This window comes from Humulus lupulus, chromosome 8 (genome assembly GCF_963169125.1).
Source record: "Humulus lupulus chromosome 8, drHumLupu1.1, whole genome shotgun sequence".
Taxonomy (NCBI): Eukaryota; Viridiplantae; Streptophyta; class Magnoliopsida; order Rosales; family Cannabaceae; genus Humulus; species Humulus lupulus.
In genome coordinates, this window is record NC_084800.1 from 14602452 (window position 1) to 14674540 (window position 72089).

General features: G+C 34.5%; 1 protein-coding gene and 1 long non-coding RNA gene across 3 annotated transcripts; one reads left to right on the forward strand and one right to left on the reverse strand.

The window, feature by feature from the left end:
- Window positions 1-17942: 17942 nt before the first annotated feature.
- On the forward strand, window positions 17943-27954 carry LOC133794711 (cellulose synthase-like protein E6). 2 transcript variants are annotated; one of them, XM_062232083.1, is made up of 9 exons: window positions 17943-18361; window positions 19198-19519; window positions 19791-19898; window positions 25422-25565; window positions 25734-25865; window positions 25968-26180; window positions 26272-26499; window positions 26727-27074; window positions 27229-27954. In XM_062232083.1, exons 1-9 carry the CDS (start codon window positions 18048-18050, stop codon window positions 27775-27777), a joined length of 2358 nt encoding a protein of 785 aa, XP_062088067.1. In that variant the 5' UTR covers window positions 17943-18047; the 3' UTR covers window positions 27778-27954. The 2 variants fall into 2 exon arrangements, with proteins under 2 accessions (XP_062088067.1, XP_062088068.1); XM_062232084.1 differs by lacking the exon at window positions 19791-19898 and having other exon boundaries at window positions 17944-18361.
- A 113-nt stretch (window positions 27955-28067) lies between these two features.
- Window positions 28068-28471, reverse strand: LOC133794713 (uncharacterized). Its single transcript, XR_009875301.1, has 2 exons — window positions 28434-28471; window positions 28068-28285 (listed from the first exon to the last, which is right to left on the reverse strand). It is a non-coding gene; the product is annotated as an uncharacterized LOC133794713 (long non-coding RNA).
- Between the last annotated feature and the right edge of the window lie 43618 nt (window positions 28472-72089).

Genomic DNA, 72089 nt, shown 5'->3' on the forward strand with positions numbered 1-72089 from the left:
CAATCTTTACATAAAAATAGGATCAAATATCTTTAGAAATATCTGATATGTTACGACCAACCAGGTCGCATATGAACCACGTCTTCTGTCGTACGATTAAGCATCTTCTTGATCTATCGAGCAACTTCACCTCTGATCGATGGTCGACCTGAACGTAACCACTTAAATAGTCACGTGAAACATGCGTGCGTACTAATTTTGCCACGTTAGCAAATAAGTCTTTTTTGGGTAAACAAAGACCAAGAATTTCCGTTACCTACACACTTTTTGTATATAAGAGATATACTTACTAAGAAATATACTATATATAGGCTTTGGTTTGATGACCTGGATTTTCAATGATTATTGACAGTTTGATTAAATTTTTAACTATTGAATTATGCTGTTTATTTTTTGCCCGGCCAAAATTTAGGTAAGGATATAATAAAACCAGTGTATTATGAATTATATATTTAAATATATAATAAGGAACAAAATTTTTTTGCTAATGACTAAGTGCCTGTTTGTCATTGTTTTCTATTTTTTGTTTTCAAAATTGTGTTTTCAGAAATGAGAACAGAAAAACAGTTTTTGTAGTTTTTAAAAAATAGTTGTTTGGTTAATGTTTTCTAAAAATATTTTTTTAGTTTTATTTAAAAAAAAAATCTTAAATAAAAAATGAATAAATATATTTACAAAGAGAAAAATCTTTTAAAAATTTGTAATAAATAATGAGATAAAGTAATGTGAAAGAAAAAGTGATAAAAAATAAGGGGAGAAATTTTAAGGAAGAAAAATTTAGCAGAGAGAAATTAACGCAAGAAAAAAAATGAGAGAGAAAGTGATATAAGAGAAAATGGCGAGATAAAAAAAAATGAGGAGAGAGAAAATGAGACTATAGGAAGTGATGAGAGATAATAAGTAATGAGATAGAAAATAAGGAGATCAAAAGTGATGAGAGAGAAAATGATGTTAGAGAAAGTGAGGATAGATAAATTAATGAAAGAGAAAGTGATGATAATGTGATAAAAATTTGACAAAAAAAAATTTGAGGACAACTAAAAACAATTTTTTGTTGTTCTTAAAATTTTCTGTATTTTGTAATTTTGTTTTTAAAAATGTCAAACATCCCTACTTGTTTTCAAAAAACAAATTTTAAGTTTTAAAAACAAAAAACAGTTTTTTAGTTAAGGAGTCAAACACTCTCTAATTGTTTGGAGAACTACTAAAAATATTGAGTGTTGTTGCCCAACACCACACGAGGTGACAACTCATAATTGGTTAGCGATAACCCATAATAATTATTTAAATTTAAATATGTGGTAGCTGATATTGAATTGCACCAGTAGCGATACACCAAACCATTTATCAGCTCCGCCAGTTCGGCCGAGCAATTCTAAAAAACATTAAGGGGCTGATTGGTATCCAATTTGGACTCAATTTTATGTTTTTAAATACTTAAAATTAGTGAGACCCATTATAATTAGTGATTGGTAAGTTGTTTTTTAAAATCAATTTCAAGTGAGTATCCCAAATTTATAAAGGAAAAGAGAAAACGATAAAATTACGTTTTTTGACTTTTGAAAAATTCTTTTCTTGAAACCCTAAAATCAAATTTTCTTCTTCTCATTCTCCCTGTGCCTCTTCTCTTGTCAAACCAGAGGTCTTCTCCTTCTCTCAACAATACCATAGACCTTCTCTTTCTCAGGCCTACTTGTCCTCTCCCATTAACCAAATGTCTTCTCCTTCTCTAAACCACAGGCGTACGTGTGCTCTAGTTCTACTTCCTCTCCCATTAACACAATGTATCACTAAAATCTTCTCATAATATATATGTAAAATCTAGTATGGTTTGTGTAAAATCTAGTATAGTTTATGTGTTAGATTTGTGTTAAATCTGGTATAACTTATACTTGTGCATCTTATACTACTGTATTTTCCAACTTTTATGTTTAGTTTGCATAAAATGACTTCTTAGAAAGATTGTGGCTTTGATTTTTCCAACTTTTATGTTTAGTTTGCATAAAATGACTTCTTAGAAAGATTGTGGCTTTGATTCCTACACTTGCAATCTCAGACATGTCAAACTAAAAATGCAGATTGTAATACATTTAAATATATATATATATATATATGCAATCTCACGCATATGTCTCATAAACTACTGAAAATGCAGATTGCAATACATTTATATATATATATATATATAATCTCACGCATATGTCTCATAAGCAGTCGTAATATTCATTCTTGGACTTGACAGCATGGGTGGATATATTTCACTCTGATCATGCATTTAAAAGAATTAACAACTAGCTTATTGCAAAATTGAACTTAATTATTATTTTGAATTTTAAGCTATGTAAATATATATATATATATATATTGAAATTGGTGAGTATGTTTGTTGATGATTCTATTGGTCTTCTATCAACATGGCAGCATTGTAGGTTTTATTGTATTAAAACATATGAAAGTGAAGTCTAGTAATTTTTATCATTTCCTTGAGACAATGAGAATCTTTACATATTGATTTAGTAATTTAATACAACTTTAGTCGAAATATATATATATATATATATATATATATATATATATCAAAAGGAGTGAGACATATTTAGTGGGAGAAAAAGTTTATTTTATGTGAGAAATATACAAAACATTTTGGACAGTTCCTTTTTGTATTACTCAAACAAAAGCACCAACAATCTTTTTCTTTTAACAATAAAGGGAGTCACTAATGTTAAAGTTCATAAGGATGATGAAGATATATAATTAAACTTTTTTTGTGTCTCTGAAAATGTGTAAACTCTTTACTGAAATCAAATTTATGTGTCTCTATTTGCTAGTAAATATCACATCACACTACTACAAAAAAGACTTTTCTCTGCGGTTTTTTTACTCAATACACTGCGGTTTTCGAGAGTATTGAAAAGTGCAGTGTATTCGACCGCAAAGAAAAGTGTTACGCAAACCGCGGAGAAAAGCTACACTTTTCTCTGCGGTTGTAGTAAGCCAACCGCAGAGAAAAGAGACTTTTGTCTGCGGTTGTAATAAGCAAACCGCGGAGAAAAGAGACCTTTCTCCGCGGTTGGCTTACTACAACCGCAGAGAAAGTGCTTCTCATTAAAAAAAAAAATTAATTTCAAATTATAACCTAGCATTTTTAATAAAAAAAATTAATTTTCAATTTTAATTATACATAATTATTTTCAATAGTATAACGTAATTTGTTAAATTGTTATATATACATTTCATATCTAATACAAAATAATTGGCTAGTAATGAATCAAAGACTTTAATCATTCTAACCAATATAAGTTAGCATTTTAATCTTATATACATACAAAAATTTAGATTTCATAAACAAATGACATTAATCTAGCTAACCAATCACTTTGTAGTGGTAGTAGATCCTCTTTGACATTGAATTGCTTTTTGTCAAACCATTGCAAAATTGAAAAGTTAATATAGATTAGATAATTAAATACTATATCTAGTTTTTCTAAAGCAAAAAAGAGTTTAAAATATAACATACTTTTTTCTTGATAACTTCTGCCGGATTCGGTGCATTTACAAGATCATAAATGTATCTTAGTACATAATAACCACATTCATGACTTTCAGGTTGTTTTAGACAAGAACCTCTCAGCAATTTTGTATATGTGCCGATGTACATTCATTTTCCAAACATTGTGCGTATGCTCTACAAAAATTAAAATTAATTAAATACATATTATGCTCTCAACTTTTAAAAATTAATAATGCATACATTACAATTGAATAACTTACTTTCCCATAACCTCCGTAATTATTGGTGGAGATTTATGATTTTTTAATGGGTCCAAAATTATGGTCATCCCCCGCATCATCACGAGCACCAACATCCAATGTCGACTAAAATAATAATAAATTATGATTATTATAAAATTAAAATTCAACCATAGTAGTGATAATGTTTAAGTATGTTGGAATAACTTATACATGATCTTTATTTATTTTCATGTATATCTAATATTAAACAAATTAATACAAGATAGCCTAAAACATGTTTCTAAAATTGAATTCAAAGAACGCAGCGGAATTAAGAGTCCTTCCTTCAGTTTCTCTAACTCTTGTATCCTTTCTGTCGCAGAGTATTATCAAGAAACTGAACCGATCTTCTATTTTCTTCACGATCTTCCAATGTATCCTTAGAACCACCTAGACTAGTGTGGGCAATTCTCAACACATGAGATAGATATCAAGAGAAGAAGAGAAAATAACAAAGTGGCTTAGAAAAGGACTTGTGTTTAGAGAGAATATAAAACTATCAGAAAATCTGACTTGTGACTTATCTGTCGTCTCTGAAATCTTCTCTCTAAGCACTCCTTTTATAGACTCAATTAGGCCATTTAATTTAATTAAAAAATCAATAAAATAACAGCCATTTTGAAGCCCTAGGTCGAAATTATCATGGGCTATAGGCCCGTGAAATTTCCCATTTGATTATAAGCCCATTGGACTTAAAATCAAGGCCTGTATTATTTTCTATTGATTTAATTAATTAAATAATTATTTAAATCCTTTATCAAATTAATTATTTATAATTTGAACCTTGATTTAAATTTATTTATTAATTTAGATACCAATTTATCTTAATTAATAAATCTGCCATAATTTCTCTTTTCTTCTCAAAATTACACAACTCTGTGAAACTATCCAAAATTGACCTGGTCAACTTTGATAATTCTAATTGATAATTAAATCAATTAATTGAGACTATCTAGATGATTTTATCCAAGGTACAATGGACCATGGGCCTATGAAATCAAGCTCCAATAAGTTATCATAAATCTAACAAATAAATTTACTTACTTGGTAATTCCTCGTGACTCCACTATAGACTTGGAATTGCACTCTTGAATTCATAGAACGCTCTATAACAAATATAGATACGCTATTAATTATCCATTGTTACAACCATAATTGTCACTCAATCCTCTATAGACGGTCTACAATGAGATAAGACTAAAATACCGTTTTACCCCTCATTGTATTTTATCCTTAAAACACTTAGTTCCTTGTAAATGATATTTCAGTAAACTAATTTAATTACTGAAATGAGATCTCTATCATTTAACACCTTGAACCAAACTAAAAGGAAACCATCGTTTCACTTCTTCATCAGAAGCTATAGATGTTCATATCTATGATTAACACTCCTACTCAATTATACTACCGACTTCCCAAGATGTAAGTATGGGCTAGTCCGTAGGGTAAGCTGGTAACGAACAAGTCAAAGAACTCAAATAATACAATCAGTTAGAATACTAACCACTCAGAATTAAGATTGAATTGACCTATGGTCAACTATATGATATGACTAGAATAGATAACAACGACATGTTTACTTATCTTATCAACTGTCAATATCGGTCTTGTCCGATGTAACATATACATCCGATCTTATCTACTTTGCTAATGTTCTGGAAAGAACATAACACTGTAATGTGTAAGTAGATCATATCGTAGATTGGCAAGTCAGTGTAAATCCGGTGCACTGAATAATCTTAGGACTTACTTATTTTTGAACATATAATCATATTTATATTCCACTGTGATTACGTCACTATAAATAAGATTAGCTATATGCTCGGGATTTAATAGAAGTTTATATTAAACAAATAATCATGAAAATAAAACATGTGAGCAAAGTGATTGAGCAAGTAAAAAAAATTGATTTCTATTCTTTTATTGATAATAAAATGAGATTACAAAGAATTTGAGTTTTAATTAGGGCATAAAACCCCAACAAACTCCCACTTGCACTAATTGAAACTAATGCCTTAATTCTACTAATCTCATCTCCTTGATATGCTTATCAAATGTAGCTTCTGGTAGTGTCTTTGTAAACAGATTCGCAAGATTGTCTTCAGTTGCAATCTTCATAACCTTCACATCTCCCCTGGCCACATATTCTCGAATAATGTGATACTTCCTTTCTATATGCTTACTCCTCTTGTGACTTCGAGGTTCTTTCGAGTTGGCTATCGCTCATGTTGTAACACCCTCACTTATTTTAGTTAAAACCATATTTGAGGTGTTACGTTTTAAAACTATATCATAATTTATTACTACAAAAGTCTGGACATTTTTTTTTTTAAACTTGAAAACTTATTTCACATTATTTACATTAAACATAAAGTGTGTCTCAAACATATTATACATAAGTATTAAATAACCCAATTTGTTAACTTCACACTTTATTACAAACATCTCACTGATAACTGAAATAACCCACAAAAAGGTCGATATGTTCATATGTACAAATCAAGGTCAGGACCATGCTTCAGTTCTCCTCATGTCATTCACACATTTCTTTCTCTACCTGCAACACAAGACAACTGTAAGTCTAAAGCTCAGTAAGCAAAGTAATGCATGCAATGCTAATGATTACCCAATATCAATGGACATATACAACTTCTTTTTAAATTTTGGGCCCCTTAATATTGTGCACACTGTTTGAATTGGTCAATGCCTGCAGGGCTTGTTACACATATAATACAAAATCCCATGGGTTCTCCTCCGGCTAGCCATCACCACAGTAGGGCACATTAAAAACCTTAGTCCATCGTTGCCCCGTCGAGCTCAAGAGTTAAGGCGGCCACACACTATGGTGTCAATACATATAACAATAACTCATATGGAGGAGAAATAAAACGGAAACATGGCAAACAATATTATTGGTTCACTAAAACCTAGCCCAAATTATTGGGCAGCCACTATAAGCCTACTATAGGCCTCCGTTTACACTTATTAACACTTTCATTTGCCTTTTCAAAACAGTGGCACTGAACTTAAACTTCTTATTACAACTTTCTTTTATGTTGCACAAAACTTGCAAAGGCATCATATAATTAATCATCATAATATCATACATGGTCTTATATCATATAATAATTTACCATATCACTATTATGCCATGCATACAAATTTATGATGAAGTGTCAATGTATGTTAATACCACTTACTCACAAAATATTCATATAATGCATACTTTCACATAACACATAATTCTTGTGTTGCAGTTGAGTACTTTACTTACCTTTTTGTCCAAAATATAGTTCACCGTGTAACAAGTGGTGTCTTAGGTATTGATGTGCTTATCTTGACAATGGCATGGATTTCTCATCATAATGATGGCAGTAATACATTGAACTCTCATTTAAAAATACCCATAAAACATCATATCAAATTTCATACCCAAAACATGCCTAAAATGCCTTAAACCACCTAGATCGAGCATTAGATTTATCTTAGACATTTGGAGAAATTTTGACAGAGTTTCCCCTTAATTTTAGCTATCCTCAAATATCAAAATCAACCAATAATCAACATCAAATAACCTGCCATAACCATATATCCCAAATACCAACATGATTCATCATAAAGTTATCATATACCGATTTTGATAAAATTCTTATCTCCTAGATCATCATCCAAATTAAATGAGTCTTCACATATATTCAAACATTTATAAACATATATACTCTCTTATAAACTCAATCAAATAACCAAAAATCATCTTGTACTCCAAGAACCCCAAAAACCTCATAAAACACAAAATTTCACTTACCGAGCAACTTTTCGGCGAAAACAATCTCTTCAAGCTTTTCTAAACCTCAAACCACTTGGAAACCCCAAGAAATATCTTAAAAAGGATAAAACACCATATATAAGCTCTCAGAAAAATTCAAAAACATAGTTTAACTTCCAAGTACAAGAACTTACCATAAAAAGGTTAGAACAAAGCGTAATCTACTTCTTTGGCTTTGCTTTCACTTGGATCTCCTTAGAATTTCTTCAAACCAGCAAAGAAATGGTTTTTGGTTTTCTTTTCTCTCTGTTTTTCAGAATAATGGTCGTGCAAAGTGATAAGGTTGATGAAAATTCCTTATTTTCAATGATTTAGCCTTATTGTATCAAAATTTGACACCTTTCATCTCATCATTTCACCTTTTGACTTATGAAAACCTTATCACTTCAATAATTTCGACTTAATCATATGCTAGGCCTATTATCCTTATGTGTAAAACACTCACACCAAACCTTAGGTCCATATGACTTCATACCCAATAGTTATGCTTACCCGATCGAGCGTAGCGCACTTATGCTAAGCTCGTTTTGACTTTGCATCAATACCACTGATTATGTATACCTCCCATCAAGAATTGATCTAATGGTTCTAAAACCATTTTTACATCATCAATGAGACCTTAATCATACCTCGATTACATTTGGTAAATCCATAAATACTCAATTTTATACCGAAATACTAGTAATCGACATTGTACTATTTTTCACTACTTAACCTATTTTGCCTTCTATATCTCACTTTCATCACTTAATTCCATGCCTTGTCCATATTTTTCATACTTTCTTATATCTTGAGCACATCAAACACCCATAAAAGACAACTTAAATGCCACAAGGTTAATAATATTGAGCATACATATAGACATCACATACACAACTTTTATACTTATACATGAAAACACTTATAAGAATATGCATATGCTCAAATTATACATATTGTATGATATGTAATGCAATGCAATCATGTGATTATTGGCTATATTATATCAAAATAATGTGGGTGCTACACATGTTTTGTCACAAAACAACACAAGCGGTTTATCCATTTCTGGAATAACACCAAGATCTGAATAGAACTTCTTTAGCCAGACTATTTCCTTAGCTGCTTCAGACGCGGCTATGTACTCAGCCTCCATGGTGGAATCTGAGATTGCAGACTGTTTTACGCTTCTCCAAATCACAGCTCCACCCCTAAGAGTAAACACCATTCCAGAAGTAGACTTCCTGTCATCGACATCAGTCTGAAAATCTGAATCGGTGTAGCCTACAGGGTTTAGAACACCACCCTTGTAGACTAACATATAATCCCTAGTCCGTCTCAAATACTTCAGGATATGCTTAACTGCTATCCAATGTTCCGGTCCTGGGTTTGACTGATACCTGCTCACTACTCCCACTGCATAGTAGATATCTGGTCTAGTACACAACATGGCATACATCAGACTTCCAACTGCAGATGCGTAAGGAACTTTTCTCATTGCTTCTTCCTCTTCAGGAGTCTGGGGAGACTGCTTCTTTGAAAGATGAATTCCATGGCGGGACGGTAGACGCCCTTTCTTGGGATTTGTCATTGAGAAACGTTCAAGCACTTTATCAATGTAAGCTGCTTGAGATAGAGCTAAAAGTTTGTTCTTTCTATCCCTGATGATCTGGATACCTAGAACATAACTTGCTTCACCCAAATCCTTCATCTGGAATTGAGTGCTCAGCCAATTCTTCACATCTGATAATTTCTTAACATTGTTTCCAATGAGTAAGATATCATCTACATAAAGAACCAGGAATACCACTATTTGATTTGCCTTCAGTTGGTAAACACAGGGCTCATCAATATTTTGTTCAAAGCCATAGGTTTTGATTATTTCATCAAACCTAAGATTCCATGAACGAAAGGCTTGCTTAAGTCCATAGATGGACCTATTTAACTTACAAACTTTTCCTTCTTGTCCAGATACTTTAAATCCTTCTGGCTGATCCATATAAATGACCTCGTCAAGCTTTCCATTAAGAAAAGATGTCTTGACGTCCATTTGCCAAATCTCATAGTTGAGAGCGGCTGCTATGGATAGGAGGATGCGAATGGATTTGAGCATGGCTACCGGACTAAAAGTTTCCTCATAGTCCACGCCTTCTCTTTGGGTATAACCCTTTGCCACTAATCGAGCTTTATAAGTCTCGATATTTCCATCAACACCTCGTTTCTTCTTGTAGATCCACTTGCACCCAATGGCCCTAAAGTCACTAGGTGCTTCCACAAGATCCCAGACGGAATTTGAGTACATAGACTCCATTTCCTGTTTCATGGCTTCGAGCCATAGTTCCTTTTCAGGGCTAGCCATTGCCTATTTGAAAGAAAACGGATCATCATCACTAGTGTCACCAACAACCATATTGGTTTCACCATCCAAACCATAGCGAACTGGGTTCCTAGAAACCCTCCCACTTCGACGAGGCTCCATGACTGTTTGCTCAGGAACAGTGGTACTTTCTTCATTTAAATTGACTTGCGTTGATGACGATGGAACATTGGTTGGAGTCAATTCTTTAACCATCTCCTCTAAAACTACTTTGCTGTGAGGTTTAAAGTTCTGGACATAGTCATTTTCCAGAAAAGTAGCATTTGTAGAAGTAAACACTTTCTTTTCTGAATGACTATAGAAAATTCCACCCTGAGTACCTTTAGGATAGCCAACAAACATGCAAACTTCAGTTCGTGGTTCTAGCTTTTCCTCCTTTTTCCTCAGGACGTGAGCGGGACACCTACAGATTCTATAATGGCGTAAACTAGGTTCACGACCATTCCAGCGTTCTAAAGATGTTTTGGGGATTGATTTTGACGGCACGACATTGAGAATGTCATTTGCGGTTTCAATTGCATGTCCCCAGAACGAAGTTGGTAGAGTTGAGTAACTAAGCATGCATCTAACCATTTCCAATAAAGTTCTGTTTCGGCGTTCCGCTACACCATTTTGTTGCGGAGTACCTGGGGCAGTAAGTTGTGATAAAATCCCAAGTTCAGTTAAATGATCTTGGAACTGCATATCCAAATATTCTCCACCCCTATCAGATCGCAAGATCTTTAACCTTTTACCTAATTGGTTCTGAGCCATTGCTAGGAATTTCTGAAACTTTGAAAATGTTTCTAATTTCCTATGCATTAGGTAAAGATATGAGTATCTAGAGTAATCGTCAATGAAAGTGACGAAATACTCAAAACCACCCCTGGCTTGTACATTCAAAGGTCCACAAACATCTGAATGCACAAGACCAAGTGGCTCTTGGCCCTATCACCCTTTGCAGAGAATGGACGCTTGGTCAGTTTGCCTCCTAGACAAGATTCACAGACAGGTAATTCACCTAAGGCGAGTTCCCTCAAAGGTCCGTCCTTTGTAAGTCTTTGAATCCTATCATAGCCAATGTGACCTAGTCTCAAGTGCCATAAATACGTCATATTATTGTTATCGATCTTTTGACGTTTATTGGTCCTAGGTTTAGCTACTTTGAATAAATCATTGTTAAGAGCGAGGGGTTCGTTAGGTCGCAGAATATAAAGCCCGTTTTCCAAACATGCAATACACAATTGTGATCCATTGAAAGAAATAGATATATTAAAACTTGATAAGTCATAACAAATTGTTCTAATTGCAACATGGAAACTGAAATTAAATTTCTACTAAAATCCGGAATAAAAAATACAACTTTTAAAATTAAGTATTTATTTCCGAACTTCAGACGAGCTATTCCTCTAGCTTGGACCTTAACGAACACTCCGTTCCCAACTCTAAGCTTTAAGCCGCCTTCGTTCACTTCCTCCCACTATTCAAGAAGCTGTAAAGAGATACAAACATGGTTAGTAGTTCCAGAATCATTAATCCAAACAGATTTATCATTCTCTAAAACACATGTTTCCAAGATAAATGAACTATAATCATTACCTTTGTTTTTCGCTGCTAGAAACTTAGGGCAATCTTGTTTCCAATGCCCCTTCTCTTTGCAGTGAAAGCATTTATCTTTACCTTTCTTGTTTTTCATGTTCTTCCCCTTAGGCATCTGTGCACGTGGTTGTGCACTCGTCTTTGCAGGCTTGGGGTTGTTTATTTGTCCACCTTTCCTCTTTTTTTCAGCTTTTGAAGACGAAGCTTGGTTAGCTTCAGCCTTAGCTAGATGAGCAGCAACATCAGTAGTCTTATTTTCACCTCCTTTACTAGGTCCACCCATGACAGGCTCAATAATCTGAAGCTCATTCATGAGCTGCGTCAGACCATAGTTGAGTTGAGCACGAACGTGCAGACACGGTGCCATCCGAGAATTCACGGTTCCATCACGTACGTGTGGAGACGGTGTTATCCAATCATTTACAGTACCATCACGAGCATTGACGGTGCCATCACTAAGGTGCGGACACGATGCTTGTTCTGAGGATTCCTCAATAATGATGAATTCAGAGTTGTCACCAATCAACTCTATGTTGATATTCTGCTTCCAATTAAGGAAGTTTTCTTCAGTGAGTTTTTCCATCAAAAGTTGAGAAAGGATGGGGAGTAGACACATACACTACTTAACTTAAAACTACAAATTATCAATAAAATAGAAATCAATCACATTTGCTCAATAAAACTTCTAATCACACAAATTTCAAGAAATAGCACAACATATACCAGAAATATGTAAGATATGAGAAAAAATACCAAAAACAATCATATCTCTATTTCTTTAGGTTTTTAACTAATCTATGATATCCTTGTCCCGGTTGGCGAGAGTCAAAAATACCACTAGTTAAATAGAGTTGTAAACTCATTTAATAATGGACACCACTATTAACAACCTACTATTCGATCAAAATAAGAAAACAAAATCTCTTATTTTATGAGCTAGACCCACGGTTTCAATAATCATAGATTTAGTCCTAGTAGTCACCGTAGGGGTGAGTCTAGTAGAATTTGACCTATAATTATCTGTCTTTCGAAATCTAACTTTGTCAAAATAACTAATGAACACCTTTCGTAGGGGGACGAATCAAAGCGCCCCGAGGCCCCATTAAGCTATTGACTATGTTAAACCAACGGTGGAGATCGAATAAAATCCTTAAAATAAGCTCATTATAAAATTAAAATTAGTATTTTTATTATTTATTTTTAGAAAATTAATGACTATGGTTTTCCAAAAAAAATTAAACAGATTAAAATTTTTAAAACCAAAGTCCTATAATTTCTTATTAATTCTAAAGTGTCACATTGAAACAAATTCAATTAATTTAGAATTAATTTGTTGCTAATCAATATTTAGGTTTAACTAATATAATGAACCTATACAATTAAGTCCAACTCAGGTAAATGGGCCTTAACAATTGGGCTTGTATGGAGGAGGGCTGGGTCCAGTATGTCGTTCCCACTACAAAGGCCCCTATCTTCCATACAAGGTCCAAAAGACAGGAATTTAAACCTTCGTTTTATTAATTGTTATTAATTGATTAGGCTCATTATAGTCATGCAAAGCAAATGGGCCTTCACAAGTGGAATCACCCACAAGAGAGGAATTTAAACTTTGCATTTTCTAATGAGCCCAAATAAAACCTATCATTTTATGAATATTTTATTTGGCAAAATACCATATATCTAACAAACATATGGGCAACTATATGCATCTAAGCCCAATTGCAAAAATACCACATATAGTGCAAACAGACATGTTATAATTGGATGGGCCTAATCATGTTACTATATGAGCAATTCTATGAATTTATGCAAAAATACCACAATTTATTTCATTTGTAAGAATACCACAATTAATTATCTAGAATTTATCAAAAAAATTCAAATTAATTAAAATTTTACAAAAAAATAAGTCAATTTAAATGAAATTTATCAACAATTAACAATAGTTAATTTAAATTTCATTTATCAACAATCAACTTAGTTTTAGGTTAATTTTGAAAAAAAAATATTAATTTAATTTAAATAGGATTTATCAACAATTAACCAAAGTTAATTTAAATCCCATTTATTAAAAAAAATATTTTATTAATTGGCTGAAAAAAAATTATATTTTTCAAAATTTAACCAATTTAAATTTTAAAATCAATATCTAAACTATTTTCCAAAAATATCTTGTGTTGTTACAACTATTATCTAATATTTTAACTATTTAAAAATAATAAAATATAAATACTTATAACCCTAAAATATCTCAAATAGTTAAATAAATTCAAATATCTATAAAAATATCTAACTAACAATATTCAAATTTCAAATAATTTAAATATTAAAAACTATAGAATAAAAAGATATTTATATTTTCAAATAAAGATTTAATAAAAATATCAAGAATTTAAATGAAAATATCTTAAATATCTGATATCATAATTCTAATATTTTAATATATTAAAAGATTTAAAATTAAGTTGTTAGTCTAATTTTAAATTTGAATTTGAATCTTTGTAGAAAATATCTAATTATTTAAATCTCAACTAACCAAAATATCTTATTTTAAAAAATTTAAATGATAAAACAAAAAAGATATTTTAGGTTTTGATTATAAATAATAAATTTCCACAATTTTAATTTTCTTTATTTTTCAAAAAAAAATTAAATTAAAAAAAAAAAAAAAAATTCGGGATGAAGAGTACCCGTATCGTATCGGGTAGTGTTCACCGTGTGCTTTGGTTGGTGTCGAGTGCGCGCACGGAGGGACGCGCGCAGGCGTGCGCGCGCGGGGCGCACGGTGGGCACTGGTGGGGCGCGCGCAGGGCGCTGGTGGGGCGCGCGCATGGCAGCCAGAACAAAAAATTTCAAAAAACAATTTTGTGCAATTTTTTCAACCAAAACCATTTTCTAATTAATTTTTAACATGTTTTACACAAAATAAAGCATATATAAAAATTAATAGCATAGAAAACACAACAAAATAACCTAAAAATTGCTAAAATTCACATAAAATTAATATGCTTCATAAAAACATAAAAACCATCCAACTATTCAAACATATCAAATAATCCAATTTTAAACATGTTCATGCATGAAAATAAAGATTACCAAAGGCTCTGAGGCCAGTTGTTGGAATAACTTATACAAGATCTTTATTTATTTTCATGTATATCTATAATATTAAACAAATTAATACAAGATAGCCTAAAACATGTTTCTAAAATTGAATTCAAAGAGAAACAAATAATATAATACTTACAGTATACGCAGCAGAATTAAGAGTCCTTCCTTCAGTTTCTTTAACTCTTGTATCCTTTCTGTCGCAGAGTATTATCAAGAAACTGAACCGATCTTCTATTTTCTTCACGATCTTCCAATGTATCCTTAGAACCACCTAGACTAGTGTGGGCAATTCTCAACACATGAGATAGATATAGAGAGAAGAAGAGAAAATAACAAAGTGGCTTAGAAAAGGACTTGTGTTTAGAGAGAATATAAAACTATCAGAAAATCTGACTTGTGACTTATCTGTCGTCTCTGAAATCTTCTCTCTAAGCACTCCTTTTATAGACTCAATTAGGCCATTTAATTTAATTAAAAAATCAATAAAATAACAGCCATTTTGAAGCCCTAGGTCGAAATTATCATGGGCTATAGGCCCGTGAAGTTTCCCATTTGATTATAAGCCCATTGGACTTAAAATCAAGGCCTGTATTATTTTCTATTGATTTAATTAATTAAATAATTATTTAAATCCTTTATCAAATTAATTATTTATAATTTGAACCTTGATTTAAATTTATTTATTAATTTAGATATCAATTTATCTTAATTAATAAATCTGCCATAATTTCTCTTTTCTTCTCAAAATTACACAACTCTGTGAAACTATCCAAAATTGACCTGGTTAACTTTGATAATTCTAATTGATAATTAAATCAATTAATTGAGACTATCTAGATGATTTTATCCAAGGTACAATGGGGACCATGGGCCTATGAAATCAAGCTCCAATAAGTTATCATAAATCTAACAAATAAATTTACTAACTTAGTAATTCCTCGTGACTCCACTATAGGCTTGGAATTGCACTCTTGAATTCATAGAACGCTCTATAACAAATATAGATACGCTATTAATTATCCATTGTTACAACCATAATTGTCACTCAATCCTCTATAGACGGTCTACAATGAGATAAGACTAAAATACCGTTTTACCCCTCATTGTATTTTATCCTTAAAACACTTAGTTCCTTGTAAATGATATTTCAGTAAACTAATTTAATTACTGAAATGAGATCTCTATCATTTAACACCTTGAACCAAACTAAAAGGAAACCATCGTTTCACTTCTTCATCAGAAGCTATAGATGTTCATATCTATGATTAACACTCCTACTCAATTATACTACCGACTTCCCAAGATGTAAGTATGGGCTAGTCCGTAGGGTAAGCTGGTAACGAACAAGTCAAAGAACTCAAATAATACAATCAGTTAGAATACTAACCACTCAGAATTGAGATTGAATTGACCTATGGTCAACTATATGATATGACTAGAATAGATAACAACGGCATGTTTACTTATCTTATCAACTGTCAATATCGGTCCTGTCCGATGTAACATATACATCCGATCTTATCTACTTTGCTAATGTTCTGGAAAGAACATAATACTGTAATGTGTAAGTAGATCATATCGTAGATTGGCAAGTCAGTGTAAATCCGGTGCACTGAATAATCTTAGGACTTACTTATTTTTGAACATATAATCATATTTATATTCCACTGTGATTACGTCACTATAAATAAGATTAGTTATATGCTCGGGATTTAATAGAAGTTTATATTAAACAAATAACCATGAAAATAAAACATGTGAGCAAAGTGATTGACCAAGTCAAAAAAAATGATTTCTATTCTTTTATTGATAATAAAATGAGATTACAAAGAATTTGGGTTTTAATTAGGGCATAAAACCCCAACAAAGTAGTTCGTTCTTACTCAACAATCCAAGGAATGAAATATATTTGGCATCGTCTATCCATAGTCATCATCCATTTGGCTATAAGATCCACTGTATAGTTTTTACTTTCATCATTGCCAATAGAAAGATGTTCGGTGTCAAAAAATTTGTATAATTGTCGTGAATTTGGGTGCATGCTTTCCCAAGTGCATCTGTAGAGAATCAATCATTCATATTACATTTTCAATTAATAAATTAATATCGTCAAAAAAAAAAAAATTGGCCAGAGTTTTCTCTGTTTCTATAGCAGATCATCATACCAAGTAGTACCAATTAGTTTTGTATATATATATATATATATATATAAACAAGACCATGAATGGTAGGTTTCTTTCTTTGACCATTTTTACTCAATTGATACCCTTAGAACTTTAAATATATATATATATATATATAATTATTTAGAGAATAGAATATGGTGGTATTGACTTTGGCGTCTTTTGTAATATAATGATGTTACTTTAATTATTGTTGTTAGATAATTTTTCTTTGTGTTTGACTGCTTGATGAATACCAATCTAAAAGTTTTGCATGCTTTTGTTTTTATCTTTTGTTTGAAATAACTGTCGCCCACAACACCATCACACCATTGTAGTCTCTCTACGTATTATCTAACATGAGCTCTTTCTCTCCCTCTCTCTAATTTCTTTACATCTTTGGAATTTTTTGATTTAAATGTTTGATTTTGAAAATTTGGACTAATAAATTTAAAAGAAGCATTATTTATGAAAACATAGATTGTGATAGTTAAAATTATAATTAGATAGATGAGAAGAATATAGACATTGAAAAAAATGTAACTTTAATTTAGAAAAAAACCAAAATTAGTGACAATGGAATATTATTATGAATCTAATCAATGCGCTATTATTAAACTTTAATTTTGATTTATCAATATTATTAATTTTTACTTAATTAAATCTATTTGATAAATCAAAATTTAATATCATACAATCTATATATATAAAATATTTAAAATTAAAATAACTTCAGATTGAGCTAAACCAATCACATATTCTGTTTCTGTTATATTTTCAAATTTACTACCAATTACAGATTTAGTTTTTTTTAAAATTCAAAAACAGTTTACAGACAATGAAACAATCACACTTTCATAAACATATTTTTAATAACTAAATTTAGATTTTTATTTCAAAATCAAAATTTTAAAACACTCAATTTTCTAATCAAACCACGGGCCACTGCTTTTTGGTCTAGATAGCTTTATATTAGCGGCCCAGATTATTAAAGACGTAGACCGTACTAGCTAGTTGCCTTTCCCAAGCAAGCACAACTTGTCACCGACATATACCGTCCCATCCCAAGTGGAGTTATTTTTCATATATATGGTGTTGCTTGCTACCATTCAAACGTTCTAGTACCAGAACTCTTTTAAATATTGACAAGTTTCACTAGTCCCCTTCCTCATTATACATACCTGTCAAAAGTTTGAATAGATAACTTAAAAAGTGGTAGAATATGGGAAGAAATCATGGTGATGATCGTGATTATCTTCCTCTTTTCGAAACAAAGTCAGCCAAGAGCCGTACCCAATTTAGATTGTTCGTAGGAACAATGTTAGTGGGGATATGCTCAATTTTTGTCTACAGATTAAGGTATATGCCATTGCCAACCAAAGAAGAAGGTGCAGTACTCGTCATCAGAATCAAATTATGGGCTTGGATTGGATTGTTTCTCTCTGAGCTTTGGTTTACTCTTTATTGGTTTGTCACACTTGTGGTTCGATGGAATCCCGTACATCGTCACACTTTCAAAGACAGGCTAACTATCAGGTCAGCTTATTAATTATCTCTCTGTCTCTCACTGTATATATATACATCTATCTTCTGCAATGCAATAAGTGGGTAGATAATGTATGGTTTTAATTGTTTTTTATTTTTTTAATATTAACTTTAATAGAATATTTTTATATATTTAATAGTAGTACGTAAACACTTAAATTTAAATAAAATAAAATAAATAATTAAAAAAATTAAAATATAATATTTTTTTTAGATATTTTACAATAATAATTATTTAAAAATAATAAAATCAACTTAAATAAAATTTAATTAAACTTAAACTCACATATTAGAATAGTATTATATTAAACATATAATATAATCTACTGTGAATTAGTAATAATTTTTTTTAAAATTAGCAAGAAATGTAAATTTAAAGTTCACGTATAATATTTAATATTAGATTAAACATATATGAGCGTTTGATATGGGGTAATCTTAAAGTAGGAATGAGAAAGTAGAGATATACCCATATTTGGTATGTCATTTTTGATATTTTTAGCTGAGGGTTCTATTTTCTCGTGGGGTTCACGTGTTTTTATTTGGGGGTAATATCTTCACTTAAAAATATTTGAGTTTTAAATATATAATATATAATCTCTTATTGTCACTCTTAAATTCAAAATTAGAACAAACATAAAATTAAACAAAAATAAATAAATTATTTAATTAAAATAAGATATTTATTTAAATTTATATAACATTAATACCAATTTAATAAAAATAATTAATTAATTATATAAATAAAACTAGCGTGTTGTATCTACTATATATATATATATTTCAACAACTGCATACACGAATAATGTATGATCCGATGATAGCAGATATGGGGAGAAGGATTTGCCCGGCGTGGACATATTTGTGTGCACTGCGGACCCGAAGGCGGAGCCACCGTTAATGGTAGTGAACACGGTGTTGTCAGTGATGGCTTATGACTACCCTCCAGAGAAGCTTAGTGTGTACCTTTCGGACGATGGTGCTTCGGACTTGACATTTTATGCCCTCTTAGAGGCCTCTAAATTCTCCAAGGAATGGCTTCCCTTTTGCAACAAGTTCCGAGTAGAACCCAGGTCGCCTGAGGCTTATTTCACCAAAGCTCCTCAACCACTCGATGATGATCATCGTTATCATTGGGCCTCCATCAAGGTATACATCTACCTCCTCTCCTCTCCTCTACACGCAACTCGCCGTTTTCTGGCTAGCAATTTATATTTTGCATGCCCAATGCTAATGCGTACAACTGGTGCCCAATAACAGTTACTGTCGTTATGGGTGCAATTCGAAATCAACATATTTGAATTTAATAATATGAGATATCAGTAATAAAAATTGAGTGGCAACCCCATATGATAAATACCAATACTCTTTATGAGTTGGCGACAACCACATAATATTAATAACATACGTGTGAGAGTAGGCACAGAGCAAGTTGAGGGCTAGTAGGCACAGATCGCCTGAGGCTTATTTCACCAAAGTTTCTCAACCACACGATCATGATCATTATAGTCAGTGGGCCTCCATCAAGGTATATATAATTTTGAGATTTTTTCTTAAATACACAATTTTTTTTTTGTCTTTTTTATAGTTCTTATTTTTTTCTTTAAAAAATAAACAATTAATTTTTCAAAAATATGATTTTTAAAATTTCATAATTATGAAAATACCGTTTTTAGAAAAAACAACTTGAACTGGACCAACAAAATAAAAAAACTAAAAAATAACAAAAATTATATATATAAATATATCATAACAATTAAACATCAACAAAAAAAACTTAAAAACAACACAAAAAAAGAAAAAAGACAAAACTGTAAAAATGTAAAAAAAAAAAATTAACAGTAAAATTAAAAGAAAAAATAATTGTTTGACCATAAAAATATAATTTTTTTAGCAAAAATTAGTATTTTATATAAAAATCTTTATAGTTTTTTGTTACAAATTATGGGAAATTTGAGTTTTTATGCTTAATGAGGGGTTCTAAGTAAAAAAAATGCTAGACATTTAAATAATTTCAAAAAATGTCAATTCTTTTGACAATACCCAAAATATCCTCCCATATTTTTTCCCATACAGTTCCTCTTCTTTCTTCCATCTCTCTACCTCAACTCATTCCTCTCAACTCACTTTCTAGAAAAAAAATTCACGAGTAAGGTAAAATATAAGATAACTCAATATAATAGAAAATATTCCTCACTTAGAACACTAAAATATAGCATTTCGAACAGATCTGAGCATAATTTTTTGGTTTTTTTTGCGATTTTTTTTCACATTTGAAACTTTGACATCTGCACAAAATCGACGTGGTTCGATGGTGCTCAATGCTAGCTCAATGGGACCTTCAAAATCAAGATTTTCATTACAAAATCAATGTTGCTCGATGGTTGTTCGATGGTATTCAATGCGATTCTTACAAGATACATAATTTTTTAATCAGTTGTTCATTTGGGATGATTTTTTTTTTTTTGGTATTTTTTTCAAGATCTACATGTTTGAGATGTATATATACACATGTGGGAAATGTAAATCTTGAAAAAAATGTAAAATGCAAAACATACATCATGTTCAAGATATGTTTTGCTATGTTTTCAAGTTCTAAACTTTGAAAATGTGTATGTGAACATCTAAAATGTGTAGATCTTAAAAAAAAATACTAAAAAAAAAAAAAATCACCCCAAAACGGACATTAGAGTGAAAAATTGTCTCTTACAAGAATTGCATCGAACCATCATCGAGCAACCATTGAACCACTATCGAGCATCGTCAACTTTTTCATAAAAATCTTGATTTTGAAGGCCCTATTGAGTTGGTATCGAGCACCATCGAGCAACAATCAAGTAAAGTCAATTTTCTACAGATTTCAAAGTTTCAGATCTGAAAAATAACTCAAAGATCATGTCCAACTCGATGGTTACTCGATTGTGTTCGATGCCAACTCGATGGGGCCTTCAAAATCAAGATTTTCATGAAAAAATTGATGTTGTTCGATGGTGGTTTGATGTAATTCTTGTAAGAGACATAAATTTTCACTCGGGTGTCTATTTTGGGTATTTTTTTGAGATCTACTCATTTTCGATGTTCACATACATATTTTCAAAGTTTAGATATTGAAAATATATCAAAACATATCTTGAACATGAGGTATATTTTGCATTTTGCATTTTTTTTCAAGATTTACATTTTCCAAATGTGTATATACACATCTCGAACGTGTAGATCTTGAAAAAATACCAAAAAAAAAATCACCACAAACGGACACCCGAGTGAAAAATTACATATCTTGCAAGAATCACATCGAGCACCATCAAACCACCATCGAGCAACATCGATTTGTTTTCATGAAAATCTTGATTTTGAAGGCCCCATCAAGCTGGCATCAAGCACCATTGAACCAGGTCGATTTTCTGTAAATTTCAAAGTTTTAGATTTGAAAAAAAATCACAAAAAAAACTCAAAAATTATGTCAAGATCTGTTCGAAATGCAATATTTTAGTGTCATAAGTGAGAAATATTTGTTATTACATTGAGTTCTCTTATATTTTACCTTACCCATGAATTTTTTTTCTAGAAAGATAGTTGAGAGGAATGAGTTGATAGGGAGAGAGGGAAGAGAGAACAGGAAGCGGATGGGAAAAATTATGGAGGGAATATTTTGGGTATTGTCAAAAGATTTGACATTTTTTTGAAGTAATTAGAAGACCTAATATTTTTTTTGATTTCAGACACTCATTACGCATAAAAACTCAAGTTTCCCTAAATTATTACCTTGTGGTCGCCGAAGCATATATACATAGCATTTTGTGTGGTTAAATTTAAAATGGAAAGTAGTGTCGTTACCATAAACGCAAATATATCTGATGTGGTGCATGTAGTGTTTGAGAGTTCATGCAAAATCCTAAACAGAAAAATATATCTGATGAATTGAAATGGAAAGAAGTTATCATCTATCTTAAGTAGGGGTGGCAATTCATGTAAACGTGTCAGATTCGTGTCGACACGATTATGACACGACACGATTATGACACGACACGATTAAGGTCAACACGAACACGACACGATTATTAAACGTGTCAAAAATATGAACACGAACACGACACGATTATTAAACGGGTCAACACAACACGAACACGATAACACGATTATGACACGATTAATCATAATTATACGAAAAAAATCAGAAAACCTATGTAAAGTATTCGTGTTATCGTGTCTGACACGATTATGACACGACACGATTATTAAATGGGTCGACAACGATTATGACACGACACGATTAAGGTAAACACGAACACGACACGATTATTAAACATGTCAAAAACTCAAACACGAACACGACACGATTATTAAACGTGTCGTGTTCGTGTTTACCTTAATCGTGTCGTGACCCAAATTGCCACCCCTAATCTTAAGACCTGCCTTAATCCCGATGTCCCAATAGTTGTGTGCCATGTCAACTTTTTTCTTTTACAATTACAGTACAACTAACAAACACAGTGATTTGCTAAAAAAAAATAGTGTCTAACACAAGTATTGGTGTAATCCAATATTGAGTTTCACACATTTTAATTTAATAATTATTATGAGATATAGCTAACCAACTATAAAGACACTCAAAAAGAAAAAACAAACGCATTGATCTTCTCAATCTTACATTTGATTTTACAAAAACCTTAATTTATTTTTGAAAAAATTGCAAAGCAAAGGGAAATTTCATGTTATATACATGATAACTTAATGAAAATTTTTAATATGCCAACATAAATTATTATCCTAAATATATGACAATTTCAATTTTTTAGACAAAAATACCCTAACATTCAAACTTACATTTTCTCTCTCAATCTGAACTCTCTCTCTAACATCTCTCATTCTCTCACTCTCTCTTATTCTAATATTGTAGATCTCGAAAAAATACCAAAATTAAAAAAAAAAATCTGAAACAGACATTTGAGTGAAAAAAATATGACCCTTCAAACTTTTCGTCAAATTTCAGTGCAGCGCATCGAAATTTCATCGAAAAAGCATCAGAATGGCCAAAAACCAAGTTTTCATGATTGCATCGCAATAGCATCGAAACATCATCGATTTTGCATCGAAAAATCATCATTTGCCAAAACAAAAGTTTTCATGATTGCATTGCAAGAGCATCGAAACACCATCAATTTTACATCGAAATTGCATCGAAACACCATCGTTTTGGCCAAAACAAAAGTTTTCATGATTGCATGGCAAGAGCATCGAAACACCATCGATTTTGCATCGAAACACCATCGAAAAAACATCTTTTTGGCCAAAAATCAAGTTTTCACGATTGCATCGCAACAACATCGAAACACAATCGATTTTGTATCGAAAAAACATCGTTTTGGCAAAAAAAAACAAGTCTTCGTGATTGCATCGAAACACCATCGATTTTACATTGAAACACCATCGATTTTGCTTCGAAATTGCATCGAAACACTATCGAAAAAGCATTGTTTTGGCAAAAAAAATCAAGTTTTCATGATTGCATCTCAAGAGCATCGAAACAACATAGATTTTGCATCGAAAAACCATCGAAAAATCATCGTTTTGGCATAAAATTAAGTTTTCATGATTGCATCGCAACAGCACGAAACACCAATGATTTTGTATCGAAAAATCATTGTTTTTGCCAAAACGATGCTTTTTCGATGGTGTTTCAATGCAAAATCGATAGTGTTTCGATTCTCTTGCGATGCAATCATAAAAACTTCTGATTTGGGCAAAATAATGTTTTTTCGATGCAAAATCGATGATATTTCGATGCTATTGCGATGCAATAATGAAAACTTGATTTTTGGCCACAACAATGCTTTTGCGATGCAATTTTGATGTTCTACACTAAAATTTGACGAAAATTTTGGAAGTTAATATTTTTCACTCAAATATCTGTTTCAGGTGATTTTTTCTTTTATTTTTAATTTTGGTATTTTTCGATATTTACAAGATTTGAATGAGAGAGAGAAAGTGAGAGAATGAGAGATGATAGAGAAAGATAATTCAGATTGAGAGAGAAAATGAGTATTTGAATGTTAGAAGTATTTTTTGTCTAAAAATTGAAATTGTTATATATTTTAGATAATAACTTATGTTGGTATATTAAAAAAATTTACTATGTTTGAAATTTCTCAAAACAAATCAGAGGCTATTAATTTTTTTGAATGTACTCGATCATATTTAATTACCTTATTTTCATAAACGAAAAAGTTATATGTAAATGATGTGTGAATATAAATAATATAATATAACTTTTTTTCACTTGGCGAGAAAGAAAAAACAACTGCTATATTGTTTGTGATTTGACTATTTTTCTCGGTTAAAAAAGTTTTCTGCATTTTTTTTCCAAAGCTCACACCGTTAATTGTATTTCACTAATTTTTTTTTTTTAAATCTAACATGGCTGCCGATTATAGGGGGAAGACAGGGATTGGGAGAGACGATTCTTTTGCATTTAATTGATTTTATATTATTAGCAAATATAATTGTTTTTTGTCAAAAAAACAAATATAATATTTAATTGACTTATTTGTTTCGCTTGGTATTTTGATTAGATAGGTATGTGTTGGTACATATAAAATTGAGTACTGATGTTTAGCATCATAGGTTAGGTGTTGAACATTGATATAATTGAGTACTGATGTTTAGCATATATCATAGGATTTTTTTAGCATCATAGGTTATGTAATTCAGTATTGGATTTTATATATATATATATATATATAATTTAACATTAAAGATATTAAATTACAGCAATTGTAGTATATCATGTCAAGTAAAATAAGACCGGGGTATTAATTTGAGTAATGTGTATCATAATATATTATAGGTTACGATTGAAGTGATATAAACGGATTGAAAATGCAATTGTGAAAGCAATTCCATTTAATTAACAAGAAATACAATTGTAAGATAAATCAAATCAAAAAAATACTTCAAAGACGAAGTAGCTTTTTTTTTGTACAGTAGTCATATTTTTATTAAGGAGATTAATTTCCGTTATTTAAAAAATAATATATTTTTCTCATTATAGAAATTATATGAAGAGATGAAGACAAGAATTGAAAGTGCGTCAAAGGTTGGCAAAATTTCAGAAGCTATACGAAGGGAACACAAGGAGTTTCGTGAGTGGGACGTCTTTCTTTCAAGCAAAATTGATCATCAGACCATTATTCAAGTACTACCATTCTTATTCCCTCTATATATATTTTACTATCCTACTAAAATTCTAATTCTAATGATAATAATTTAACTTTCAAATAGTTGAAAATTAGGATCTTTGTAAAAGCTTCCAGCTGAGATTAAATAACAAGTAACAAGTAATTACCATTAATGCATTGTATAGATTCTTATCGATGGAAGAGACCCCAAGGCAGTGGACATTGAAGAACATCCTTTGCCAACTTTGGTATATTTGGCACGTGAAAAGAGACCAAAGTACCACCATAACTTCAAAGCAGGAGCCATGAACTCATTGGTTATAATGATACTTAGATAATTAATTAGTTCCATAATTATTTTATCAAAGTAATGGATAGCTTAGAAAATTTATTTGAAAAGTGATTTTTCTGTCTCCTAGATAAGAGTATCAGAGCAAATCAGCAATGCTTCGATAATTCTCAACGTGGACTGTGACATGTATTCGAACAATTCGGAGTCGGTGAGAGATGCAATGTGCTTCTTTTTGGATGAAAAGAAAGGCCAGGAGCTTGCCTTTGTTCAATTTCCGCAGGCATTTGAGAACCTCACCGAGAATGATATTTACAGTAGCTCCTTGAGAGTTCTAATGGAGGTTAGCCTTGTACTTCTATATTAGTAGGCACCCTTTCTTTTTTGGTTTGACGTACTCTTTATTTGATAAGACCGTGCATGATAATCCCAAGGTTGAGCTTCGAGGATTTGACACTAATGGAGGGCCTTGCTATATTGGTACTGGGTGCTTTCACAGAAGGGAATCTCTCTCTGGTAAGAAATTCAATGAGGCGAGTAAAATAATACTAGAATGGAAAAGAAAGAATAAAGATGAGGGGAGTAGTGCAGAAGCTCTCGAAAAAGCAAGCAAAGTTCTTGCGAGCTGTACCTACGAAGAAAACACACTGTGGGGAAAAGAGGTAGTTGCTCTTACGTACAATTCTCCCTCCTTCAAATAAATTATGTTCAACTTTCATATGACAACCTATATATAAAATAGATAGAGATTTTATGTATACATGCATCAAATAATCTAGTATTTTTTTAATGTAATATTTTTTACTAGTTGAAAAGATGGTGGCGATATTAGGGTGAGCGGTATTTCTGTTATATCTATTAATATTTGTGCATACATATATTGATGCAGATGGGTCTGATGTATGGGTGTTTAGTGGAGGACATGTTAACAGGACTAGTGATACAGTGTAGAGGATGGAGATCAGTGTATTATATTCCAGAAAGAAAGGGCTTTCTAGGAGCTGCTCCTACAACACTGCTCCAAACACTTGTGCAGCACAAGAGATGGTCTGAAGGATTTCTTCAAATCTTTCTCTCAAAGTATTGTCCTTTGACGTACGGCTACAAAAAGATTCCCCTAAGACTACGACTTTCATACTTAATCTACTTGCCATGGTCCCTAAACTGCTTCGCTTCACTCTACTATGTCATTGTGCCAACACTTTGTCTGCTCAAAGGAATCTCATTATTTCCTCAGGTAACAAATTAACCTTTTGGGAATCTAAATAAGGGTACTCTCATGCATTCCAAACTTGGGACTTTTTCAACTCAGTAAAATGTTATCTTATGACTAGCTCAATTGGTAATAAGTAGAATACTGCATCAAATTGAATAGTACCTTGTTATGGCAGATGTCCAACATATGGGTTGCACCATTTCTCTATGTCTTCTTCGGCAACCGGGTGTACAGCCTTCGAGAACTTTTGATGTGTGGAGGGACATACCGGGAATGGTTGAATAATCAAAGAATGTGGCTGTTTAACAGAACAACTTCCTATTTCTTCACCGTCTTGGACCACATGCTAAGGCTATTATTGGGATACACTGATGCAGCCTTCATCATAACTGCAAAGGTGGTTGATGACGATGTTTCTGCGAGATACAAGCAAGAGCTAATAGAGTTTGGTATTACTTCACCAATGTTTACCATCTTGACGACACTTGCAATGCTCAATGCCACGGGTTTCATCTGGGGATTGAAGAGGTTGGTCTTCACTGAGCAAAGTCTGAGCCTTAACCCATTTGCACTGCAGGCTATTCTTTGTGGTCTGTTGGTTTTCATCAACCTGCCAATTTACCAAGCTATCTTTTTAAGAAAGGATAAGGGTAGACTGCCCAACTCCGTGATTTACCAGTCAGTTATGCTCACTCTAGTGGCATTCTCGATCGTTCTTTATTAGAATCTTTGGCAAAGATAACTTAAAATTTTAATTTAAGAGGAGTACTTGGTCAAGCCAGCTTGAAGTACTCTGCTCTTTGTATTGAAATTGAATAAGCTGAACCTTTGTGTGACATCTTCTTTGGACTAATCTCATTATATGCACCAGAATAAATAAGTAAAATAAAATTTTCATCAATCTGCTTCTTTTCATGGATGATTATATCGCTCACATACTACATGTTTAAACCTAGGAGAAACTTACTCCTCCAGAAGACAAAAGCACGAGGAGGAAAGGGAAGGGTTAGAAAGAACAAAGAATGCAAGACATGAGCACTGAAGGCATGGTAAGTTGGAACAGAGAACATTGATTTTTTTTTATGGATCCATTACAGAATTATCATTGCTACTTTTGTTTTCAGTAACAAAGTTTAAATTATAAAGAGGTGGACAAGCATAATACTAGTTAGGATGATGGTAAACAATAAATTCAAGATCATAAGAACGAAAGTCCTATCCTTGACACCGACCTGCTGAAAATAAAATCAAAGGGAGCAAAGATTAAAATTCGCTTTCAGTTCTCAGACACTGAAAACAAATCAAGATGACAAGAAGAAAATAAAAATCCGAGCAGGAGAATTTAATCAAGATAAGCTCAAAAACAATTACAAGTCTTACATGAGCTCAAGAACAAGTGAAGAAGCTCCCCCCCCCCCCCCCCCCCCCCCCCCCCCCGCCATTGCATATGGCACCAACCCCATACTTTCCATTTTTATGTCTCAATACCTGCAACAACATTATTCTTATTTCAGAAATTCCAAGTAAAATATATCAGAGAGCATAGTTACCAATGTCTCTTTTATTCCACAAAAAATGCTAAACTCTCAACAGAAATTTATAAGAATAAATTGTTGGATTAAAATCCTATTTTATGAGCACATATGTATAATGTATAATGCTATTATAAAGTGTGATATAAAATTAAGTGACCAATTATGTTATCATAGGGTATTAAAATGTCATAAATTTAATGTGTAGAAACATGAAAGTGAATTTTTAATTTTATAATGGGCAAAATTAGAAATCACTAATTATAAATTAGGATTGTGGTCTCCTATATATATGTATCATTCTATTCTGTCTGTCATCTCATCAACAGAAAATAAAAGAGAAATATAGGAAGATCTAAATCCTCTTTGCAATCTCCAACAATAGCATCAAGTTAGTGTTTCCGCTAATCTTGTTCTTTAATTTAGCAAAGGATCTATAGAATTATGATTTAAGATTTCTCATATATGCATTTATAATGACATGATTTTGGATTATGTGTTGGAGATTTTTGTTTGTTCATGTTATTTGAGTGTATTAGAAATTCTAACAAGTGGTATTAGAGCCATATTTGCTGAATTTATTGAAGATTTGATGATTTTGTTCATAGAAATTTGAGGATTTTCTATAGTTAGAGTTTTTTTTTTTTTATCTTTCTGAATAATATTGCCACTGAATTTTTTTTATGCATATGATTATGTTTTTTCTCTTGTTCGGATATATGTTTTGTATATAATATCTCAGTTGCAAGTTTAGATATGGATCAAAATTATGTGTTGATATTTTTTTGTATTGCCATATACCTTTATGTTGTGTTCTTTGATGATTTATAAATCATTTGTTTTTAACATCTCACTTGTTTTGGCTTCAGTATATATTTTATATATGATATATGACTCTTTCTATTAAATGCTTCTGAGATTATTACTGTCGACCTTTTATGAGATTATATATAAATGATTTTGTTAAAGTTTTTTTGTTTTAGATATATAATCATGGCTTCAACTTTTATGTACACAATAATGGTATATATATATATATATATATATATATGCAGCTAAAGATTCTTCTAGAATTTGAAAACAAAGGCCGGGTTTGTTAAGGTTTTTTTTTTTTTTTTTTATATGATAACAAGATATGTGTATATATATTTATAGAAATTTATTGTTTTGTTCTATGTATATACGAATATATAATCATATATGAATATTAAGTTTTGTTTTATTATTATTATTTACTTTTATTGAATATGTAATAATTTTCATTAAAATAATAATAATAATAATACAGTAACAATTAAATTCAAATTTAGTTTTGGTTTTGGTTTTATATTTTATCAAGAATATTTAATATTTTAAATTAATTAATTGAAACAAAATATCACCAAAGTGATCTCTTTTGTGTAGATTAAATTAATTAAAATATCAAGATAATTGTGTGTATGTAATTCATGCATTTATTAACTGGCCCAAAGGTAAGTTAATATTTGACCAAGTTTCATGCATACCTGTGGTGATAAATGTGTGACAATTATAAGGTATTTTATGCGAGCAATATGTTAGTTCAAAGATTGACTTATTGTTTGACATAATTTATTGTCAATGTTTGATTGCTACAACAAGAGTATCACTTACAGTTAATATTATTGTCCAAAGACTTAATATTAATGTTGTGCTTGGTATCTTGAGATGGAATTAACCAAATTTTGAATTTATTGTTTGATTATGCATATTGATGTGAGCTTGTTTTATTTGTTTTGTTCTATATTCAGCTAGTTCATCTTATGCTGCCTCAATATCTGCTAATATTAATTCTATTCCTATGCTTAATGGGACCAATTTTAAGGATTGGAAAAGGAACTTACTTATAGTCCTGGGATGTATAGATTTAGACCATGCATTAAGGGATGAACAACCTGCACCTCTCACTAAGGAAAGCACCCGTGATGAGAAAGCGAATTTTGAGAGGTGGGATCGTTCAAATCGCATGAGTTTAATGATTATGAAACACAGTACCCCAGAAGCTTTTTGGGGCACAGAATCCGAAGGGATTACTAAGGCCAAGAATTTCCTTGAACAAATTGAGGAACGTTTTGCTAAAAACGATAAAGTTGAAATGACAACACTTCTAAGTTATTTGATGACCATGAAGTATGAGGGTCAAGGAAATGTAAGGGAGTACATTATGGAAATGCATCATATTGTCTCAAGGCTTAAGACACTTAAGATCGAGCTTTCTGATGATGTGCTTGTGCTTATGGTTTTGTTAACGCTTCCTGCACAGTTTAACCAATTTAAAATTAGTTACAACTGTCAAAATGAGAAATAGACTCTCAATGAGCTCATTTCTCACTGTGTGCAAGAGGAAGAAAGGTTAAAAAGGGACAAAACTAAAAGTGCTCACTTGGCCACTACCTCTAAGGATAAGGGCAAGAAAAGGAAATCTGAGAATGAAGCTGCTAAGGGTCCATCCCAAAAGAAACAATAGAAGGATTCAGAAGGTTGTTACTTTTTCAACAAACTTGGACATGTGGAAAAAGATTGTGCCAAGTATCACGCATGGCGTGCAAAGAAAGGTATGATTCTTACTTTGGTATGTTCTGAGGTTAATTTAGCTTCAGTACCTAGGAACACTTGGTGGATAGATTATGGTGCTACTACTAACATAAATGTTTCTATGCAGGGTTGCCTGAGCTACCGAAAGCCAAGTGATGGTGAAAGACACATCTTCGTGGGCGATGGAAAATCGGTGGAAGTGGAAGCAATTGGGCATTTTAGGTTGTTGTTAGGAACTTGTTTTTATTTGGATTTGAAAGACACTTTTGTTGTACCATCTTTTAGACGGAATTCAGTTTCTGTTTCTTTGTTGAACAAATTTGGATATTCTTGTTCTTTTGGAAACAATCAGTTTAGTTTGTCTTTAAATTCAAATGTTGTTGAAACTGGTTACTTGAATGCTTATGAAAACCTTTATTTGCTAGAAACAATTGCATCCTATAATGAAACCTTGCATGTAGAATCACATGGTACTAAACGCAAATTAAATAAGGAAAATTCAGCGTCATTATGGCATAAGTGCTTAGGTCATATCTCAAAAGGTAGAGTTGAGTGTCTTGTGTCTGATGGCATTTTAGAATCTCTTGACTTCACAGACTTTGATGTTTGTGTCGATTGTATCAAGGAAAAACAGACCAAAACTAAGAGATTAGGTGCCAATAGATCTTTAGATGTCTTAGAATGGATTCATACTGATATTTGTGGGCCATTCCCTACAGCATCATGGAATGGACAAGAATATTTCATATCATTCATAGACGATTACTCACGTTATGGGTACCTATATCTCATTCATGAAAATTCCCAGTCTCTGGATGTGTTCAAAGCTTATAAAGCTGAAGTTGAGAATCAACTCAACAAAAGGATTAAAAATGTCAGATCTGATCGTGGTGGTGAGTACTACGGTAGATATGATGGCTCAGGCAAACAATGTCCTAAATTCCTAGAGGAATGCGGTATTGTCCCACAGTACACCATGTCAGGATCACCTAGCATGAATGGTGTTACTGAAAGACGCAATAGGAATCTTAAGGATATGGTAAGAAGTATGATTGCTCATTCTACCTTACCTGAGCCCTTTTGGGGAGAAGCATTAAAGACAGCAGCTTACATTCTGAATAGTACTAACTAAAGCAGTTGTAAAAACACCTTATGAGCTTTGGACAGGTAGAAAGCCTAGTCTAAAACACTTTCACATTTGGGGATGTCCAGCTGAGGCAAGGCCTTATAAGCCACATGAAAAGAAATTGGACTCCAAAACAGTGAGCAGCTACTTTATTGGTTATTCTGAGTGATCTAGGGGCTATAAGTTTTATGATCCCACAATTAAAAACATTTTTGAGACAGAAACTGCAACATTTTTTTTAGGAAGTTGAGTTTGGGGGGAGAAATAAGGCTAAAGACATTGCTTTTGAGGAGGAATTGAGTTCAAACTCAGTTCCTACTATCATTTTTGACAATGTTCAGGCTTCTACACCTGTCATTGTTCAAGAAATGAATCCAAAACCTCAACAAGATAATGTTGAACAACCCTCAATTCAAGATGAGGTAATTGTTCCAGAAGAACAAACTCAACAACCTCAAGAACCAGAGCCATTAAGAAGGTCCACAAGAGAAAGAAGAAATGCTATTTCGAATGATTATGTCGTATTTCTTCAAGAACATGAGGATGACAATGGAATGATGGAAGACGATCCAATCAATTTTGCATCAGACCATTAAAAGTTCTAACTCTCAAAAGTGGCTTGATGCCATGAAAGAATAATATAAGTCTATGCAAGACAATAAAGTTTGGGAACTTGTCCCATTACCAGATGGTGCAAAACCAATTGGTTGTAAATGGATATTTAAAACCAAGAGGGATGCAAATGGTAATGTGGAGAGGTATAAAGCGTGTCTCGTAGCTAAAGGCTATACTAAAAAAGAAGGCATTGATTATACAGAGACTTTCTCTCCAGTTTCATTGAAAGATTCTTTTAGAATAATAATGGCACTTGTTCCTCACCTTGATCTTGAGCTACATCAGATGGATGTTAAAACCGCGTTTCTCAATGGAGACATTGACGAGACAATTTATATGGTGCAACCAGAAAACTTTGTGTCGGGAGACCCAAAGAATATGGTTTGCAAATTCACAAAATTCATCTATGGACTCAAGCAAGCTTCTCGTCAATGGTATCACAAATTTCACCAAGTAATTATCTCATTCAGTTTTGAGATGAATGTTGTTGATAATTGTGTATATCACAAGTTCAGTGGGAGTAAGTATATATTCTTGGTTCTATATGTCGATGACATATTGCTTGCCACTAATGATATAGGCTTATTGCACCAAACCAAGAGATTTCTATCAAAGCATTTTGAGATGAAAGATCTTGGGGATGCCTCTTTTGTATTAGGAATTCAGATACATCGAGATCGTTCTCGAGGTATTCTTGGATTATCACAAAATAGCTATATCGATAAAGTACACAAAAGATTTGGCATGCAAGATTGTAGACCAGGTGATACCCCTGTTGCTAAAGGAGACAAATTCAGTCTTAGTCAGTGCCCTAAAAGTAACCTTGAAATTAAGGAAATGCAAAAGATTCCATATGCATCAGCTGTTGGGAGTCTGATGTATGCTCAAGTTTGTATGCGTCCGGATATTGCGTACATTGTTGGAATGTTAGGCAGATATTTAAGCAACCCTGGTGTGGACCATTGGATAGCAGCCAAGAGGTTTATGAGGTATCTTCAGAGAACAAAAGGTTACATGCTCACATATAAGAAATCAGATCATTTGGAGGTCGTAGGGTATTCTGATTCTGATTTTGATGGGTGCTAAGATAGCAGAAATTCTACATCAAGCTATATTTACATGTTAGCTGGAGGAGTTATTTCTTGGAAAAGTGCCAAACAGGCACTTGTAGCTTCTTCCACTATGGCAGCAGAATTTTGTAGCATGCTATAAGGCATCGAATCATGGAATATGGCTGCGAAACTTTGTCACTAGGCTGCGCATTTTGGAGAATGTAGAAAGACCACTCAAGTTATTTTGTGACAATAATTCAGCAATATTGTATTCCAACAACAACAAGAGTTCATCCAAGTCAAAGCATATTGACATAAAGTTCCTAGTTATGAAAGAAAGAGTGCAAAGTGGACAAATATCCATAGAGTACATTGGGACACTCTCCATGATAGCGAATCCGCTCACAAAAGGATTACCACCCAAGGTCTTTCATGAGCACATTGCTCATATGGGTGTGGTATTGTTTGAGGATATCATGATTTAGTGGGAGTTTGTATTTTATTTGCTTTATGTTTATTTCAGACAATTATGTATTTGGTTATTTTCTGATCAGAATTTAAGTTTTTCAGTTCATTCACTCTGTTTTTTTGTTATTCTGACCTCGCTAAAGTTTAAGGAGGACCAGTTGGAAATAGACATGTTTGGTTCACATTTCATGTAATTTCCATGCTACGCATCCATGATTGATCTATGTCATTTGACTGTATTTGTATATGTGACCATTGATGGGTTTAGTCATGAATAATATGACAAAGACTGCTTTGATCCTATATGGATATGGTTGATGGACGAGATTGTTAAAGAATACCTTTATATGATAGCAAATTGTGAGCTCATAAGGTTGTACATTTATAAGGAAACATATGTTGCCCACGTGGGAGATTGTTGGATTAAAATCCCATTTTATGGGCACATATGTATAATGTATAATGCTATTATAAAGTGTGATATAAAATTAAGTGACCAATTATGTTATAAATATCATAGGGTATTAAAATGTCATGGATTTAATGTGTAGAAACAAGAAAGTGAATTTTTAATTTTATAATGGGAAAAATTGGAAATCACTAATTATAAATTAGAGTTGTGGTCCCCTATATATATGTATCATTCTATTCTGTCTGTCATCCCATTAATAGAAATGAAAAGAGAGATGCTTCTCTCATAGAGATACATATTATATAGGAAGATCTAAACCATATGTGCAATCTCCAACAATGGCCTCAGGTTAGTGCTTCCACTCTTGTGTTAATATTCTTCTTTAATTTAGCAAAGGATCTATAGAATTATGATTTAAGATTTCTCATATATGCATTTATAATGACATGATTTTGGATTATGTGTTGGAGATTATTGTTTGTTCATGTTATTTAAGTGTATTAAAAATTCTAACATAAATGACAAACACGAGATCACTTCACACGAGTATATGTAGAAAGCATAAGCATAGATATGACCATGAACAATGATTTTAGATCATTAAGAAAACATGTAAACAAAACCAGAGAACTATATAAATGATATTAGAATGTCAAACTAGGAATGCAATGCAAGAGAGGGGAAGCTTATAGATTACCCTAACAATGTGACCAAGAAACGAGCTCCACTGCATCCTAATGGGTGTCCCAATGATACAGCCCCACCATGTACGTTAAGGCTTTCCTGAAATATTCGAATATTGGAAGAGTAAAAAAATGTAGATAAGGATAGTGAGCAAATGGACCAAAGCTGAAATGCATTGCGAGCTGTACCTACGAAGAAAACTATAACGACCCGACTTAAAATCCATTAATTTACTAAATAATCCATATTTAAGTAAATTAATGTTTACATAAATCTCTTTTAAAAGAAACAAAACTTTTATTGAAAGAAACATGAATTAACACATTTTTACAGACATGCAACTTGAGATCTTGGTATTTCAAATAAATATGTTTTACATGAACGTCGTAAGTACAAATTAATGTTTAATAAACAACATAAAACCAAAGGTTAAAGGCTTTTATAACAACAATGCATAAGTAGCACCCTTTTAAACCCCTAGATCAACCAATCACGACATGCACACACAGACCGACACTACAAAAAAATAGGCATTTAATGGCTATATGCGAAAGACACTGTAGACATTTAATGTCTCCCCTATGAGAGGCGTTGTTGAATGAGTCATCTTAAGTGGCCCTATGATGACTCCCATGGGAAGACTTTGTAGACATTCTGTTATATTATTTTAACTTATATAATGTTAGATTAAATAATGTGACATAATTTGATTTGTCACACAAATGTGATTTGTCACACCTTGTAACATATTATTGAGAGTCACAAAAATTGGACACATGTGTGTGGCAAATGTGACATATTTTGGAGTTACAAAAAAAAAAAAAAACTTGTAACTACCAAATATTACCCAATAATGTGTAGATTTTATATTACACATTTTGATTTGAATTTCTCAAAAGCCATAAGAGATATGGTTGTTAGAGATGTGATTTTAACTCCCATAATGTGTATGGAAGTTACAAAATCAAGTGGGAATGAATTTGGAACGTTTTGGCAAATTTGGAAAATTGGTTGCTGAAAAAACGACTTGGACCACTGCCTATGTTTTTCAGGCTGCGACCCAAGAGGCATAAAACATCATCGGCTGCGGCCCATGTTTTTCAGGACGCAGCCTGAGCGGCTGACAACATTTTCCAAACTTCGGTTTTATTAAATTTTGAACGTTTCCAACAGCTAACTCTCAAATCTCTATTTTAATTCCATAAACATCCAATTAATCATTGGTAACAGCCATGGGGGTTAGTGGAATTTGAAACTCAAAGAGTGTCTCAAAACTCTATAAATAGGAGCCAATGCTCACATGTAAGACACACACAATTTTCCATCCACAAAGCACTTGGTTGGAAAATACACCATAGAGACTTGATAATTCCAGAGAGCTATTTCCTAGTGGGATCCCTTAGTGCTTAGAGAATAGGGAGAAATAAGCTTTTGGACAAAGGTTTTGAACTTTGTTCAAGTTGGTGATCCCCACTATTCTACACTTTGGTTGAGTGAGAGTTTGTTCTTTTTATTGATTTTATTTTCATTCTTTTGATCTTGTTGATCTTATTTACTTGTATTATTATTGTTTTGAGTTTGTAATATTCTTCTTCTACCTCTTTGTATTTACTTGTATTTTGAGCAATTGAGTTGTAATGTTTATTTAATCAATTACATTTTCTATTGTATTTTTGCATAGAGTTGTATTTTGGTTTTTCCATATTTCCATTGAGTATAAAAATATATTCTCTAACACATTCAACGTCTCCTCCTGGGAGTCATCATTAATTTTTGTATTTTAAAAAAATATTAATTAATTAAATAATTATTTTTAGATTATCTAATTATATATATTTTTTTAAATGAAATTAAATATATTAATTAAAAAATCTAAATTATATGCAAATTTAAAATGTGAATTTTCATTAATAAAACCGAAATGTGTATATAATATGTTTTAACTAGCTAAAAATACAAAAAAGTAATATTTGTTGTTACACATACAAAATCAACAAATATTACACTAGCTAGCTAGACATATAGCAAGATAGAAAAAGTAAACAACAAAAACCTATTTTTTGGGACGATGACTTTGAACTATCGATAGCATATCGTTCGCCCACTGTTGTCGCATTTCATTAATCTGTGCTGGTGTAGCATAGTGTTTAGCAACAAAAAATATAAAGTACAATATATATATTTAATTATTATTTTTTGATTATATATATTTTAATAATAAATAAACCGTAAACTTTTTATGAATTTATATACATACATCTTTCTTCAAGTAACGTCCAGGTCTATCTATATCCTCTCCTATGTCTATGAAAAATTAAACAAAAAATATATATATTAGTAACATAACCATATGTCAATCTAATCAAATCCAATCAAATAACCAGAACACAACACAAATATAATAATAGAATACATAATTCTAGACAAAATCGAGCAGCATTTCCCCTATAATAGTGATCTAACCATCTGTGAACAACAAGTCAAACAATTCTGAAATTCCATTTTTAGTAATTACCAAATTAATTAAACCAAGTGAATTAATTAAAGTGCGGAATGGTAATTAACTGTTTACACAGATTACAGTTCTATCAGGACAGAAACCACACTTATCACGACAGAAACTGAACACAATAAAAGACAGTGCAAAACAATAAAGAACACAACGAATTTTTACAAGGTTCAGAAACCTTTTCGGATAACCTACTCCTTGAGGCCACGCCCAGAGAATAAAACCAATTAATAAAGAATCACAAGTACAAAAACATTGACTTAAACAAAACAAGACTCCCTCTTGAGATTTGCCGCAACTTGTTGTACTTCTCTTCACTAATCTGATCTTGATTGAAACGCTCAACCACTTGAACTCCCTTCAATGGCCAACGAGTGCTTGCATCCTCCCGACGCAAGGCTTGTAAAAATCTTCTCCCGAAGACTATAAACGTTGTGTTCAAATTACAATGTGTATTCACTCATGAACATGGTATAAACTCACCACTAAAAACTAAACACACATAATTCTACAAGATCACATGAATACTTATGATCTTGTATACAAAGAGGAACTCTCACAAATATTACAATAAATCTCACGAATAATGCAACAAAGAGTTCACTTTTCTCACTGCCTTTAGAGCCCTATTTATAGAGTCTTTTTCGTGCTCACAAAGGCAGAGAAAGAATTCTTCTAATAAAGGCAAGAATCACAGAAGTTATTCTTGATTGTCGAAGAGTTGCCTTATTTAGAAGATGCTGATCCGACAGATGCGATATCGGTGGGGACAGCTCAGACCTGTGTCAGATCAAAACAAGCTCAAAAAGGAAACAATAATTAATGACATTAAGAACCAGTTTCCTGATTGCAATCCTTGAGCTGCACGAAAATATATCAGCAAATAATCCAAAAATAACTTTGGGTAAGTACTTAATATTTGCAATAAATTTTGTTTCCTTTATAAAAAAAATGAGACAATATATGCTAAATAAGGAAGCATATTATTGACCAAAAATCACACAAAAGAAAAGAGGGTTTCCGAAAATTGGAATAAAGGAAACCAAATATTTCCAAATAAATCCGAAAAATATAATAAAGGAAAACAACTATTTCCGAAAATTATAATAAAAGGAAAACAAATATTTCCGAAAATTATAATAAAAGAAAACAACTATTTCTGAAAATTATAATAAAAGGAAAACAAATATTTCCGAAAATTATAATAAAAGGAAACAATTAAATCAACCAATTTCTCTTTTAAGAAAAAAAGATATTTCTATAAAAATGCCAATTATGGGATTTACAATCTCCCCCTTTGGCAATTTTATAGACAAGGAATATCTATTTTTAAAAGATCCCTGCAAAACACAAGTAAGTGCTTAAAATCATAAGAGTCACAAAATAATCAAAAAATGACTCCCCCTGCGAAAGATAACCAAAGCACAGTTAACAAAAGAAACCAATAAGAACCAGCAGGTTAACATAATCAAAGTATCAAAAATTGAGTCACTCTCTCCCCCTCATTGTCTGAAAAAATGCCAAAGAACAAGTAAATGAAACCAAAAGAAAGACACATTAAGTGTTCTTTTACAACTAACAAAAGAAAAATAGATCAAAGGTACTGAGATCATCATGGGGCATGAGAGCTGGATGCATGGAGAATGGCCAATGAAGTAAGAATTTGGCGCTGAGTCTCCTCCATGAGAGAGAACCGGTCAGATAGACTTGTAATTCTGGTCTGGACAGCAGCAAGATCTGTCGGGACAGCAGGAGATTCGGTCACAACATTTCCAGAAGCAAGACCAGCAAGATTATTTCCTTTGACTTTCCGAGCTGTGGATGGAGGATGATCATCTTTGACTGTATAGGTGGGACCAACCAGGGGAGAAGTCAAGGTCTCATGAGACTTCTTTAGAGGACGTTGAGAGTCCAAAAGTTTGTAAATGACCTGTGGAAACAGCAAGTGTTGCCCCTTACGTTTGGCACCACTTAGAGACATGATTTGGTCAAAAATAACAGCTCCAAGATCTATGGTGACTCCAGTACCAATTTTGAACAATAGGAAGGCCATATCTTGAGTGATGGTGGAGGATTGTGTGGTAGGCATCCAATTAAACATAGCAAATTTGAAAAGAGCACCATAGAAATGAATGAGATCGGTGACTCGAAGAGAGGTGCTCGGTTCCCACACCATAGCCTGACCAACCAGTTCAGACAAAACTTGGTCCTTTGCAAATTCAATAGAATCATCAATCTCCATAGGGACGAGATTGAGAGCCTTAGCAATTTCGGACGGGCTAAAATTATACCAATGACCCCTAACATAAACTTTATGGTACATAAAAGAAGATTGGTCTAATAACTCATCATTCAAATTTGCATAAAATTCTTTAACAACCCGAGGCACAAACCCATCAAATCCAAACAAGGATCGCAACCAACCTCTTTCCTCTAAAGTAAGAAATACCCCATAAACACGATGAGGAGCAAAAATAAAATTGCGTTCACTTATAAAATGACGATGGTCATAAAATTGCATGTTCTTCTCATTGTCATTAAAACAGAATATAAGAGAATGGGCTTTGAAAGAACCTGAGGTACGGACAAGAGCACCTTTTTGCTTCGCAAGTTTGGAAGACAATTCGGGAAATGCCAATGGAGTGGTGCCTTTTGGGTCCGATGCAACAGGAGAGGCTTCAGATGGGTCTTCTTCAGAGTCAGTCTCCTCAGCCAAATCATCAAGAGGAACTTCAGGATTTGGCTCGGTCAAAGAAGGGTCCAACTCAGGCTGAGAGTCTTCCGTCTCGGGAGAGACATCCTCCGACGAGGTGCATGGGGGGGGGGGGGGGGGATTGATTTTGGCCTTTAATTTAAAACGAGATAAAGGAGATGAATTAGAGATGGAGCTGGTACCTTTAGATTGAGCCACTTTGGCCTTTTTCCCTTTCTTCGACCCAACAGCTTTGGACTTACGTTTGCCCTTTGCCTTGGGTGTCAACACATCAGGAGATAGTGAGGATTCAGAGTCATGATCAGATGGAGCAGACACATCTTCAGTAGAAATTGATTTGGACTGATTAGTTGCCAAGGCTGGTTTGGCTTTTATTTGACCTTCGGGAGAGGCGAGTGAAACCGCCGAGGCTGGAATTGGCTCAGCATCCAAATTCGGGAACGTAACTCCTTTGCTAGAACCACCAAGAACAGATGAACTTATTGGACCCGAAAGAGCAAGAACCTTCTTTCTTGCTGTGGTTTTAGAACGACAGCCTGGAGTAGGAGAGACAGCAGGGATTGATGCTGGGACCGAAGGAGTAGCAGTGGGAACAGATTCAGGAAGTGTCTCCTGCTGAGACTTCACGGACTTGGAAGATGAACCACGGCCTCGAGTCTTCATGGCTGCTAAGAGAGAAACAAGTGAAACACACAAAGAAAGAAACCCTAAACACTTCAGTTATATGTGAGAGATTTAACAAGAGAACACTGATTATAAAACAACCAAAGGGACTCCGAATATATAAAGTATTCGGAACACAAATGAGGCAAGTTCAAGAATGGGTAACCGGATTTTTAGTGATAAATGCCAAAATATCTCCCTTTTTAAAACAAATTCTGTCACACCTCAAAATTGGAAACTTTTGAATATTTTTAGAATATATTGAGATAAAACAAATAAATTGCATAAATTAATTTTTCAAACCTTTTTTTTTAAGTACGCAGTAGATAACAGATTTTATTTTTCAAATTTTATTTTTTTATTACTTTTTATTACAAAATTGCTGAAAATAAAGTGTAAATTGCCATACCATATGTGTCCATGTAAATGCCAAGTCCTGTTCAGAAGAAACAACATAACCATATTTTTCACAAATTAGAGAAATGAGTTATAATTCAAATACTAAGAGACCATAATTCGAAAAATATACCAATCACAAAACATATTTGAGTTAATTCATTATATGTATGAGTCTTACAACCATCTTACACAGTCTAGAACATGCATATGTGTGTGCATGTGTAAGCAATTTGGCGTTTCTTTTTGGCCTTTTAAAGCTAGGGTCATTGCCCATATTTGGCGATTTTTAGCCTTTTTCCAATTGTAACCATAATGGAGGCTATAACTCTTATACTGATGGTATCCCTTTACGCTGGTAGAGTATCCTCCAATATAATTGCTAATTACCTGGTACCAACTTACTCAGTGTCGGCTTTCACACATCAATATAGGTAGCTCTTTTCCAAAATGGAGCCTGAAAAAGAAACTGGATTAGGAATGCTCATACAATGATAATGATTTGATCAAATATAAATTGGATGATCTATAATTTTTCAAATATGGTTTTTTATTCCAACAAAATATAGGACTTATAACGATCATTCTCTAAAATACAAAAAAAATATATGCTCATCAAATTTCTTCCAATCAGGACAAGAGATTTACAAAAACACATATGCAAGGCAAGATAATCAATTTATTGGCAATTTCAAATAAAACAAACCCCCAAGGACTTCCTGAGGGAATCAAATCTGACCGTGTCTAAGGCTTTAGTAAAGATATCTGCAATTTGTTTGTTAGTCTCAACATATTCTAAAATCAATGTTTAGTTTTCAACAAGTTCCCTTATAAAATGATGACGAATGTCAATATGTTTGGTGCGAGAGTGCTGAACAGGATTTTTTGGAGATATTAATAGCACTTGTATTATCACAAAAAATGGTTAAAGTTTTAACATCAAACCCATAGTCTGCCAACATTTGTTTCATCCACAAAAGTTGAGTACAACAGCTTCCAACAGCAATGTACTCAGCTTCGGCTGTTGACAAGGAGATGGAGTTTTGTTTTTTACTATGCCAGGATACCAAATTGTTTCCTAAGTAAAAATAACTACCACTTGCGCTTTTTCGATCATCAGTGTTTCCTACCCAATCTGCATCACTATAACACACAAGGTTAGAATTTGTTTCTTTGGAGTACCAAATTCCTAAATCAAGATTATTATTGATGTAACGAATAATTCTTTTTACAGCAGTCACATGAGACTCCATGGGGTTCCCTTGGAAACGAGCACACACTCCAACACTGTAACTTATGTCAGGGCGACTTGCAATTAAGTCAAGGAGACTCCCAATCATACTTCTGTAAAGAGTTGGATCAACTTTCTTCCCATTTTCATCTTTAGACAATTTGACAGTGGTACCCATGGGAGTTTTAGCAGGTTTAGATGCATCGAGTCCAAATCTTTTCACAAGACTTCTTGCATACTTGCTTTGTGAAATGAAAAATCCTTCATCAGACTGCTTTACTTGAAGTCCTAGGAAGAAATTGAGTTCTCCTACCATGCTCATCTCAAACTCTTCCTGCATTTGTTTCACAAATTCCTGCACTAGAGAATCATTAGCAGAACCGAACACTATATCATCAACATTGTAATGACCCACTACTCTAGACTTTTGGACCATTAACGAAACTATACATACAAATCCTTAATAAAACTTACATTTGCGAAAATACCATAGCTTTATTAGAAAAACTTGTAGAAATAAGAGTTACTTACATAAAATATCAAGAAGGATATGGGATCCCATTGTCTTAAAAACAAAACATAATTTAAAATAAAAGGGGTTACATAATAAGTGCAGAAAAATAAATGTAAAACCATAAAACAAGACTACATCCTCGAAAATTGAACTCTCGACTCCTTGACTCCATTCACCACCGATACACATTCCCCAAGCATCCACGAATCTTACCGCCACTATAGCTATTTTCCTGCACATATAAACAAAAAGGAATGAGCCTAATGCCCAGCAAGGAAAAATCTAACACATAGTTCATATACATAAATTTCATAAGAAACAAAAAAACTTAACATAACACTTATATCATACACATACTATAATGGCCATTATTACTTGGGGTCCCATAGACTAAACAAGTCATATGCCCATTAGATTAGTGGGGTCCTACTAGCTAAGCAGGTCATATGCCCATAATCCATTTGGGGCTTGTTAGTCATATGGGTCATATGCCCAAGCCTACAAACATACATAACATAACATAACATATTTCATAACATAAAAACATAAGATAACATATATAACATATAGATTCTATCCTATTTTCCTTACCAAAGTTACCGGGATATGAGGACAGAGTTGGGACTTTTGGAACACTCCTAAAACCATATATAACAGGGTGAGTAGATTTGAAGAAAAAGAAATGAAAGGAATGGAAGGACTAAACCTTGAGAAAAATACTTACCAAAACCTTTTTGCTCAAGAACTTAGATTTCCTAACCAAAATAAAGATTAAGGTTAGAGGCTGAATAGAAGACTATGAGAACTTAAAAGAACAAGTACAGAAATGAACTAGAGTTTTGGGTTACCTTGAAGACTTGTAAGACCAATCTACACCTTAAACCGAAATACTATAAAACCTTACTTCCCAAAGTGTTTGATAAGCTTATGATGATCAAGCTTATGATTCCCCAACCCAGGTGTTTACACTCTCACACTCACTTAGCACTTGCAGCCTCTGGACTTAGAGCAAAAGATGAATAATGGCTGGGTACTAGGTCCTATTTATAGAGTTTAGGAATGAAAGGATCTTAATTTTACTTGAATAAAAATAATAGCTTTTTAGGTGAAAATAATTTGAATTATTGTTCAGCAGAGGCTGAAGACTCGTTAAAAAAGATGCTGGACTTATCAAGAGGTTGAATGGCTGAATGGAAAACGATTTCAAAATGTTTCAAAATATACTGAAGGAGGCGATATATCACCCCCTGTAGGCGATATATCGCCTGGGCCAGTATGCCCGAGGCTATCGTGCATTGTCTCGTGTTTTCCGTATCTACGTGCTGCGATATATCGCCCCCTATAGCTGCGATATATCGGCACACGCTGATTATTTAAACACGAAATTACACATTTTTAGCTAAATTTGAATGGAGTAAACAACCTTGACTAAGCCCTCAACGTATTCAAAGCTGCTGACTGACCTTATAGCATTCAAACTTTACCCCTTATTAAATTTAATCCTCAAAATACTTAATCCTTAATCACCCATACATAACATGTGCTTAAAATCCTATTGGTTCTTATCTAAACCTTATAGTATAATAAATATTATCCTTAATATCAGTCATATTAATCAAACCTTAGGTTAACATCAATATTCTTAAACTATAGGTTAAACTTAGAAAATCTATAAGTATTACTATGAGTGTCCAAATAATTCCCGGTCTGAACCAAAAATCCACAGTTAGAAAGATAATACTATTAATACTATAATACTACTATCTAACTAGCTAAGTAAAGTTCTTGGACTCTACAAACATAGATTTGTGCTATCATAATATTTTCATCAACATTTTTGATAAACAGTGTTTTGTCTACTCCCCCTCTCTTGTACCCCTTTGAGACCAAAAATTGAGTTCGTCTCTCATACCAAGCCCGTGGGGCTTGTTTCAACCCATACAAAGCTTTTTGCAATTTAAAAACATGATTAGGATTGTAAGGATCCTCAAACCCTTTGGGCTATTCCACATAAGCTTCCTCATTTAAAAATCCATTTAAAAATGTGAATTTTACATCCATTTGGAACAATTTAAAACCAAGAACACATGAAATAGCTAGTAATAATCTTATGGATTCAAGTCTTGCAACAGGGGAAAATGTCTCATCAAAATCAATTCCTTCAACTTGAGTGTACCCCTGTGCAACTAGTCTAGCTTTATTTCTTATTATGGTCCCAAATTCATCAGTTTTGTTTTTAAATATCCACTTTGTACCTATAACATTGGTATGACTCGGTCTAGGGACAAGAATTCATACCTCATTCCTTGTGAATTGATCTAACTCTTCTTGCATAGCATTGATCCATGATTCATCATTTAAGGCCTCCTTCACATTTTTAGGTTCCAAAGTGGAAGTAAAACAAACGAATTGAACCAAATTTACATACCTCTTTCGAGTGACCATACTCTCTTCAAGATTTCCCAGAATAAGGTCAGAAGGGTGATTCTTTTTTACTCTGGTTGATGGTTCTTTTTGAACGGGGTCAGAGGAAGTAACTGGATTTTCCTTCTCTGTTTGCCCAGCTGTTGTTTCGACAGAATTGGCATTTGATACGCCAGCAGTGGCTGTTGTCCCCTCCGAAGGCTGTGCTGTCGGATCCGCCATTTCTTTATGATGTTGAACATCTATGAGCCTGTCAATTTCCTCCTCATGGGAGTACTCAGAAAAATCTTTTAAATCATCTACATCCACATTAGCTGATTCCATAATAGTTTGGGTTCTCATATTATAGACACGATAAGCCCTACTATTAGTGGAATAACCAAGAAAAACTCCCATATCACTCTTAGCATCAAATTTGCCTAGATTCTCACGATCTCTAAGAATATAACATAGACACCCAAAAACATGAAAGTAGTTAACATTGGGTTTTCTACCTTTCCAAATTTCATAAGGACTTTTTTTTGTACCTAGATGCAGAAAAACACGATTAATTGTGTAACAATCTGTATTAATAGCTTCTGCCCACAATTTCTTTGTGAGTTTTTTGCTGTTAAGCATAACTCTGGCATTTCCTGCAAGGTACGATTTTTTCGTTCCACTGCCCCATTTTGTTCAGGGGTTTTGGGAGTAGAAAATTCATGCAAAATTCCAAACGATTTACAATATTCATCAAAAACAGAATTTTCAAACTCCTTACCATGATCACTCCTTATTCGTACAATCTTTCCAATGTTACAATTTTTTTCAACTCTCAATCTTGTACATAGAGTTTGAAAAGCTTCAAATGTATCTGATTTCTCTCTTAAAAAATCTACCCAAGTAAATCTAGAAAAATCATCCACACAAACAAAAATGTATCTCTTGCCATTAATACTTTCAACTTGTATAGGACCCATGAGATCCATATGCAATAATTCTAACACATTTGAAGTATTAACATCAGATAATGCTTTATGGGAAATTTTCAATTGTTTTCCCAATTGGCATGATTCACACTTACCAAGCGATTCTTTACCCAACTTGGGTATACCACGGATGAGACCTGCATTAACAATCTTTTTCAAGTTTTTGAAATTTATATGACAAAGTTTTTCATGCCACAAGTCAGTAATATTAAAACTTGATGAAGATGCATGACATGTGAATTTTTGTGTGAGAGTGTAACAATTATCCAAAGAACGAGAGCCTTTGAGAATAATATCACCATTTTGATTTAAAACATTACACTCATCATGTGAAAAATTAACATAAAAACCTTGGTCACAAATTTGACTTATGCTAATTAAGTTGGCTTTCAGCCCATCAACAAGAAGCACATTTTTCAGTTTCGGTAACCCTTCAATGTTTAGAGTACCTTTACCCAAAATATTTCCTGTCATTCCATCCCCAAAAGTTACTACTCCACACTTCAAGGATTTGAAGTTGGTAAGTATGTTGGCATTACCTGTCATATGTCTCAAACAACCGCTATCAAAGTACCATGAACTAGATGCATGCATTTTGTGACAGGTAAGAGTAGCCAAGCAAACAGAGTTAACTTTCTTGACCCATACTGTTTTTTATTTTGAATTTATTTTGGTCAAGAATTGATTCATACCACCAAAGTGTTTATCATAATTCTTTTTGAACAAGTTTAACAGAGAAAAACACTTAGGTTTTATGTGACCTTTCATCCCACAAAAATGACAAATTGGTACAAAATGTTCAATGTTTCATTTTGGAGATATTTTCTTTAGTTGTAGATCTGTTGCAACAGATGGCAACTCTGTCCTCTTAGCAGCGTGACTTGTTCCTACAACACGGTTAGTTGACACAACAGACGGATAATTCATAGATTTTACAAAAACCATTTTTCTTGAGGAGTCAGATCCATTAGATCCTAATCCACTGTAGTCACCAACCTTTTTTCCTACAGAAAGAATATCATCCAAAATTCCAGATCTAGGATTAAGCATTTTGACACCTTTTTTCAAAAACTCAATTTCTTTATTCAAAGAAACAATTTCATCATTTTTGGAAGCAATAATCATCTCAAGTTTTTCAATTTTTTCAACAAAATTTTTATTATTGCCAGCCATTAGACGATTCTCAGAACACACTTTCAGCCATTGATCATATATTATTTTATAGGACTCTTTCAATGACTCCTTATCTAAGTCAGAATCATCAGAATCACTGTCTGAATTCTCATTATTCTGAACAGAATTATTAAGGCATAATACATCCTTGTAATCGACTGATGAAAAAACAATACCTTTGTGAACAGAGGTTAAGGCAACACTATTTTCCTCCTCATCACTCTGTTCAGAGTCTGGATCACTCCATGTGGCTGTCATGACTTTCTTTTTCTTTAAGGTATTTGCACACTTAGATTGAATGTGTCCAAATCCTTCACATTCCCTGCACTGAATACCCTTTTTATTAGTCTCAAAGGGTTTAGAAAAATTACCTTTTGGGTTTTTGGATATGGCCTTTTTGTTTCCCAATTTCTTTATGCATTTTTGGAAATTTTTTGTCAACAGAGCCATCTCATCATCCGAACTTTCCTTCTTTTCTTTAGAAGATTTCAAGGCAATAGATTTTTCCTTGATTTCCTCTGTTTTACCTTTTTGTCTAATTTGTTGGTTTAGTTCAAAAGTTCGAAGTGAACCCATCAGTTCCTCTACTTTTATTTTGTCCAGATCTTTTGCTTCTTCAATTGCAGTTAGCTTTGTCTGAAACCTGTCAGGGAGAACTCTAACAATTTTTCGAACCAAAACATTCTCTTCAAGTTTTTCACCAAGAGCAAAATATTCGTTAGCAATATCTGACAATTTCTCATAAAATTCAGTGAGGGTTTCATTTTCATTCATTTTCAAATTTTGTTGTGAGCATAACAAGCCTAGAACGTTTGACATCAGCAGTTCCTTCAAATTGAGTTTGAAGAATTTGCCAAGCATCTTTGGCCGAAACACAAGAAGAAATCAATTTAATGTAACCTTCCCCAACACCATTAAAAATAGCATGTAATGCTTTATTGTTGTAACTGGACAGTTTATCTTCAGCATCAGTCCATTCAAGTTCAGATTTTACCTTAGTTATATCATCGTTTTTTGCTGGAGGAGTCCAACCACTTAAAACAGCTCTCCAAGCCTTTTCATCTTGAGATTTGATAAAGGCTCTCATTCGAACTTTCCAATAAGGATAGTTTGAATCGTTGAGTAAAGGGGGGCGAGTTATGGAACCTCCTTCTGTGAAAAAAGACATTGCAAGAACAAGAACAACAAACGGAATAAACCAAGATCACACTCAGAAATTGAGTGACCCGCTTTGATACCAATTGAAATTTCATTTTTAGTAATTACCAAATTAATTAAACCAAGTGAATTAATTAAAGTGCGGAATGGTAATTAACTGTTTACACAGATTACAGTTCTGTCGGGACAGAAACCACACTTGTCACGACAGAAACTGAACACAATAAAAGACAGTGCAAAACAATAAAGAACACAACGAATTTTTACAAGGTTCAGAAACCCTTTCGGATAACCTACTCCTTGAGGCCACACCCAGAGAATAAAACCAATTAATAAAGAATCACAAGTACAAAAACATTGACTTAAACAAAACAAGACTCCCTCTTGAGATTTGCCGCAACTTGTTGTACTTCTCTTCACTAATCTGATCTTGATTGAAACGTTCAACCACTTGAACTCCCTTCAATGGCCAGCGAGTGCTTGCATCCTCCCGACGCAAGGCTTGTAAAAATCTTCTCCCGAAGACTATAAACGTTGTGTTCAAATTACAATGTGTATTCACTCATGAACATGGTATAAACTCACCACTAAAAACTAAACACACATAATTCTATAAGATCACATGAATACTTATGATCTTGTATACAAAGAGGAACTCTCACAAATATTACAATAAAGCTCACGAATAATGCACCAAAGAGTTTACTTTTCTCACTGCCTTTAGAGCCCTATTTATAGTCTTTTTCGTGCTCACAAAGGCAGAGAAAGAATTCTTCTAATAAAGGCAAGAATCACAGAAGTTATTCTTGATTGTCGAAGAGTTGCCTTATTTAGAAGATCCTGATCAGACAGATGCGATATCGGTGGGGACAGCTCAGACCTGTGTCGGATCAAAACAAGCTCAAAAAGGAAACAATAATTAATGACATTAAGAACCAGTTTCCTGATTGCAATCCGTGAGCTGCATGAAAATATATCAGCAAATAATCCAAAAATAACTTTGGGTAAGTACCGAATATTTGCAATAAACTTTGTTTCCTTTATAAAAAAAATGAGACAATATATGCTAAATAAGGAAGCATATTATTGACCAAAAATCACACAAAAGGAAAGAGGGTTTCCGAAAATTGGAATAAAGGAAACCAAATATTTCCAAACAAATCCGATAAATATAATAAAGGAAAACAACTATTTCCTAAAATTATAATAAAAGGAAAAGAAAACAACTATTTCCGAAAATTATAATAAAAGGAAAACAAATATTTACGAAAATTATAATAAAAGGAAACAATTAAATCAACCAATTTCTCTTTTAAGAAAAAAAAGATATTTCTATAAAAATGCAAATTATAGGATTTACAAATTCAAACAACACACAATAAATTTCTTCCTTATAGCTTCGCAACACACAAACAAATTTTCCAGAACATACTTCACTAAAACACACAGTTCTTAACCTTCTGTTATCACTGCAACACACAATTTTAATCTCAGAACCTACTTCACTATAGATGAATATTTAAGATATTCAAACCCCTCTAACAAAAAGATAATAATACTAAAACAAGAAATAAGATAATGTATGTACTCTTACAATTAATAGTCATTGCTAGCAAATTTACTTCACTTTTGCAATATGCACACTATGCTATTAATTAAAACTTTAAATTAATTAATTAATAAATTAATAAAAAAACATAACTATATATAAATAACCTACTTAAATGTTAATAAAGATTACAAATATATATAATTTTCTAATTAAATAATAAAATAAATTAAAAAAATTTATAAACATATAAACTTGAATTACTATTTAGTATGTAAAATTAAAATTAAATTATTTTTCTTATATTAGACAAAGTTATTAAATATATTTTAGCAAAACATATTTACATATATATATATATACTTAACAAACATTAAAAATTATATAATTTTTGAAATAAATAGTAAATAAAAATTTAGAAATAGCAAATAATGTGGAATCATGTTAAAATTAAACAATGTAATATCTCAAATATACATAAAAATTATTTTTCATACTTTAAACTAATATTTCTAATAAAACCCACAAAAATTATAAAATAAATGCATAAAAACGGTGTTTTCTACCATTATAACCATAGTACATTGTTTAATCTTGAAATCCTACCTCAAATATGCTTTAAATCCACTTTGATGAGCCAAAAATCACCCAAAATTGCAACTATCTTAACCCTAAAATCCCAATATCAATTCCTTAATATTTAGAGAAAATAAGCATAAAAATGTTGCTGCAGGGGCAGCTTTTTACTTTTAATTAAACAATTACATCCGAGCAGTACTGTTCGCAGTGTAAAAGAATGTCTTTTGATATTATAATATTTTTGTCTATTATAACATCTGTTCGCATGACCGAACTTAGCATAGTACTTTGGCTTGATTTAACAAAATATAAATTTTGAAAAATACTCTAAGTACCGTAGCATGCTTTCACTTATTTTGTTCATGTGTTTACATACCTCTTCGTATGCTTTGTTATTGATGTACCTTATATGCCCTCCAAGTGATCGAGGAGCTTTAGGTCCTTGGTCACTTGCCTTGACCATGACCTGTGCAAACATTACTGCTTGGTAGGAAATTCAACACTTATTATACAGCAAAACAACACACGTAATGAACAAATACTTGTAAAAATAAATTTACAAAGGTTGGCAAGAATGACTGGTTGCGCACAGTCCCTTATAATTCTCATATTAAAAATGGACTAAACATGTCTTTACGAGTGATCTTAAAAAGATCTTACACTTATAAGCGATTAGCCATACAACGTGGCTAACCCTTTTTCAAAACTTGTAAAAAGTAAAATTAATACAAGCCAGTCCTTTAAAAAGGAATGTTTATTGGTAATACTTGAGCAGGTGTTCTCCATTCTAGTAGCGTGGAACGAGATCTCCATTTAAGCGTGCAAGCTTGTAGGTGCCTGGATGAAGGACTTCTTCAATCTGGTAAGGTCCTTCCCAGTTTGATCCGAGTACTCCAGCAGTTGGGTCGCGGGTGCTTAAGAATACTCGTCGAAGTACTAGATCTCCGACGTTGAACTTTCTTTCTTTCACCTTTGAGTTAAAATACCAGGCAAATTTTTGCTAGTACGCAGCTACTCGGAGTTGGGCTTTTTCCCGTTTCTCTTCAAGTGAGTCTAGGGACTCCATCATCAGTTGGCTATTCTGGTCCTGGTCGTATGTAATTCGTCGATGTGAGGGCGGATCTAACTCGACGGGCAACATAGCTTCATACCCGTACGCTAAGGAGAACGAGGTATGACCTGTCGCTGTTCAATGAGAAGTTCTATACGACTAGAGTACTTCAGGTAACTGTTCTAGCCATGCTCCTTTAGCGTCTTCAAGTATTTTCTTCAGGGTATCTTTAAGTGTTTTGTTCACTGCTTCGACTTGCCCATTTGCTTGTGGGTGTACGAATGAAGAAAAGCTTTTGACGATTCCATGCCTTTCGCAGAAGTCTGTGAATAAGTCGCTGTCAAACTGGGTGCCATTGTCTGAGACAATTTTTCGAGGCAAACCATATCGGCAAACAATGTTCTTGATGACAAAGTCAAGAACTTTCTTGGTCGTTATGGTAGCGAGCGGCTCAGCTTTGGCCTATTTGGTGAAGTAGTCGACTGCTACGACTGCATACTTTACTCCACCCTTCCCTGTTGGCAGGGACCCAATCAAGTATATACCCCATACTGCGAAAGGCCAAGGACTCTACATCTGCTTTAACTCGTTGGGAGCTGCGCGTGGAATCTTGGAAAACCTCTGACACTTATCGTATTTTCGCACAAACTCCATTGAGTCCTCATTCATAGTCGGCCAGAAATAACCCTGCCTCAGAATCTTTTTTGACAAGCTCTACCCCCCAGCGTAGTCCCCACAGAAGCCTTCATGTACTTCCTTCATTAGTTCTTTAGCCTTTTTCGGTGTAATGCATCTGAGCAGTGGCATGGAATATCCTCTTCGGTAAAAGACACCATCGACCAGTATATACCTAGCAGCCTGTCTTTGAAGAGTTCTGGCTTTGTTTCTATCTGCTTGTAGTACACCATTTGTGAGATACTCCAAGTATGGTGCCATCCATGTATCCTCCATCCGAATTTCCATATTAATTTCGTATGCTCGGCTCACATAATCTCTCTACTGGCACTATATTCAAAGTGTCAACATCTTTCGCACTTGCGAGTTTGGCTAAGGCATCTGCGTTTGAATTCTAATCTTGGGGAATTTGCTAGAGGGTATACTTTTCGAATTGCGCCAACATATCTCTAGTTTTGTTTAAGTAGGCCACCATTTTGAGGCCCCGTGCTTGATACTCCCCTAAGACTTGATTCACTACCAGCTGTGAATCACTGTAGATATCAAGCACTTTTATATTCATGTATTTGGCTAACCTTAGTCCTGCAAGGAGTGCTTCTTATTCGGCCTCATTGTTCGATGGGGTGAAATCGAACCTAATAGCGCAGTGAAATCGATGCCCTTCTAGCGTTATCAATATCACTCCTGCTCCTGCGTGAGATTCGTTGGACGATCCGTCTGTGAATAACCTCCACGAAGGAGCTTTGACTTGTGGCTCAGGCGCACTAGGTTCTTTGCACTGCTCATCGTCTAGGAGCTCGGTGAATTCAGCGATAAGGTCAGCCAAGACTTGTCCTTTTACTGCTGCTCGCGGTGAATATGTGATATCGAACTGCCCGAGTTCGACTACCCATTTCAATAAGCGCCCGGCCGCCTCTGGATTTTGCAGAACTTGCCGAATGGGTTGGTCAGTTAAGACTGTGATGGGATGGGCTTGGAAGTAAGGACGTAACTTCCTTGAGGCCAAAATCAAGCAACAGGCTAACCTTTCAATTGGAGGATACCTCAATTCAGCCCCGATTAACCTCTTGCTTACATAGTTAACCGCCTTTTGTACGCCTTCTTCCTCTCGCACTAGCACCGCACTGGCAGCAAATTCGGTGGTTGCCAGGTAAATGAACAAAGTTTCTTCGTCCATGGGTTTTGATAAAACAGGAGGCTGTGCCATGTGGGCCTTTAAGGCCTGGAAAGCCTGCTCGCAGTCTTCTGTCCATTCGAATTTCTTGTTGCCTCTAAGTAGATTGAAGAAAGGGACACATTTATCCGTCGACTTGGAAATGAATCTACTTAGTGCGGCAATTCTTCCAGTTAAACTTTGCACATCCTTGATTTTCATTGGCGATTTCATGTCGATCAGGGCTTTTATCTTGTCGGGGTTGGCCTCGATTCCTCTTGAATTAACAATAAACCCCAAAAATTTCCCTGATCCTACTCCGAAGGAACATTTGAGAGGATTTAACTTCATCTGATATTTGTTTAGAACGTTGAAACACTCTTGTAAATATTTCACATGTCCTTCTGCTTTTTTCGACTTTACCAGCATGTCCTCCACGTACACCTCCATGTTTACTCCGATCAACTCCTTAAACAGGTGGTTAACCAGTCGCTGGTAAGTCACATCAGCGTTTTTCAGTCCGAAGGGCATTACTTTATAATAGTATAACCCTGTATCGGTCCGAAAGCTAGTGTGATCCTCGTCGGGGGGATGCATACTGATCTAATTGTACCCTGAGTATGCATCCATGAAGGAGAGGATCTCATGTCCTGCAGTTGCATCGACCAACTGGTCGATCCTTGGGAGTGGGAAGCAATCCTTTGGGCAGGCTTTATTGAGGTCTGTGAAATCCGCACAGGTTCGCCATTTGCCGTTAGGCTTGGGAACCAGTACCGGATTAGAGACCCATGATGGATAAAACGCCACCCTGATGAACCCATTCTCCTTCAGTCTCTCGACTTCCTCTTTTAAGGCTTTCGATCTATCCTTATCGAACAGCCTTCTTTTCTGTTGCACGGGTGGAAAACTCTTGTCAACATTCAGGACATGGCTGATAACTACAGGATCTATCCCAGCCATGTCTTTATGTGACCAGGCAAAAACTTCCTGGTTCTTTCTCAAAAATTCCACCAGTGCATACTTCGTTATTGCTTCTAAGTTTATCCCAACCTTCACCACTCTGGTCGGGTCTTTTTCGTCAAGTTGGACCTCTTCCAGGTCCTTGACAGGTCCAACATCTTCCTCAAAATCCCCAAAGCGAGGATCTAAGTCCCTATCCTCACTTTAGGCAACACCCTATTTGGTGACTCCATCACCGGATTGGGCTTGTGTATCAATTTCCATCTGCAACCTATCTGGGGGAGTGCTTTTCGACGTTCCCTTCTTCGCCTTTGTAACTGAGGTGTTGTAGCACTCCCTTGCTTCTCTCTGATTTACTAACACGCGTCCTACCCCTGCGTCTGTCGGGAATTTCATGGCCAAGTGCCATACTGAGATGACAGCTCGAAGATCAACCAGTATGGGCCTTCCAATAACAACATTGTACGCCGAAGGATAATCGACTACTATAAATTAACGAGTAATGTCTTGGTACCTGCTGTGACTGGAAGTCTGATTGACCCTGCTGGGGCGAGTCCCTCGCCAGAGAAGCTGTAAATTGTTTGGTTGCAGGGCTCCAAGTCCTTGACGGACAACTTCATGCGTTCCAACGAAGATTTGTACAGGATGTTTACTGAACTTCCTGTATCAACTAGTACTATTTTCACCATCATGTTGGCAATTTGAACGTCCACGACCAGCGGATCGAAATGTGGGAACCGGACATGCTGGGCGTCGCTATCAGAGAAGGTTATCTCACTATCCTCTGACTGAGCCTTCTTCGATGCCCTGTCCTCCACAGTCATCATCTCGATGTCCTGGTCGTGACGTAGGGTCCGAGCGTATCGCTCCTTCACCTTTCCACTGCTTCCCGTGAGGTGCGGGCCTCTGCAGATGGTGAGTAAAGTCCCAGCTACGGGGTCAGGCTGCAAAGGTGGCGAGCGTTGGCGTGTGGGTGCATGCTCGTTGCCACCTAGAGCCTCTCGTTGGGAATTTCCCGAGGCCCGTGCATATCTTCTCAAGTGTTCTTGTCTAATAAGGAACTCGATTTCATCCTTTAGCTGGTTGCATTCATTTGTATCATGTCCGTAGTCGTTATGATAATGACAGAACTTAGTAGTGTCTCTCTTCGAAATATCTTTCCGAATGGGAGCAGGTTTTTTATAAGGCACACTGGAACTCGTGGCCTGATACACCTCTCCCCGAGACTCAATAAGGGCAGGGTAGTTAGTGAACCGAGGTTCATAATGATTACCCTTGCCTCGTTTATACTCAGAGGTGGAAGGCTCATTATGTGGTCGTTTCCCCCTATTCTTGCAATTGCCATTGCCGTTCCCGTCGCCTTTGCCGTTGCCGTTGGGTTTTGACCCATTGGCAGCTTTGGCGGGCTTAGCAGTCCCCTTATCCTTGCCTGGGGGCTTTCCTTCACTGGCGATGGCATCTTCGAGCTTGATGTATCGATCAGCTCGATCCAAAAATTCCTGGGTAGTCCTGACCCCATGCTTTCTGAGGTTGTTCCAAATAGGCGTGTGGCGCTTAACTCCTGCAGTTATGGCCATCATCCTTCCTTCGTCTCCCACTATTTTGGCTCCAGCAGCTGCTCGCATAAAACGATGGACGTAATCCTTCAGTGGTTCTCTGTCTTGCTGGCGTATTTCGACCAGCTGATTTGCCTCAGTTGGGTGCACACAACCTGCATAGAATTGTCCGTAAAATTCATTTACGAACATCTCCCAAGAAACAATACTTGCAGGAGTGAATATGAAAAACCACTCCTGTGCAGCATCAAAAAGTGTTGCAGGAAAGATCCTGCACCGAGCGTCTTCGGACACTTTCTGAATGTCCATTTGTATCTCAAACTTGTTGACATGAGATACTGGGTCACCATACCCGTCAAAGTTTGGAAGTGTAGGCATCTTAAACTTGCTAGGAGTTTCTTCCATAGCTATCCTTTGAACGAAAGGAGTGCCATTTCTCCAATCGTGATCGATATAAGACGTTCTTCCCCCGACCAGCTGTTGTACTGCCTGGTTAAGGGCATCTATCTCGGCTTGTACGGTGCCAGGAATCGCACGGGGCCTCTACTACTGGAGGAATGTACTCATCGTGTCATTCCATGCGATCGTTGAGTACATCTCTTAAATCCTCGTCTCTTCTCCACTGCTCGCTGACTCCGAGCCGATTGAAGACGTTATTTTGTCTGGGTTGCCCCCCAGCATCACATCTTTCGGGTTGGTCATCCCTAGGTGGTGGGCTTCTGCCCCCACCTCTTTCTTCATTTCTCCGACTGGTGTTTCCTCTGCCTGAGTCGGCCTCATTATAACCATGGCCATCTCTGAACCTCAACTGGCCACGGTGGGATTGACTGTTCCCTCGGTTGCCTCCTCAGGCTGGAACATCCCGAGCGTTAGAAGGTGGCCTGCGTTGGTCGGTGGGTCCCTGTGCATTGTCATGCCATGGGGGGCCCCGGACCGTAGAGCCTGTCTCTGAGTTCCTTCTGTTACCAGAAGGACGCTGCCCTCTGCTCGGTGGGTTCGGCCCTTCGCCCCTATGGCATCTAGGACTGTGGGGCTGCTGCCCGGCCCTATTCTGCCTTGATTGCAGGGGATTGCCGCGACCAGCCTGGGATGGAGGCTGCGTTTCAGGATCCCTTAGAGGGACATTGTCCTGAGGCATTGGTGGCTGCTCAGGCCTTTGGGGGCTCGAGGACTGGATCTGTGGGCTAGGATTAGGGCCCCTTTGGGGTGGCCCATTTGAAGGTTGATCAGGCTGCGATGCAGGTGCAACCTGATTCCTAGCCAGCTGTAGGGCTGCCATGGCCTCCCTCTGGCGACGGTCCATCTCCGCCTGCCTTTCACTCAGTTTCAGGCGTTGTCGCTCAATCTCTTGTTGCTACCGTGCCATAATCTCGGCAGCACTTTCCTGGCTGGCCCTCAGATTGGCCAGTTCGTCCTGCAATACCCCCAGGGTATTCTTCAGCGTCTCAGAATCTAGTTCTTCCTCATCGAATTCCAAATGTGGCTCATCTTCGGTCACGTTTGGAGGAGGAGGCGGTTGAGATGGTGCAGTGCTAGCCGCCTGCCCAGTCTTCTTTGTTGTTTTCGCCATTGATACTTCAACAATATTATATCAAGCTCTCAATGAAAGCACCAGAATGTTGACTCTGATTTTGGTCAACTGACACAGAGTCAAAAATGCTTGATGCAGACAGATATGTTGAAATGAGAATAATGACAAAGACAGTAAAGCACACAAGAATTTATGGTGGTTCGGCCCCAGAATCTGGTAATAACCTACGTCCACTTGAGTTGTTATTGATATAATATTTCAAGGGAGTGATCAAAGAACTAAGGTTCAATGAGTTTCACCAACCTCTGAAGAACAAAACAATATATCGAATATGATAGCTTTAGCTCACTCATAAATCTCTAATCTCCAATAATTAGAAAGCCAAAAAAAGTCCCTTCCTTGAGCCATTTTTTCACTATTTATAGGCTCAAGGAAGATTACATTAATTAGTTACAGATATTATTTCCTAAATAATCGGATACTCAAGAAATCATGGGAGATCATTTCGGATATGATCATAACTGCATAAGATTTTCTCCAAATATGACGAGTATACGACCAAGCTGGTCGTATATAACGATTGAGCGTTGCGCCGTGGAAATCTTTCTGGTCGATGGTCGAACAAGACTTCTGCCAGATGTCAGCCACGTGTACCAAATGTCAGCCATGTCATTCATGCCTGTTTTTTGGATAACATTACTATTGTCTTTTCTTCCTCCAAAACAGTTGCAATCACTCCAGTCTTAATCCATAACTCGTCTCCCTTCTTGTCCATTGCCAGTGCATCCATGTCGTATGCTCCTTTATTATTGTTTTATCCTCCAAATTATGTACTCCTCATATCCTTGTCATTAGAGGTGAAATCTTGATGATCTCGTGCAATCCTTCCATATGTTCATAGTCTCTGTCATGCCATGTGAAAAAGTGACACCTCCATTTCTTGAGCATCATTTGTGTGGTCATATCAGTCATGTCATGTAGTAAGCTTCTGCGTTGTGTTTTACGTAGTGATATCTCCTCCTGTGTCAATCTGTTGTTGTCCTCATCTAATCTGCTTCATTCACCTATGGTTGTCCGTCGTCTTCTTCGTAGTGAGTGCTTCAAACTTTCTTGTCATCCTTATCATTCTTTCACAATAGAGGTGTTCAATCCTCGTTTTATACATAATGTCATTCTTCATTGATTGGTAGTCTCACTTTTCACCACACGAACTCCCTTAATACGAAGAATTACCATCGTTATGGGATTATTTCCACTGCCTCCCATTACATCTGATCTATGATTGATCGTCAATGAACTTTTGTGTTGTCTTTGTTCTCATAATTCGTGTTGTCCTTAATAGTGTATTCTCTTTTCCACTCCATTATTTCCTCCACATCCTAGTTTTTCAGTCTCACCTGCAAAGCCGAACTTAATTGGTAACTTGTTCCTTATCGCCACCAAATCCTTTATGATTCTTGGCTCATTGCCTGTCTTGAGTCAACTAGCTCTGGCAGTCCGGCTCGATGAGTTCATCCAACTTTCTTTGGAAACCTTCCAATTAGAGCTCCGAGCTTGCTAAATAATACATCTTAAACTCCACATGAAAAAGCTTATACCAAGTAATTGTTGGCTTCCCATCCACTTTTCATGCCGCATCAAAGCGTGAACCAAAATCCCTTATAAAGAAAACTTCTGTGTCCATCATAAGCGCGATTAAGATTTCCTTCTCCTATCAGCTAATCCTTGTGTCACTAGCTCATGGTTTCCATCTAGCCAACCAATCCCTCAAATCCCAACAACTCGACTTCTTCTTCTTTATCGTTGGAGATCATTGAATCTAAATCTGTAACGAGTGACATTCAATAGTCCATGTGGCCAAGATAATATCAAGGGCATTCCAGTCATGCTCTACCTTTGCCTGAGGCATAGCTCATCTTAGATGATTCTACCTTTCATCTGGAGCCCTAATAGTTCCTCAACATCAGAACAACATCCCTTCCTCCTCAGGAATAGCTACTTGATCGCCTTCTCTCTTCATTTGGCTAACTCCACAAAAATCTCTGTGGGAACTTGGGAACAAAGGATACAAGTGTCAATTTACATATGATATGAAACACATCTACTAGAAAAGAAAAGAAGATGAAATATAAAAAAATAAAAAGTAGGCCAAACTAAATAATTAAGACCCAGTTTCAACGATGATCTTTTAATTAAATATAGCACTTTTATCTTTTTAATTTTATCAATCGTAGGCTACATTAAATAGATTTTTGTTTGTAGTTTGTACGCTGTTTGTCCTTTTGAATTATAATTGTCAATTTTAAAGATTATAGTAGTCTATTCATAAACAACGAATTATTTAAACTGATGAATTAAGCGGTGAAATTAGTTCTTTTGTTTATAACGTATTTTTAATTTTGTATAAAAAAAATAAAGGAAATTTCAATATCAACTACTTCACTACATTATCACCAATAAGAAAACCGGTAGACTTGTTATCTGATACAAAATTTAAAAGTATTTACAAAGAAAATATATTTAGAATAATATTGAGAATTGTAACATTAATATATTAATAGTCATTGTTAACTTAAGGAAATAATCTCCAAGGTTTGTGATATTGTTAATTTTTGCTATTGAATTATGCTGTTTTTTTTTTTGCCCAAAAATTAGGCGGGGATAAAATAAAACCAGACTATTTGTGAATTATTTACTCAAATATATATAGGTAGCAATTACAGCGCATATACTTTTTTGACAACATCAGTGCATCATTTTTCTATTTTCGGCACCTGGATAGACATAATCTCAATTTTTTATATGACAATATATATTATAGCTATTTAGAACTTCCCGCAAATTTTCAATAAATTCTTAATAGTTTACGAAGCCAAAAACATGGTTCAATCTATCAAATTTTACACGTGTACACAAAAAAACAGGCATGCGTACAACAACGAGTTTAAACATTGTTTTCGGTACAATAATTTATTCATAATTTCTTGAAAAATTTGTAGGATATTCTAGATAGCTACAATGTACACTGACTGTCATATAAAAAATTTGGGATTATATCTATCAAGGTGCCGAAAATAGAAAAATGATGCATCGATATTATCAAAAAAGTAGATGTGTTGTAGTCGCTCCCTGTATATATACATTAGAATAATAAGGAAAAAGAAAAGGAAAATTTACAAATATGCAATAAATTACAAAAAAAAATTCTAAATATACAGAAATTACAATTAATTACATTTTTACGGTGGAATTACCCTAGCCCATTATCATTGAACCCACCCCAAATATACACCAAACTAGGTAAAGAACATCCTAAATCCACATTCCTGAGATTAATAACCACAAACCTATATCAACTATACGATGAAGTTGCACCTAATACTAACCCAACAAAAGCTGCTAAAAAAAGGTCGGATTTTATAGCAACCATTGACAGTTCGCAAAGCCTGCCTGCAATTGTAGATTGATCAACTACACCAAAGTTTTTCATCTAAAACAAACTGATATGATATTGTAACCATCATTTACATAATTGGTCTAGTCCATGAGTTTTTTCAAGATTTGTATACTCGTCTTGTTTCAATTTAATTGTGCAGATAGGGACACATAAAAAATCTATAAAAGTTTAAAAAAAAATTCCACTGTTACAATGTAACTAAATTCTATATTAAATAGATATATTAAGATTTAATATACTATAACTACAAATACATTAACAAACTTGTAATTAATTGATTCAAAATAGGTGTTAACAAACTTGAAACAAATCATTACAGAATTAAGAAACAATTATAAACATATTTGTTAAAAGTTAATATATGTAAGAACAAAATTGTATAAAACATATTAACAAACTTCTAACAGGTCTTTACAGAACCAGAATATGTGTTAACAAACTTGTAACATATTGTTACATAACCATAATATAACTTAAAAAAAATATTGTAATGTATAAATTTATCTTCTATATGGGAAAAATAGAATCAAACTATTGTACCAACTAGCAACTATTTACAAAGGATTATAGATTCAAAGCAAGTCATGAAAAATCACAATCAAAGCAAGCCAACTCATAGATACGCAATCATTAAGTCATCTACAAGGTTTCAAAACACCCCAACATCATAGCAGAGTATCTCATTTGCTAGCCCCAACTAGCAAGCTGCATATATCAACAACACACAAATTGTTACAGAGGGGGTATATTCTAAAACATAATATCAAATAACAACGATGAAATGAAACCAAACTTTTCATACTCTGCGTTAACTAGCTTTTTCGCCAACTACAAAAATAACAAAAAGCTTAAAGAAGAAGAAGATCAAACACCAGGTTTTATGTGGTTTAGGCTATTAATTAGCCCTAATCCTGTATTGAAGATGAACTCGCAAAGCTCAAGTTCTCTTAGAATTCAGCCAGCGTATTTGCTCACTCTAAAAGTTGGGATCTTTTTTTACAACTAATCCTATTTATAGGCGGCTGAGAGGAGTAAGCTCATTATTAATGGGATCTTATTACAATTACTATTCTTATATTGGAATTAATTATTACATAAATGAAGATTTCCTATAAATGAAAGTAAAGGAGTAATTGGATTGCCACCATTCAACATTACTGAAAGAAATAAAATACAAGAATGTTACTATTTGAAAAAATACCAATAGGTTGATGGGCTCCATTAAACACTTTTATCTATCATATTTTTGTATTTAAAATAAGCGCATAATTTGGAAATAACTAATTTGTTTATATTAATCGTGTTAAATGTGTCATAAATATGGTATAAATGTATTAAATGTGTCATAAACATGTCAATTGGTTGATAGGTTGACCCAAATTTAACACAATCTTTATATAAACGTGTTACACGGATCATGTCGGGTCAACCCGTTTATAAACAGGTTGGGTTTGATACGATTAATAAATAGGTCAGGCTTTGGTTATTCACCATTTTTCTTATAATAGAGGATCATCAGCACTACACGAATACGACCCGTAAATACGAATTGTCACTTGGTAGGAAAAATGTGACTAATTTATGGTAAGCTTTGAGCTATATGGAGCTCTCCACATCCCTCGAAGAACCTGGATTGTCAAATTCTGTAATTTTCTTGTATTTCCTTTCAGGAATAGAATTCTATTTTTGGTCTGTTACTTCTTTGTTCTAGTGTTCCTTTGGTTTTGGGACCTATCATATTAGTAATAAAATCACAATAACAACATTTTTTTAAGAAAGATAAAAGTTTCTTCTTAGATTAAGAAATACATTCAAGTTTTACTAAAAAAAACAGAGAATAGACTCAAGTTGATAATGGAGTTGGTCCTTATTGTGTGAAAGTTTAGGCATTGAGAAGGACTTGTTTGTTAAGAGAGAGAAATTAAGGAAAAAAAATTATTTATTTATTGTATTTTTATTTAATTTGTTTTTATTAATAAAATGTATTCTTAATTATTTTTGTAATTTTAAAATTATATTTTTTATTCAAATACATTTTAATTTATTATTTAAGTATTTATAATTAAGAGTGTTTGGAGTATTATAAAAAAAATTATTGAACAAATTAAAGTATAAAGTACTATTTTTTATTGATTTCACAAATACAGAGTACTTAATAGATATTTTTGTAAAAATTGCCTAATCTCGTATAAATTTTAAAAACGTGGTGTAACAGTATAAAGTAACATACGAGTCAAATTAGTCTATATACGAAATGAGCCCTAAAATAAAGTCGGTGTATTTGTGAAGGGAAATTTGAGTTTTTATGCTTAATGAGGTGTCTTAAATAAAAAAAAAATGGCAGGCCTTCTAATCATTTCAAAAAAATGTCAAATCTTTTGACAGTACCCAATACTCCTCCCATTGTTTTTCTCATCCGCTTCCTCTTCTCTCTTCCTTCTCTCTAACTCAACTCATTCCTCTCAACTCTCTCTCTAGAAAAAAAAAATACATGGGTAAGGAAAAATATAAGACAACTCAATGTAATGACAAGTATTCCGCATTTAGGACACTAAAATACTGCATTTCGAAATGATCTGGGTATGATTTTTGGGTTTTTTTCTGCGATTTTTTTCAAATCAGAAACTTTGAAATCTGTAGAAAAACGACGTGGTTCGATGGTGCTCAATGCCAACTCGATGATGGGGCCTTCAAAATCAAGATTTTCATAAAAAAAATCGATGTTGCTCGATTGTGGTTCGATGGTGTTCGATGCGATTCTTGCAAGATACGTAATTTTTCACTTGGGTGCCCATTTAGGGTGATTTTTTTTATTTTGGGTATTTTTTTTAAGATCTACACGTTTGAGATGTGTATATACACATTTGGGGAATGTAAATATTGCAAAAAATACAAAATGTAAAACATACCTCATGTTCAAGATATGTTTTGGTATGTTTTCAAGTTCTAAACTTTGAAATTGTGTATGTGAACATCTAAAACGTATAGATCTCAAAAAAATACCCAAAATTACCCCAAACGGATACCCGAGTGAAAAATTATGTCTCTTACAAGAATTACATCGAACCACCACCGAGCAACATTGATTTTTTCATGAAAATCTTTATTTTGAAGGCCCCATCAAGCTGGTATCGAGCAACAATCGAGCAAAATCAATTTTCTATAGATTTCAGAGTTACAGATCTGAAAAATAACTCAAAAATCATGCCCAACTTGATGGTTGCTCGATGATGTTCGATGCCAACTCGATGGGGCCTTCAAAATCAAGATTTTCATGAAAAAATCGATGTTGCTTTATGGTGGTTCGATGGTTGCTCGATGGTGGTTCAATGGTGGTTCGATGCAATTCTTGTAAGAGACATAATTTTTCACTCGGGTGTCCATTTGGGGTGATTTCTTTTTTTATTTTGGGTATATTTTTTTTTATATCTACACGTTTTATATGTTCACATACACATCTCAAACGTGCAGATCTTGAAAAAATACCCAAAATAAAAAAATACCCCAAATGGACACCCGAGTGAAAAATTACATTTCTTGCAAGAATCGCATCGAACATTATCAAACCACCATTGAGAAACATCGATTTTTTCATGAAAATATTGATTTTGAAGGCCCCATAAAGCTGGCATCGAGCACCATCGAACCACGTTGATTTTCTGTAGATTTCAAAGTTTCAAATCTGAAAAAAAAAAAAAATCACAAAAAAACTCCAAAAATCATGCTCAGGTATGTTCAAAATGTAGCATTTTAGTGTCCTAAGTGATGAATACTTGCCGTTACATTGAGTTCTCTTATATTTTACCTTACCCATGAATTTTTTTTCTAGAGAGAGAGTTGAGAGGAATGGGTTGAGGGAGAGGGAGTGGGAAGAGAGAAGAGGAAGTAGATGAGAAAAATTATGAGAGGGGTATTTTGGGTATTGTCAAAAGAATTTGCATTTTTTTTAAATGATTAGAATGCCTAGTGTTATCCCAAAATTCGGTTTGATGACGTGGCAATAGGATGGGACAAGTGGCCATGCATGGTCAGTAAATGACACATTAATAGTCAATAAATGTGTTGACTAAAGAAGTGAAAAGGTTGGAAATTAATCTTCGGAGTTGTGATATTACTGGTCACGAAATTTATTTATCTGGTCAGGAAGTAATTTGACCGACCAGGTAAGGTTTCTGTCCGACCAGTCACTTCAAAAAATAGTGTTATCCGACTAGTAAAGTGTGTTGGCCGACCAGTTATGTGTCTTGGTAGACCAGTAATGTGTTTTGGCCAACCAGTCACTTCATAGATGGATTTCATCCGACCAGTCATCTTAGAAATGGGTTTCATCTGACCAGCTATGTCAAATTGAAGGAGTAGCCGACCAGATGTATCAGAATCTCAGGAGTTAACTGCCCAGTGACTTCTTTATAGAATCTCAGTAACAACTTCAACCCGAATCACTCATAACTACCGCGCGAATCTCTCAGATATCCCGAAGTAATAGCTATATTGTTGTAATTTGGATTTATTTATTATTTTATTAATTAAAGTTGGTTGAAACAACCAAGGACCCCGTCAAAAGGGGATATTTCTCATGTACGATCCATGAGCCTATAAATAAAGAGCTCATGGCATCATTATAGGGATCTGGTATTTTGAAAGAAAAAAGAGTTCTCTGGTTTTGAGAACTTGGGACTGTTACTTAGGGCATTCTTGGGGCATTTTCTAAGAGAGCTTAGAGAGAGAAAGCTTGTATTCTTTAGAGAGAGAAACTCTGTATTTTTCTACTTACACTTGAGAAACTCAGTTGGCTCAGGTCCATCTGATCTTAAGTGTAGGCCACATATATCACAACTCCAAGTGGATTAGGCTATTACTAACAAATTAGGGCTGAACCACTATAAAATTATTGGTGTCATTATTTTCTATTCAAGGCTTACTGTAGTTTTGACGTCTACTTGTCGTTGGCCAAAATCGTGGTCAACACCTAGCATTTTTTTGACTTAGAACCCCTCATTAAGCATAAAAACTCAAATTTCCCTTTGTGAATTATTTACTGAAATATTTATATTATTACTATTATCCCCATTTCTTTCCGGGTGTCCTGATCCACACTCTAAGCCCGTGGGTCGCCCGATTGAGAGTTAAGGCCCAGTTCGGGCCCATTTGACGAGAGGAAACAGATGTGGCAGCCCAAGTCTAGGCAAGGCCCAAAGGGCATTCGGGAATGAGGACTGGGACCACCGTCAGAGCAGGTGGTATGAACCCGGGACCGTTCACCGCGGCGTCCCCCGAGGTGTGGCAAAGAAGGTCGCGGCTCCCAAAACCGAGATGGGAGCTGGGATCGCTGTGGATAGACCCGGATCCTGGTAAACGGTCCAGGCTCCTAGTAAATGGTCCAGGACCTTGGTGAATGGAGGGGGACGTTGGTAAACGAACCCGGGTCAGTTGTCCAAGTTTGGCGAGATAGAGTGCCCAAGACACTGACATCGTCCCATGAAGCGTGGGGGTTGTCCCCACGCTTAACCTGCAGAAGAGGCTACCTCGGGATTATACGTCGTTGGTTCAGACCTGCACCGCCACTACTCTGACTGATCTTGTCCCCCAAATCTTCCTCGTAACCTAGAATACCCAGACTGAAACTCCAGTTTGTCACATGTCTTAGAATAAGATATTATTTGGTTTTGCCCAATGGGCTTTGATTAATGTATGTTTCATATTTTAATCCTTTGTATTGGGCTCCCATCAGAGAAGCTAATGGTATTTACGCCCTTATTGGGCCCGGGTCAGCTCGGCCCATGCCCAGTGCACTCATGTGCCTATAAATATGAATAGTGGTGCATTGAGGAAGGGATCCGAGATTTTGATTGTAAGAAGTTTCTCTGCTCAAACTTGTAGAAAACTCCATTGTCAAAGGTTCTCTAAGCTCTAATACAATGATCTCGTGGACTAAGGCTCATTAACGCCCCAACCACGTAAAAACCTTGTCTTTATTCCTCAAACCCTTTTTTCTAAGCTCTCTAATCTTCTATTATTCTAGTTTCTGAAAAACTCGGTAAACATTTTGGTGCTTTCATTGAGAGCCTGAGAAAGCTAGAGTTGATCTTCAACATCTGTAACAATGGTGAACACAAGACACACCACTTTCGACCCTACTAATCAAGAACAAGGCAATGGAGAGCCACTGCCCAACCAACCTCTTCCTCAGAGTCAACCTAAAGACATACCTCATCGGATGTCCTAGCCTGATGAGTCGCAGAACTATGAAGGCGAGGCAGAATATGAGGAAGATTACTATGAGGAAGAGGAGGGAAATGAAGGGGAATACCACGATATCGAAGCTGAGGATCCCGCGATCCCTGAAGGAGTAGACCCCAACCAGGAGGACCCGGAGGTGACCAAACTGAGACAGCAAGTTCTGGACTAAGAGGCCAGGATTGTCGAACAAAAGGAAGCCACTCGATGGATGCAAGAGTCCCTCCAAGCCCTGCAAGCTTTCATATCCACCCAAGGTTTGGCAGCTAATCCCCCAATTGTTTCGCCTCCAGGAAGACAACCGCCCGCTCCGCAGGCTAGGAATGGCGCGCCCGGAGATGCAAGGTCAATTCCTACCCCGGGACAAGCCCCCGGGCAAGGCCCGGTTAACCCGGCCCAAGAGAAAGGGAAGGCCAAAGCGAACCCCCAGAGGGAATTCCATCTTGTCTAGAGAACCGGGACCCGTCACCGGCCGCTCCCTAGAAAAGAGAAGGTGTGCCCCGTTCCAAGACAGGGCCACCCGATCAATCCACAAGGGACGCGCCCGCAGGGTACCAGGCTCCGGCATTGTAGAGTCCAAGAACTTTACTTAGCTAGTTAGATAGTAGTGTTATAGTAATTATAGTATTATCTTTATGACTGTGGATTTTTGGTTCAGGCCGGGATTTATTTGGACACTCATAGTAGTACTTGTAGATTTTCTAAATTTAATCTATAGTTTAAGAATATTAATTTTAACCTAAGGTTTGATTAATATGACTGATATTGAGGATAATATTTATTATACTATAAGGTTTAAATAAGAACCAATGGGATTTTAGCACATGTTATGTATGGGTTATTAATGATTAAGTATTTTGAGGATTTAATTTATTAAGTTAAAATTTGAATATTCTAAGGTCAGTCAGCAGCTTTGAAAATGTTTAAGGGCTTAGTCAAGGCTGTTTACTCAATTCAAATTAAGCTAAAAATGTGTAATTTCGTGTTTAAATAATCAGCGTATGCCGATATATCGCAGCACGTAGATACGAAAAACACGAAACGATGCACGTTTGCCTCGGGCATAATGGTCCAGGAGATATATCGCCTATAGGGGGGCGATATATCGCCTCCTTCAGCATATTTTGAATGTTTTCAAAATCGTTTCCCATTCAAACCTTTAACCTCTTGATAAGTCCAGCACCTTTCTGAACGAGTCTTCAGCCTCTGTTGAACGATAATTCAAATTATTTTCACTTAAAAAAGCCATTGTTTTTATCCAAGTTAAATTAAGATCGTTTCATTCCTTAACTCTATAAATAGGACCTAGTACCCAGCCATTATTCATCTTTTACTCTAAGTTCAGAGGCTGCAAGTTGCTAGGTAAGTGTGAGAGTGTAAACACTTGGGTTGGGAATCATAAGCTTGATCATCATTAGCTTATCAAACACTTGGGGAAGTAAGGTTTTATAGTATTTCGGTTCAAGGTTTAGATTGGTCTTACAAGTCTTCAAGGTATTTCCACACCTTAGTTCATTGGTATTATTTTATTTTAAGTTCTCATAGTCTTCTACTCAGCCTTCTAACCTTAATCTTTATTTTGGTTAGGAATTCTAAGAACTTGCACATAAGTTTTTGGTAAGTATTTTCTCAATGGTTTAGTCCTTCCGTTCCTTTCATTTCCCTTCTTCACTATACTCACTCTTTTTCAAATGGTTCTTAGGAGTGTTCTAAAGTCCCAACTCTGTCCTCATATCCCGGTATTTTGGTAAGGAAAATAGGATAGAATTCATATGTTATATGTTTTCTATGTTATCTTATGGTTTTTATGTTATGAAATATGTTATGATATGTATGTTTGTAGGCTTAGGCATATAACTCATATGACTAACAAGCCCCAAATAGATTATGGGCATATGACCTGCTTAGCTAGTAGGACCCCACTAATCTAATGGGCATATGACTTGTTTAGTCTATGGGACCCCAAGTAATAATGGCCATTATAGTATGTGTATGATATAAGTGTTATGTTATGTTTTTATGTTTCTTATGAAATTTATGTATATGAACTATGTGTTAGATTTTCCTTGCTGGGCATTAGGCTCATTCCTTTTTGTTTATATGTGCAGGAAAATAGACTTAGTGGTGGGAAAGGTTCTTGGAAGCTTGGAGAATGTGTATTGAGGTCGAATGGATTCAAGAGCCGAGCGTTACGATTCGAGGATGTAGTCTTGTTTTTATGGTTTTATGTGTATTTTTCCGCACTTGTTATGTAATCCCTTTTTATTTTAAATTATGTTTTGTTTTGTTTTTAAAACAATGGGATCCCATATCCTAACCTAAATTTTATGTAAGTTTAACTCTTATTTTTAAAAGTTTCTTAATAAAGTTATGGTATTTTCACTTGTAAGTTTTATTAAGGATTAGTATGTATAGTTTTCGTTAATGGTCCAAAAGTCTAGAGTAGTTGGGTCATTACAGCCATGCCCCAGTGTAGAGTCCAAGAACTTTACTTAGCTAGTTAGATAGTAGTATTATAGTGTAGAGTCCAAGAACTTTACTTAGCTAATTGTTTAGTAGTATTATAGTATGTTTAGTATTATCTTTGTAACTGTGGATTTTTGGTTCAGACCGGGAATTATTTGGACACTCATAGTAGTACTTATAGATTTTCTAAGTTTAACCTATAGTTTAAGAATATTAAGTATAACCTAAGGTTTGATTATATGACTGATAATTAAGGATTATATTTATTATACTATAAGGTTTAGATATCAACCAATAGGATTTTAAGCACATGTTATGAATGGGTAATTAAGGATTAAATTAAATAAGGGTAAAGTTTGAATGTTATAGGGTCAGTCAGCAGCTTTGAATACGTTGAAGGCTTAGTCAAGGCTGTTTACTCCATTCAAACTTAGCTAAAAATGTGTAATTTCGTGTTTAAATATTCAGCGTGTGCCGATATATCGCAGCTATAGAGGGCGATATATCGCAGCACGTAGATACGGAAAACACGAATCGATGCACGGTCGCCTCGGGAACAATGGTCCAGGCGATATATCGCCTATAAGGGGCGATATATCGCCTCCTCCAGCATAAATTCAAACATTTTTTAATTCTTTTCCTTTCAGCCATTCAAACTTCTTCAAAAGTCCAGCATCTTTTGAACGAGTCTCCAGCCTCTGCTGAACGATTATTCAAATGATTTTCACCTAAAAAGCCATTATTTTTATTCAAGTAAAATCAAGATACTTTCATTCCCAAACTCTATAAATAGGACCTAGTACCCAGCCATTATTCACCTTTTGCTCTAAGTTCAGAAGCTGCTAGTGCTAAGTGAGTGTGAGAGTGTAAACACCTGGTTTGGGAAAATCATAAACTTAAACATCATAAGCTTATCAAACACTTTGGGAAGTGAGGTTCTATAGTATTTCGGTTGTGGTGTAATTTGATCTTACAAGTCTTTGAGGTAACCAAAACTTTAGTTCATTTGCTTTATGTTATTTCCTCTTTCTTAACCTTCTACGTCCCCTAACCTCATTCTTATTTTGGTTAGGGAATCCAAGTTCTTAAGCACATAAGTTTCGGTAAGTATGTTTTTCAATGGTTTAGTCTTTCCATCCTTTTCATTTGTTCTTCTTCATAAGACTCACTCTTTCTCATATGGTTTTAGGAGTGTTCCAAAAGTCCCATCTCAGTCCATCATATCCCGGTAACTTTGGTAAGGAAAATAGGCTAGAATCAATATGTTATATGTTTATGTTATCTTATGCTTTATGTTATTAAATGTGTTATGAATATGTATGTTTGTAGGCTTGGGCTTATGCCCTATTTGACTAACAAGACCCCAAAAAGATTATGGGCATATGCCTACTTAGCTAGTAGGACCCCACTAATCTCATGGGCATAAGCTTGTTTAGTCTATGGGACCCCAAGTAATAATGGCCATTATAATAAGTGTATGTATTAAGTGTTATGATATGTCTTTACGTTTATTATGAAATTTATGTGTATGACTATGTGTTAGATTTTCCTTGCTGGGCATTAGGCTCGTTCCTTTTTGTTTTATGTGCTGGAAAATAGCTTTAGAGGCGGTAAGATTCATGACACTTAGAGGA

Coding starts and splice junctions, on each gene's coding strand:
- LOC133794711 (XM_062232083.1), top strand. CDS start 18,048: ATGGGAAGAAATCATGGTGATGATCGTGATTATCTTCCTCTTTTCGAA. Junction 19,520..19,790: donor ATCATTGGGCCTCCATCAAG/GTATACATCTAC, acceptor GTGTGAGAGTAG/GCACAGAGCAAGTTGAGGGC. Junction 25,866..25,967: donor CAGGAGCCATGAACTCATTG/GTTATAATGATA, acceptor TCTGTCTCCTAG/ATAAGAGTATCAGAGCAAAT.